Source organism: Chionomys nivalis, chromosome 5 (genome assembly GCF_950005125.1).
Source record: "Chionomys nivalis chromosome 5, mChiNiv1.1, whole genome shotgun sequence".
In the NCBI taxonomy this organism is placed as follows: Eukaryota; Metazoa; Chordata; class Mammalia; order Rodentia; family Cricetidae; genus Chionomys; species Chionomys nivalis.
In genome coordinates this window covers 16,957,777-17,029,865 of record NC_080090.1, presented here as the reverse complement: position 1 = coordinate 17,029,865, position 72,089 = coordinate 16,957,777, and the positions used below count along the sequence as shown (strand labels likewise).

At 43.1% G+C, this 72,089-nt stretch overlaps 2 protein-coding genes across 2 annotated transcripts; one reads left to right on the top strand and one right to left on the bottom strand.

The window, feature by feature from the left end:
* The first annotated feature begins 19,877 nt into the window (after positions 1–19,877).
* Positions 19,878–32,985, top strand: Spmip3 (sperm microtubule inner protein 3). The gene is made up of 4 exons (XM_057770799.1): positions 19,878–19,933; positions 28,428–28,523; positions 31,045–31,217; positions 32,650–32,985. The coding sequence occupies exons 1-4, from the start codon at positions 19,878–19,880 to the stop codon at positions 32,757–32,759; spliced, it is 435 nt and encodes a 144-aa protein (XP_057626782.1). The 3' UTR covers positions 32,760–32,985.
* Positions 32,986–35,972: 2,987 nt separating this feature from the next.
* Positions 35,973–68,332, bottom strand: Adss2 (adenylosuccinate synthase 2). The gene is made up of 13 exons (XM_057770658.1): positions 68,016–68,332; positions 56,240–56,342; positions 55,632–55,700; positions 54,068–54,118; positions 48,561–48,627; positions 48,159–48,266; positions 47,332–47,413; positions 45,395–45,521; positions 43,852–44,006; positions 42,563–42,687; positions 40,848–40,945; positions 38,572–38,721; positions 35,973–37,102 (listed from the first exon to the last, which is right to left on the bottom strand). The coding sequence occupies exons 1-13, from the start codon at positions 68,196–68,198 to the stop codon at positions 37,050–37,052; spliced, it is 1,371 nt and encodes a 456-aa protein (XP_057626641.1). The 5' UTR covers positions 68,199–68,332; the 3' UTR covers positions 35,973–37,049.
* Between the last annotated feature and the right edge of the window lie 3,757 nt (positions 68,333–72,089).

Below are 72,089 nucleotides of genomic sequence, written 5' to 3'. Positions count from 1 at the left end.
CATTCATCTTTCCTTGCATTTGTGGCTGTCGGGTTGCTTGCAGTTTGGGGCCAGTCTGAATAATTCGATCATAAATATTCATGTACTTATCTTTGTGCTATTTTTCTTGAATAAATACCAAAGGATGGAACTGCAGGTCAATTGCAAGGTCACCTGTTGCGCCCGTGTCTACCTTTACAAGAAGCTGCTGTGTTGCTTTAGTAGCTGCTTATTTCTATTTGCTCAATATTTTCATCTTTCATTTCTTTTTTTTATCTGATTGCATTGGCTAGGACATTCAGTACAATGCTCACTAAGCATGTTCTTGATTTTAGATAAATGTCATTGGCAGGGCTGGGGATGCAGCTTGGTGGTAGAGGCAAGCTTGGCATGTGCCAGGCTCTGGTTTCCTGGCACCATGGGGTGGGGTGTACAGCTTCTTTACAGATGTTTGAAAACATATACATTTATAGCCTGAAAAAGGCTCTCTCCTTTTCTCCTTCCTTCTTTCCACTTCACACATTTCAATTTTATTTTCACAATTTTACTTTTGAGAAAACACCTGGCTATACTGCCCAGGCTCACCTCTGACGTCTGGGCTCAAGTGATCCCCAAGAGAGCTTTCTCTCAGCGGGGCGGTGGTGGCTAACGCCTTTAATCCCAGTACTCAGGAGGCAGAAGCAGGCGGATCTCTGGGAGTTCGAGGCCAGCCTGGTCTACAAGAGCTAGTTCCAGGACAGGAACCAAAGCTACAGAGAAACCCTGTCTCGAAAAACAAAAAAACAAAAAAAAAAGAAAGAAAAAGAGAGAGAGCTTTCTCTCTCTCCCCCCTCCTGATCACCTCCTGCCGACTTTGAGTCGGCAGCAGTGGGGCTACTGAAACGCGCTGAACTGTGTCTAGTTCATCACAGCAGCCAAAAGCTGTCTACCACATCTAGAACCTGGACTATCCTGTTGGGTGTATCATTTACTCTTGGATTCATCCTGTCATTGTTAGGCAGGATTCAGTCACACACCCCCAACCCTAACCGCCCCCCATGAACATTTCTGTGTTGAGGACCAAACTTTCCACACCTGCGCTTTTCTGGGACACTTTAGATTCAAGCTACAATGCTCATCATAACTGAGTCTTCCCTTCAGGCCCCCATGGATCAGGTAAGAGAATGCTCTCCCATAATTTACATAAATTCAGAGTTCAGTGAATGCGGTCCTTAGCAGATCCATTTCTTCCTTTCTAAGTGAAGAACACAGGCAGCACCCATGACTGCCCTGTTCGCTCTTGATTTGGCTCTGAGGAAGTCAACCAAGGACCTAGTCCCTCCCTTTCAACTCCTGGAGCCTTGCAAGTGGCTGTCTAGTGTTTAAATGAAATGGAATGAAGCCAGCAAGGAACTTGACCAGGGCAGTGAGGTGGCTCAACAGGTCAAAGGGGCCTGCTGTCAACCTAAGTTCAATGGCCAGAACGCACTTAGTGGAAAGAGAGAACCCGCTAGTTCCACTCCGCGTCCTCCCTCACAAAAGGTATTGACTTCTGGGAAGAGAAAGATAAGAAAGTCAGACAAACTGGCAGAAAATCCAGCATGACAGAGTGCTTACTGGTCACTGGATTCGGTCCAGGTAGGAAAGGTCAGCTGGGGAAGCATAACTCCCCAGGGCATGTCCACGCTGCGATCATAATTGTATCCTCAACACCTAATGAGCATTTCAGTCAATGAGGGGGTAAAATTTAACAACAGGAAAACAAAAGAAAACCCAAATGAGACTGAAGTAATAAACACCTTGAAAACCACCCCTGGGGCTGGGGAAGTGGCTAAGCAGGTAAAGGTGGTTCCCACCTTGTCTAGCAACCAACTTGAGAGTTTCACAACGAATTTCACACCCTAACCCTGACCCTAAAAACTGACTCCTGGAAGTTGCCCTCTGACCTCCACGTGTGCAAACACAATAAATAACTAAATAAATAAGTCTAATCTTTAAAAAAAAAAAAAGAGTGAAAAAGTCAATTATTGTAAAATAGTGGGTGTACCTGGATCGTCCCCTGGGTCCCCACAGCAGCTCCGCGAGCCATGAGCCAGTGTGAGGGAAAGGGAGGCAGTAGGGATGAGTTTAATCCCAGGGAACAGTGTTGGGAGGTATGGCCTTCAGAAAGCATTTCAGCCTCAGGAATGGGATTGTGTGCCCCTCCTTGTCCTCTTCCTTCTGTCATGTGAGGGAGAAGTTCCTGACCTCCAGAGGAAGCCACCATCTTGGAAGCTGACAGCTGCCCTCTCCAGAGGCCTGTGCCCTGATCTCAGACTTCCCAACAAAGAAACTTCTGTTCTTCAGAAATCACTGGCTTGTGCATCCTGTTACAGCATCCCGGAACAAACACATGGCCCAATAGAACAAGATTTAAACTGTTAGATCTGAGAATAGCGAGGAGAAAAACCAGTTCCACAGTTATCAGATTAAATCAAGTTTTATTTAATACTGGCCAGGAAGGTGGACACCGGCCAGGTTCACACAGGAGTTCTCAGAAAATGACCCCAGTTTAGGTCAGTCAAGTGCTCATAAAGGCAAACCCTCACGAGTCTATGGCACTTCCCACCTTCGTCCAATAAGGGCCACGCATACAAACCCGGAGTACTTCTTGCCTGCCTGTGCTCAGGCACATCTGCCACAGCTGGATCAACCAGACTGTTTAGGGAAGCAGAACCTTGTGGCTTGTTATGTGAACAACAGACTCCCGCAGCTCCAGAAGTGCCTTTCCGTTTGCGAGGGGGGGTGGGGGGGTGGGGGGCTTGTGGCTTAGCTTTAACCCTGACAGAACCCCAACTCCCTTGGCCAGCTCTGTCTTGATCATGTGGGTTGTCAGGGAAGACTCGGGTTAGAGTCAACTGCGTCTCGTGTGAAGGTTTTTACAGGCATCGACTGATCGTGTTAGAAGACAGAGCCCAGCGAGATCCTGCAGAAGGCAGCGGCCTGAGGTTTGTCTGGCAGGGCAGAGCAGTTCCGTTCCCATCCATGTGTCTGTGTCCCATCCTATCCCCCCCATCCCTACCCCCAGCCCCACCCCACCCCCATCCCGCCGCTGATACTTTTGATGCAGTTACATTCTCCTGTGTGAAATGAAGTTCCCAGAAGACAGGCCTCACCTGTGCTAAAAATGGTCGTGATGACGGAGGGTTGGATGTTGCCGAGATTGTCCCACATGGTGATAACCTGTCTACGTGGTGTTTCCACGAAAGTACTTGAAAAATACCTTGATTTACGGCTTTCATTCTCTAATTGTAAAAGCCTCATGAAACTGTTTGTGCCATATTGAAATGTGGCACGGCCACTCAGCTGTGCAGTCCCATAGCAAGACATCCCTTCTCTCCATGCACCTGGGCTATTTAGTCTCTCACACAGCTCTAGGAGTTTATTTTGGACAGCCTTAAAGCCAGTTTCCCCAGGACGCAGCACCGAGTCTGTGGTCTCAGTGGTCCAGCACTGGTCTGGTCCTTTGTGATAATAACTGACATCCACCCTTGTACTTTAAGACTGAGTCTTCCTCTCCTAACATGTACTTAGCTCTTGCTAAAAGCATCTGCATCTAGGTCACCAGCACCTCCTATCCCTTGGTATCTAAGGGCCTCAGTTGCCCTCCAGGAAAGAAGAGATGTGTTGGCACACATCCAAGGCTTCTCCTGTGCCAGTCACTGGGCCAGGCCCTGGGCCATGTCCTTTTATCTCTCCAGCAGTTGGGAAAGGTTGATGCAATCTCCCACTATTCAGGTGAAAGTTCACGCGGTCCTTTGGTTCAGAGACAAGGACATTTCTTAAGGTCATCTGGCTGGAAGAGGACAGGTTTGAAGCCTGCTCCGTCCAGCCTGAGAGCTTTGGTAGCTCCATGCCCCCAAAGAGTCCCAGTCCACAACTAAGCCTGGGACAGCTTTTAGTTACCCTTCCTGTCACTATGTCAGCCCTCCTTCATCCCTTTCTCCCTTCTTCCCTTCCTTCCCTTCCTCCTCCCTCCTTCCCTTCCTCTTCTTTTTCCTCTTTCCCCCTTTTCCTGCACTCACTCTAGGGTCTCATATAGCCCAGGTCTTAAACTAATAATACAGCCAAGGATGACCTAGAACTCCTGATCCCCCTGCCTCCACGTCACAAGTACAGGATTTCAGGCATGTGCCATGATCAACTGTCAGGGTTCTGGGGATGGAGCCCAGGACTTTGTGGATGGCAGCCAAGCACTCTGTCAGCTGAGTTATAAACCCAGCCCTATTCTTTCTTTGATGCTGGGGACTAAACACAGGGCCTTCAACGTGCAAAATCCACTAAGCCCAGAGTCCCAGCCCTGCTGAAGGACTTCCCCAGAGGTGCTCACCATCGTCAGTGCCAGGGCCCCGCCATCTCCCATGACTGTGCCCTCACTTCCACACCATGATGCCAGCCTGCCTCTGGAGAGTGGGGGGGCGGGAGTCACACTTGAGCTTAAAGGCATCCTAGCCACTGCATAGCTCACACTGTGACCTGGTCCTCATCTCTCCGAGTCTCTATTTTCTCCCCCCTACAAAGCGCAGTGATGCAAATCTACCCCTTAGGAACCTCCACAGAAAAGCTCCTTTCTCTGCCTGGGTGTCTGGACGCATTGTTTAAATCTCTTTGTTTTAAAGCTGAGTTTAAAAGCAACCAAACCGAGACGGCACTTGCAGCGGCTGCCGCAGATGCTGCTGCTGGGGGAATCTGCATTGCACCCAAGATGCGATGTAACAATGTCGCTGGGCACTTATGGAAAACGCAGCCGTTAGACAACAAAGCCTCAGGAAATCAGGGCTGCACTTGGAGGCATCTCCAACAATGCCTCCTTTTGGGAGGGGCCCGGAGACCACCGCTGACAACTTCCTTCAGGCCTCATCAATGTTTTTCGTTGTTTAAAGACACACATTAATTTAGAGTCTCCTCCCATTCTCTTCGTAAATTACAGCATTCAGAAGAAGTGGCAGCTGCTGTAATTAAGACACAGTTAATTGCCCGTCTCCTTAATTGCAATGATAGGATTTTGACAGTTTGGTAAATAAGAATTGTTTGGTTTCCTCTGGCAACCTCAGCCTCAGCAGGCTCGCTCCTGCCAGTGCAGTCACCCAGTTCTGGGACAAAGGGTGCGGTTCGACCCAAGAGAATAGGAGGGTTAGCTAGCAAGTTGCTATACCTCTAGTCTTCTCTCTGGGCCAGAACCTACCCAGAACTGCCTCTTCCACTGGAGGGGTCTCCACATGAGCCTATTCACTGGAAAGCATAGGAGCATGAAGCTTCCACTGTACAGCAACCATCTTCTTCGCTAGAGGAAGCCAGAAAACACCCAAAGTCAGGGAGAAAAGCCAGCAACTCAGCCCAGCATTTCCCACCCACAGCCTGTCTTGAAGGATGTTCCATGGAGGCAGAGGGACTTTGGGGTCACAGAAAAGTATGTTTAGAGCTGTATTAGTTAGCGTTTGGTTGCTATGATAAAATGTCTGACATAATCAACTTACCATGGGAAAAGATCGTCTTGGCTAGCAGTGTGAAGGTTTCCACCTACGGTCAGTTGGCCTGTTGCCATGGGACCCGTAGCGAGATAGCACATCATGTCAAGATGGTATAGGCATGGAAGCTTTCACCTCGGGGCCAAGATGTGAAACAGAAGATGAGATCAGAGTTCCACTGTGCCCCTTACAGGTACACTGCCAACCACCTAGGGCCTCCTAATCGACCCCAATTCCTAAAGATCCATTACTTCCTAGAACAGTAAGCTGGGACCTAGTTCTCAGCGCAAGGGCCTTGGATGGCACTTATCAGCCCTTTACCTTGACTGACGGTGTAAGAGCAAACCAGGGACTGTATGTGTGCAGAGTTCAGCTGCTTCCATAACAAATAGCATGGTAGGAAGAAGTTACATTGTATTTCCTTTTGTGTGAGGAGTATGTGTGTGAAAGTGTCTGTTTGCACACGTGTGCACACGTGTAAGTGTGGAGGTCAGAGGACAACTTGCAGGAGTTGGTTCTCTCCTTCTACCATGTGGATTCCAAGGATCAGACTCAGACCACCAGACTTGGTAGCAAGTGTCTTAACCCTCTAAGACATCTTGCTAGCTCCAAAATTGGAATTTTAGGATGATAATAATAATAATATAACCATGTCATGCTTGTTAATAACTGTTCAATAAATGCAAGCAACCTTGTTCCACATTTTACATACATTTCTTGGTATTGCTTTAATTCATTTTTCTCTATTTTCATAGACTTAATTTTATGGGAACCATGAACCACATCACAGACTCCCATTTCAGGCGTTTGTAAAGTTTTGCCACTTTCCAGTCAGAGCGTATGAAGAAGCTGGGGAAGGAGTGAGCATCACAAACACTGGACCCAATTCTGGGGGCTTCCTAGAGCCTGGGCAAGTATTCACACTCACTGCCTCCCTGAAGAGTATGGGGGTGGGGGCTGGTGAGGGGCATAGCAACAACCTTGATAGTAATAAGGACATCTCCGGTTGTATTGTGACAGCCGTGCTATTAGTTAGTCCCACTTCCCAGTGTTGTGCCCAGTCCGTTGGTACCCCAAAAGACCACCAGGGAGGCCAACTCACTGAAATGCAAAAGCAAGGTTTATTACTGTGCATGAGCACAAACCGGTAGGGACCTCATCAGCGCAGCAGCAGGAGGAGATATTCAACCCTTCTAGAGAGCATTGTTAGCAGGGTTTGGGGTGACAGGTTGAATCCTGATTGGCTCGTTCCTAGGGATTTTCCACAAAATTTCATTTCAAACCTCACCCTCACCTGTGGCTTGTCAAATTTTCTTATCGGCTGACCTTCGGGTGGGGACATTCTGCGGTTATCTGTACTTCCCCCATGGCTACCCTGTTACTTTTGCCCCTAGCCATTTCTGAGGACTGGAATGTTTTACGGAAAATAGCTTACACAAGACACAAGATGGGGCTGGAGAGATGGCTCAGAGGTTAAGAGCATTGCTTGCTCTTCCAGAGGTCCTGAGTTCAATTCCCAGCAACCACATGGTGGCTCACAACCATCTGTAATGGGGTCTGGTGCCCTCTTCTGGCCTACAGACATACACACAGGCAGAATATTGTATACATAATAAATAAATAAATATTAAAAAAAAAAAAGACACAAGATGGAGGCGGAGGACAAAATGGAGGCACTTTGGTTCACCCAGAGTGCACACGGAACTGATAGACTGTAAAAGGTGATAGTGACAGTGACGGCGTTTTCATCCGTTTCATTCCTAAGTAGAAAACAAGGCGCAATGAGTGAAGGTAGGTAAGCAGGAAAGTCCTCAAAAGTGGGTTTACCCCAAGGTCGGCAGCCTCATCCTGCCCAGCACCCACGTGGTTTTGTCTCCACATAGGCAAGATGGAAGCGTGAGTGCAGAGGGAGGCAGTCGCCAAGGAGACGGATGTCCTTAAACATACTGTGTTACTATTCGGTAAGGCGGGCACCATCACACCGTCGCAGCACCACCTGAACCCCGGGTTTTCTCTCTGTGGTCCTCCCCACACAAAGTCTGACGCCCCTGACCGAAGGCACAAAACAACACTTGGTTGCGGCAGACAGGGGGAGCAGTTGCAGTGAGACCTGGAGACGTATCTCTCTAAGCCCCTCTGGTCCTTAGAATTTCTATTGAGAAACCAACCGCTACTGTGAGGGCTTGCCTTCATTTGAACTTGTAGTTTTCAATATTATTTCTTCTCTCTTTTTATTCCGTGTTTGAACTATAATGTGGCATGTGCAAGTTCTCCTTTGTTGTTGTTTTCTTTATTCGGGGAGCTGTTTCTTTGTTTGAGATGGTTTCATTACAAAGGACCGCTAACCTGGAACTTGTTATGTAGATCAGGCTGGACTTGAACACACAGATGTACCTGCCTCTGCCTTCCCAGGGGTGAGATCAAAAGCGTGCAGCTTAACACCCTGCCTGTGCAGAAGTTATTTTTTTTAATATTTATTTATTTATTATGTATACAATATTCTTTCTGCATGTATGCCTGCAGGCCAGAAGAGGGCACCAGATCTCATTACAGATGGTTGTGAGCCACCATGTGGTTGCTGGGAATTGAACTCAGGACCTTTGGAAGAGCAGGCAATGCTCTTAACCGCTGAGCCATCTCTCCAGCCCCTGTGCAGAATTTATTTTCTGGTCCTGTCTATTTGGTGTTCTGTGTACTTCTTACGTCTAGGTGGACATCTCTTTCCCTAGATTTGAGAAATTTTTTCTATGGTTTTATTAAAAATATTTTCTATTCAGAGAAACCCTGTCTCGAAGAACCAAAAAAAAAATATTTTCTATGTCTTTGTCATGAAATTATTCCTTCTTCTTTAAAGTTATATTCATAATTTTTTCTGTTATGGCTTCCCAAAGATCTTCCCACTCCATTCACACATTTTTTTAAATTATCATTTATCTCGACGAAATGATCCAATTCCTCTATCTTTTCTTCAAGTCCTAATAGTATATTCTGGTGTTTTGTTTTGTTTTTGTTGTTGTTGTTTGTTTTGTTTTGTTTTTTGCCTTTTCGAGACAGGGTTTCTCTGTAGCTTTGGAGCCTGTCCTGGAACTAGCTCTTGTAGACCAGGCTGGTCTCGAACTCCCAGAGATCCGCCTGCCTCTGCCTCCCGAGTGCTGAGATTAAAGGCGTGCGCCACCACCGCCCGGCCTAATAGTATATTCTGCACATGATCCATTCCACTGGTGAAGCTTTCCTCTAAGCTTTTTATTGGGCTTATTAAAATTTTCACTTCCATCATCATTTCAGTTTGTTGGGTGTTTTTGTTTTCAGTGTTTCTATCTCCTTATTGAATTCTATTTTCACATCCCAAATAAACTTTCTAATTTCATTCAGCTGTTCATATTCTCTTGGAATTTATTCAAGAATTTTTTCTAGTCTTTATTATCTGAGCATACTTATAATTGTATTATAAATTTGGATGTCCTTTGCAGAGAGGGAGTGATGTCCTGAGCAAATGCATATTGTCGTCATGTCAAAGACCAGGACCTCAGACTCATGGGAAATCAGCAAAGCTTCCATGTGGGTCAGGCTCCACATTGGCCAAGCCTTCCTCTGGTCCAAGTGCAAATGGTAGAAGTGTTTGCGGGTAGGTACAAGTATTAACAAGTGATTGACCTGTGTGTGCAAGAGCTAGCAACCACTGCTTCCTCCTCTAGCCTATGGAGACCTACTGATGAACTAGTTACACCTAACCCCAGCCCCACCCCGTACTGAAGTTCCCAGTTCTTACACAGTTGGCACCACTCCCTCAGAGTGTGTACAGCCCACCTGACCCCCACTTTTCTGTACATCTGTCTATGTGTCTGCCCTTTCTTCATTCCCTTGCTGCCCCAGTCAGGTTTCCAGACCCAAGCCCTGTGGGACACAATGTTTATTTTTTTATGAGTGCCTCACCTGCATCTATGCCCATCACTTCGTGCCTGCAGTTCAAGAAGAGGCCAGAAGATGACACCAGATTCCCTGAAACTGGAGTTACAGAGTTACAGACAGTTGTAAGCTGCATGTGGGTGATGGGAACCCCAGTCCTCTGTAAGACGTAAGTGCTTTAAACGGCTGAGCCCGCTCTCCAGCCCCTATGCTTGTTCTTGTTTCTCTGTCTACTTTCATTTCAGGGGCTCTCACTGGGGTTACACAGGAGTGATTGTTTTTGGAGAAGACACCTTGTCTTGATTTTTCTTTTTATTGGTGTATTTGTGCTAGGATCTGACCTTTAGCATTAACTGGCTGATTCCGGGCGCTACTGTTGAGAATGCAGGTCACCTTTCTTCCTTCAGCAGAAGTGTTTGCAGAGTTCAGAGACTAGTCTGTAGTGGAGTTAAAGTGACATTTTCCTCTTTCACCTTGGTGGTTCAGGATATCAGCAGACCTCCCCTGAGAGTTGAGTCTGGTCGCTACCCAGCAGTGAGCCACCCTGAAAATAGCACAGCAGTTGATAACATGAAGATCATTCTCTCATTGTTTTAGAGAACTCCTTGGTTCACAAAACAAAACAAGCAGAAATGAAAGTGGAAGAGAGGCTGATGAGGGAGGGGGGCTGATGGGGAGGGAGGCTGATGGGGAGGGAGGCTAGTGGGAGAGAGAAGCTGGTGGGGGAGGGAGGCTGATGAGAGAGAGAGAGAGAGAGAGAGAGAGAGAGAGAAGCTGATGGGGGAGGGAGACTGATGGGGAGGGAGGCTGGTGGGAGAGAGAAGCTGGTGGGGGGGAGGCTGATGGGGGAAGGAAAGGTTAAGAGGGCTGAGGGTGTAAGTGCTCAGAATGCACCACATACATGTATGGTATGAATGAAACTGTCAGATGAAAAAAGGGGGTGAGGAGACATAGTTCAGTGTACAGCACACACTTGGCATGTGAGAGGCACTGGATTGGACCTCCAGAATGGACACATTATGCAATGGGGCAAAATGCATTCTTCCGGCTTTTCAGTGTTGGATATTTTCTCATCACTCTGACAAATGCCTGGTATGAACAACTAAGGGATGGTTTATTTTGGCTCATGGTTTGAGGAGATACAGTCCATCACAGCAAGAAGGCTTGGTGGCAGGAGCGCCAGGCCACTGGGCGCATTCCTGTCAATGGTCAGGAAGCAGAGAGAGATAGATGCTACACACAGCTGGTTTTCTCCACTTTGCACTTTGATTCTGCCTGGGATCCTATCCTGTGCTGGTGGCAGTCACATTCAGGGTGGTTTTCCCGTCTCCGTTAAAGCTCTCTGGGAACACCCCAACAAACACGCCCAAGGGTGTGTCTCCTAGGAGATTCCAAATTCAGCCAGATTGGCAAGGAGGATTAGCATCAAAGCAATTGTCACTTTCCTCTTTCAGATTTTCAAGTTTAGAAGTCTCATCTTTAATGAGTCTCCCCCAGCACGTGCTGGTGACCAGCTAGCTAGAGACATCTTCCTTCATTAATGCATCCTGTGGTGATCGGAGAGCTCAGAGACTGTTCTCCTTTGCACAGAACCCCTAAACATCCCCTTAAGCTGGCAGGATGGCTCAGTGGACAAAGGCGCTTGCCACCAAGTTCGGAGACCTGAGTTTGATCCCTGGGACCACGTAAAAGTGAAAGGGAAGCATGGACTCCTGCCAGCTGTCCTCTGACCTCCACATACAAGCTGCATGCCCCTCCCCAACTAAATAAATGGGGGAGGGGTGTCTTAAAAACAACACGTGTTTTCACAATTCAGGTAATATAAGAAAATGGAGGAACAGTGAAGTAAGTACAGTCTTCAACCCAGAGAGACTAGTAGGCATATTCACGATCATTAATTGAATCAAGGCTACTATTGGGGGAGTGCATAGTGTCTTGGTTCCTAGTCAGTCAGAATTCACTCTAGGATGGAGCAGCTGTGCTGAGATTCCCTCCCCTGCCATCTGCAAACACCCTTTCTTTTCACCAACTTTGAAAGTGCAGCCAGCCGGCCATGGCTGGTTGCCTGTCCCTCCTCAGGCCTCCTCTCTCACTTCTCCACGTACCTCATCTAAAGGTGACATCAAAACGGAGGAGCCTCTAGTCCCAGGTGGAGGGACGCAGTGCAGGAAAACGTGACGCAGCCCCACCCACCTTTAGTAGAGCGCGTGCTGATCTTCTGATCTGGCTAAGGTGTAGTTAGAGGTGTAAGACCTCATGTTCTGGCAGCCCATACCTCAGGCTTGTCAACAGAAGTTCAAGGTCATCCTCAGCTACGTCGTAGCCTCAAGACCAGCCTGAGATATAAGAGACCCTGTCTCAAATAATGAAAAATTATTAAAATAATGATATATTTGAGTTCAAATGCTAATTAAAACTGGATTTACAAGTCAAACTGATTTGGATTGACTTCCCTATCTTAGGATTTCTGGTTAAATGCCAGGTCCCACCTGACATATTCGTTGGTGCTTGGGGGGAAGAGATTAAGAAAGAAAAAGACAAGAGACAACAGACAGAGTCGGGAGGACATCCAGTAAATACTGAGATTTGCCTCATGTTCATTTCTCAGAGCCTTTATATTCCTCAATCCAAAAGGAAGGGGGAAAGGCAAAAGACTTTTTTACCAAGATACAAAGAACAAACAAAGTAATCACCTTCTTAATAGCCAAAACATCAAGTAACCACACCCTAGGTCAAACGTCAGCAGCCACACCTTTGGTCAAACTTCCTGTGATATAACCTTGAAGGAACAAGAACAGGTCTGAACTCTCTGACCTTCAGCCAAGGTGGACCGGATCCGCTTTTGTGGGTCCCCACAGTCAAGTTCTTCAGGTTCTGTAGTTCTTCTAAATGGAGATGCTTGGCTCTCTGGTCACGGCAGACACAGGGATGGTTAGATGTCAGGTAGCTTAGACATTGAGGGGTCTCCTCCCGAATGAGACTCAATGCCCCACTTCCACTCCCCTGGTCCAACACTTTGTTTTGTCCTTGTGTTTACATTTTGCATGGTTGTCTGCTTTCAACAAACAGTCACCATGCCGGGCGGTGGTGGCGCACGCCTTTAATCCCAGCACTCGGGAGGCAGAGGCAGGCGGATCTCTGTGAGTTTGAGGCCAGCCTGGTCTACAAGAGCTAGTTCCAGGACAGGAACCAAAAGCTACGGAGAAACCCTATCTCGAAAATAAATAAATAAATATGCAGTTACCAAGACTCTGGTATTAGATAGCGCTGTGGTGATGGGGGTTAAGCTCCCAGGGGTAGCGCAGCCTTGGCCCAGGCTTCCCCTACATGCCATCTGCAGCCTCACAGAAATATTTCACTTCCTACTTGCAAACTTTATTTGACTGAGAAGTGCTCTGTTTCCAGGCCAACCTATGGTAGACAATGCCAGTGTTTGTTTTGGTCTTAGAAATTTGCTATAGCTGGGTCTGAACGACCATTCTGTTCTCCAGTTGTGACTTGCTTTTCTGTGTAGTTGTGCTGTTATTGTGATGGTTTGTGGCTTGGTTTTGGGATCATATTTCTGAACAATTAAAGCTTCCTCGGATGGCTTTAGTAGCAGCAGGCTTCTGAAGCCTGACTGTCGTTTTAGACCAGGCAGTGCTGGGATCCTTTGTCCCTGTGCCAACCCTGCTTTCTCAGTTCCAACTTGCAAAGGACACACACAGCACCAGATCCTTGACCCTATGTTACCCTTGGAGCAATGTTTATAGAAAAGCGAGTCCAGTGATTTGATCGTCTGGGTCACTCACCTGCATGGTTTTCCCTTTGACCCCAATTCTTGTCCTTTCGTTTACTGCACAGCAAAGCTCTCTTTCTCTCAGCCTGAAAGGCGTTGCTTAGCAAACCTTCCCACCCCACAGGGCATCATAATCCCCTTTGAATGATGTAAAGGGATCAAATCTCACAGCTCTGCCATGGGCCTTCGCAGTACACCCAATACAGGGAGGTGACTAAAATACTTGCTGCCCTCAGAGAAGGAGTTCTCTGAAGAACAAGGAGGCCCCTGCTCACTGCTGCCCAAGCCGGTAATGCCAGCAAGGCTGTTACTTCCTGTGCCTCTCCCTCACTCAGTGGCTGTATTACTAAAGAGAGGGTTGCTTTTTCGTTTTTCATGAAACAGGGTTTCTCTGTGCAGCCCTAGCTCCTGAACTCATTCCATGGAGCAGGTTGACCTCAAACTCAGATATCTTCCTGTGGCGGCGCAAATGAATGTAGACAGATTATATAGATATATACAGCTTTAATAAGGAAATAAACTTACAGGACCACAGGTTCCCGCGGTGTACCGGAAAAGCGGAGCAAAAGAAAAAAGGGCTGCTGGGCTCACGCCCGGCAGATTTATCCGTAAACATTAGCCCGAGGCGAACACGCCCCCAATGGGTGGGGCTATGTCCCTACATCTTCCTGCCTCTGCTTCTCAAGTGCTGGGATTGAAGGCAAGCACCAACACTACTTGGTGCGAGTTTATATTTTAATAGGTGCTCACAACTTATAACTTAATGATGGAAATTCTTTGCAAAGCCAAGAATTCTGTCCCAAGCCCAGATTTTATGTATGTCTGTATGACTGTGTGTGAAAGATGCACATGAGTACAGGTGTCCGTCCAACAAGACCAGAAGAGGGTATCAGATCCCTTGGAGCTGAAGCTATGGGCAATTTTAGCTGCCTGAGTGCTAGGAATTGAACTCTGATTCTCTGCAAGAACAGCAGGCTCTTGTAACCCTAGAGCCGTCTCTGGCCCTGAAAATTCTTTTAGAATGGGAATAGTTCTCTAGTTGGGATGCTCTGAAGAATTGTTTTCTCAGTGTTTTAACGAACTGTCAAAGAAGTTTGGTCTACCTATATTTCACGAGATTTCCCTATGATCTAAGACTAAGGTTTTAAAGACTTAACCAGGTTATTAGGTGGCTCCAAGGACATGTTAATTGTTTCTTTCATTTATTCCAAAGCATGTTTCAGGTCCTTCTTAGATGGGAAACACTTTGCAAGACTGTGAGGTAAGAACCCAAAGACAGACACTACCACAGCAATATGGCCTCCAGGGTCTATGTGCTTACGTTTAGGTGGAAGAGGCAGGAAACGGTACAAAGTAGATGATTTGCTATTGTTTGAAGATACTATAGAGTTCATCCAAGATTAGTGTAAAGTTGCCATTTACAGAATATTGTTTTAAATGTCAACATGTATAAGTTAATACAGAAACCAGTAAGTCAAAGAGGGGAAAACTTAAAACCAAAATGCATTGTAGAATTTACCAAAGGCTCTGGTGGTCAAAATGGACCACTTTGACCAAGGTATCAGGCAGAAATGTCGGCCCTGAAACTTGGTTAGATTTAGACTGGAAGAAGAAGAAGAAGAAGAAGAAGAAGAAGAAGAAGAAGAAGAAGAAGAAGAAGAAGAAGAAGAAGAAGAAGAAGAAGAAGAAGAAGAAGAAGAAGAAGAAGAAGAAGAAGAAAGAAAGAAAGAAAGAAAGAAAGAAAGAAAGAAAGAAAGAAAGAAAGAAAGAAAGAAAGAAAGAAAAAGAAAGAAAGGATAACGTTCAGGCAAGATAAGTCCTGATGGGTAGGGATGGGGGTTAAGGGAGGTCAACCTTCCAGAAGTGTGGCAACTACTCTCCTAAGGGAAAAACAGAGAACTGTCAAAGCCATTCAAGTGCTGAAAAACCCTGTCAGACCATCCTTTCAGGACATGGAGACTCACAGGAAGCTGAGTGCTATACTAGCCGGCCGCCCCACCCAGCTGCAGTGCAACCCCACAATCCCTCGGGCTGAGCTGAGTGGGCCTAGCACCCTATGCTAGCTCTGTGCTGTCATGTGACTAAGATGTCTCAGATGGCCTGAACACAGAGGCAACTCTTCCAAGGCAAGGGGCTTTACAAAACACAAACAGAAAATCCACAGGTACTATTTACGTATGGCTAAAAACACCACTCCCTGACCGCTATGGTTTGGATGTAGTTGTCCACCGAAGGGTTCATGCGTTAGAAGGAATTGTGAAGGAGGTCACTAGGCATAAGAGGTCACCCCTGGACCTAAGGTAGTTCTCATGAGATTCCTTGTTTAAAAACCCTGACCCACTGAGTGCTCTGGTTTCCTGTCTCCTTGTGTGATTTCTTCCTCATCCATGTTCTCCAACTACGAGTCCTTCGTCAGAGTCCAGCTAATGCTGTTGCCACGCTCGAACAGCCACACATCTATGTTGGATACATAGACTTATTTTCCTTTTATAATCGGCTAGTCTCGGCCATGTTGTTACTGCAATGAAAACGCCATGCACTGACCATTTGAGATTTCTAGATGTTGGTGGACAAACACCAGCAACAACTTAAGGGCCCTGACTAGTATTCTGTTCCTGCATCTTCTCTGAACAGACTAATTGCTAATGTGCCATTTATTCATATATTGGTCACACTTACCAAATAATTGTCGCTTATTCTACATTGTATTAAGAGCACCCGGCATCTGACTTGATAATACTATTTTCTAAGGCAAGGTCTTGCTATTCCGCAATCTCTCTGCATCTATTTCCCAGACAACATTATTTTCTTAACTTTTGTGTATGTGATAGAAGTCAATGCTGGTTTAAAAAGATTTTTAAGCCAAGTCTTCAGAAATTCTGTCTCCATTAGGAAAAACTTCTCAGATGCCTGACATTGGAAAAAATGCCCAGGATTTCTGACACAGTCTTATCTACCCTACAGCCTTGGTTTTGGGGAAAAATAAAGTACAAAGCAGGAATAGAGTTGCAGGATGGGGAATAAATGTGGGTTCTATTTTAAATGGGATGATGAGAATAGAGGTGCAGCTTAGTGCCAGAGTATGGACTTAACTGAGCATGCACGAGTCCTGGCTAGCACTGAATGAATAAATGAGGTCATAGGTGGGCCTCACCAGGCAACCCCAAGGAACACTAAATATTAGAATTGAGATGACTGTGGCAATGTGACATGGGTAGCCCATGACATCCAAAGGAAAACCTAAGATTATTCGAGAGACTAGATGATGAAGTTTCAAATATACAAACAGACACATATGTGCATTTATGGGATATGAAAATAGGTATAATTATGGATGCTTTTAATATCATAGCATTATTTTTCTGAATATATTATGCTCCCAGTTTAAAAAGTGTTTTATGGTGTCTGAGTCAGCTACCCATTCTATAAGAAAGTTCCTGAGACAATCAACTTGTAAGAGTTATATTTTGGCTCCCTGTGAAGGAGAATGGCCTCCATAAGCTCATGCATTCGAATGCTTAGTCCCAAGTTGGTGGAAATGTCTAGGAAGGAGAAGGAGGTGTGGCCTTGTCGGGTGGGTGTGGCCTTGTTGGAGTGGGCGTGGTCTTGGTGGAATAGGTGTGACCTTGTTGGAGGCGTGTCACAAGGAGTGGGCTTTGTGGACCAAAAAGCCCGCACCAGGCCCAGTCTCAGGCTCTCTCCCTGCCTGCAACTTGAGGACCATGTGAGCTCCAGACTACTGCTCTAGCCTGTCTGTTCTCATGCTTCCTGTCATGATTGGTCATAGACTAACCCTCTCAAACTGTAAGCAAGCCCCTGATTAAATGATTTCCGTTTTTAAGAGTTGCCTTGGTTACCTGGGTGGTGGTGTTACACGCCTTTAATCCCAGCACCCGGGAGGCAGAGGCAGGTGGATCTCTGTGAGTTCAAGGCCAGCCTGGTCTACAAGAGCTAGTTCTCAGACACGCACCAAAAGCTACAGAGAAACCTTGTCTCGGAAAAGAAAAGAGTTGCCTTGGTCATGGTGTCTCCTCACAGCAATAGAACAGTGACTAAGACAGTCACAGGTGTAAAGGTTTTAATCTGCCACAGACTGGTCTCATTGCTTGGAGCCTTTGGAGGCAGGTGGTGGAAATGGCAGCTGTGCACTGAGCCTGGAGAGAGGGCTCAGTGGGTAGCGGGGTGCTGTCTTGTAGAGAACCCATACTCAGTCTCCAGCACCCACCTCTAACTAAGTTCTAAGGGATCTGTCACCCTCTCCTGGCCTCCACAGATACCCATGAACACGAGGGACACACATACATGCACACATTAAAAGTAGATCTGTAGCTTTGTAGTGGCTAGGGATAGAGAGATGAAAACATGGCCACAATATCAAGATTCCCTTCCTACGCCCCCAGTGACTGGAAGACTTTAATATATTGTTCCAAAACTGCTTATTTGGGTAGCCTGCTCAAAGCAAGACAGCCCATGACAGCTTTCTTTCCCATAATGCTGATTCATAGTTTCTAGGCACTAAGCCTTGGCTCATAAGGGAAGAGGGCGATGTGCTAAGCTGCCTTCCTCCCCAGCAGATCACGTGGATAAGCAGAAAGCCCAACGCTTCAATTGTTGGAGTTTGATTTCTCAAGAGCTCAGTTGCACTTACCTAAATTTTCTTTTGCTCGTTCTTCCATTAAACAACAAAAACATAGCCGTGCTAAAGGTGAAAATGTCAATGGAACAGACACTTGCACATCTCTGTCTCTCAGTCACGTTCTCAGCGGCTGAGACATCCCTACAGCACGAGTGCCCAGCGCTGGGGGAGTGGATGGAGAAATAGTGTCATTCAGCCATCAAGATGCGCAGAATCAGATAACATACAGCAAAATGGATGGAACCAGACGGGGGAGGAAGTGAGCTAAGTCAGACACAGGAGGATGAGAACGAATGTGCCCTCTTAAAGAACCAAAGTTGGCCTGACAGTAGAACAGAGATTGGGGAAGGTGAGCGAGTGTGGAAAAGATGGGGTTTAGATTTGATCAGCACACACTGTATTCATGTATGGAAAAGGCACATTGAACCTCATTAATATGTACAGTTAGCATACATTAGTTAAAAAGTTTAAAGTAGGTCTCTTGTGGGAAAAGATACTATGTAATAAACAGGCTACTCGGGATGTATCACCAGCTGTTCTATTACGATATAATGCTATTGAGAAATTTCAAGCTGGTTTGAAAAACACACAGAGGGGCCGGGCGGTGGTGGCGCACGCCTTTAATCCCAGCACTCGGGAGGCAGAGGCAGGAGGATCTCTGTGAGTTGGAGACCAGCCTGGTCTACAAGAGCTAGTTCCAGGACAGGCTCCAAAACCACAGAGAAACCCTGTCTCGAAAAACCAAAAAAAAAAAAAAAAAAAAAAAAAAAAAAAAAAAAAAACTCACAGAGAGGTGAAATAGAGCTGGCGGGAGCCTGGGGGTGAGTTAAACTTGACTATAAAAGGAAAAGAGGAGGCTTCACATCCCTTTCTCCCCAACCCTCTCTTCCTGCTGATGGCTTCTCTTTCCTCCTGGTTCCTTTTGCATAGCCCCAGCTTTGTTTTGGCCAAGGTCTCTCGTTGCTCTGGCTTGCTTTGGTGTAACTCTATCATTAAGATGGATGGTTCTTGAGCCTGAGGATTCCAGCCCCAGCTCCCTTCTAACTTGCTCACATTACTTAACGTCTGAGCGCCTGTGTTCTCGTGAGGAAGACAGCCACCGTGCTTTGCAGACCTTCCTGGAGGATGCTGTTAGCTGCAGTGAGCTCCCTGGTACATATTACGCCGGCTCACAAACTCACATTTCTCCTTTCTCAAGCGTGCCTTTAAGCCACAGAGCATGCCCACACATTATGTGTCGCTGAACCCTACGGAGAGGTAATTTAATCAATATACGGAGCTGAGAAATAACTTGCCCAGGCCACAGGGGTCTCCAACTCCAACCAAGGTTTGCCTCCTACCTCAAGTTGCCATGTTCATGCAAATTAGACACTGCTCTCTTTATGTAGAGTGGACAGCCCATCCACGGCATGAGCCATCTACGAGGTACACGGTGGTACTCTAGCGACAGCAGACACTCTCCCACCTCAGTCTCCCACCTACTCAGTCCCATTATGGATTTGCTCACATGAATGCTTAAATGGACTGGTTTGCTTATGGCAAGCTGTGGTATCCAGTAAATAATCAAAGGCAATTAAAACTAAGGCAAGAAACAACACGGTTTAAGGCGAGTATGAAAACAGAAAAAGGCTCAATGCTGAGAAGGAAGAGCTTTAAAAGGAACACAGTCAGGTTTGGGGTGGGGCTGGAGGAAGCCTGGGGGATGACGCCAGGAGAACCAGGAAGCTATTTGCAGAATGACCTAGCTTGCTTGCTTCTCAGATGCTGTGGTAAGACACTGACCAAAAGCAGCTAGCAGGAGGAGAGGGTTTATTTAGCTTCCCAGCTCCAGTCCTTCATGGAGAAAAGTCAAGACAGGAATCTAGAGGCAGGAACTGAAGCAGAGACCATGGAAGCACCCTGCTTTCTGGCCTGCTCCCAAAGGCTCAGCTTCAGCCACCGTTGTTATACAGCCCAGGTCCATCTGCCTAGGGAGGGCCTGTCTTCTGGAAACAGTCTGCATCCAAACTGTAGCAATAGCTAATGCCTGGAAACTCTGTAACCTTGCAGTATGAAATTTCACTCCCTAACTCTTTTCAGATTCCCATCTATCATGACAGCCATCCGACTAAGAGAATTTGTAGAGCGTCACCCAACGGTTCCACCTAGGTAAGGCTCATCCGGAAACCACCAGGGTGAGGAAGGCAAGTGCCCAGGGGAAGAGAACCACCTGTCCTGCTTTCCAGCCACTGAGGGGCAGCTGCAGCCAGGGGGATCTAGTGACGTGTTCTTGAATGTAGAGAAAGTTGGGTTAGTTTTTTAAGACTTTAAAAGAAAAGTGTGTGTGTGTGTATGAGCATGTGTGTGTGTGTGAGCATGTGTGTATGTTTGTGTGAGCATGTGTGTGTGTTTTGTATATGCATATGCTCTCAAGTGCCCTTGGAGGCCAGAAGAGGACATTAGGTTCTGGAGCTGAACTTAAAGGTGGTTGTAAGCTGGATGCTGGGAACTGAACCAGGGTCCTCTGGAAAAACATCAAGGGGTCTTAACCACTCAACCAACCTTCAGTCCCAAGTTTAAAGAAAGTTATAAGAAAAGAAATTACGTCTTTGCAGAATCCAAGCAACCAGGAAACTACAAATACAAAACTAAGAGACGGGTTGGGAAGGGCTCCAACAGGAAGAGTGGGGAACTCAAACCCAAACTTTGGATCAGATTTACTCCCTCAGGGTAAATCAAAACATCCCCATTCCTCTGCAATATGGGAGCTGACTGTACACACACACACACACACACACACACACACACAGAGAGAGAGAGAGAGAGAGAGAGAGAGAGAGAGAGAGAGAGAGAGAGAGAGAGAGAGAGAGGAGAGAGAGAGCGCGCAAGGGGACTCTCATTCATTCTCCAAGGTCATCTATAACACAAGAATAATAGGTCCTGTAGGCAAGCTTAGCTGCTGACTTTATCTTGCAGGGGTGGCGGGTACCACCCATAAGCCCTAAGCCTCTCTCCCATCAGCCCCTGCTGTGGGATCTGCAAAGACCAGGAACTAAGAAGGTTGGGGCTCAAGTCTCATGCCCTGGAGGCCAGCCTCATGTCTTTTGTTGTTGTTGTTGTTGTTGTTTCCTCCTCAGGTCTCTTTATTCTTATTCCCTACAAGGCTTTCAGTTTCTCTACACATACAGACACAATTAGCAAGTCTTTAAGCAACAGCAATGATACCAGGCATGCATTTCACAGGGCCACAAAAATGGATAAGTCTGACAAAGCAGGCACCTGCTGGCTTACTATGTCTCAGAGGGGGTGTGGCTGTGAAGCTCTCTGGCAGATACTGGAAGTATTAATTAAGGATGGAGCTTTAAATCGGTACAGAATTGTAAGAAGACAGCCTCATGTCTTGTTTTGTTTTTTAACTTTTTAAAATTATTTTTAAGTTATTATAGAAAATAATGGGTTTCATTATGACATTTCCACACAGACAAATCACTGCACCCCACTAACCTGTGTTCCTCTCCCCCAACTCTCACTGGTCCCCTTGCCCCTGTAAATAGCCCCCTTTCTGGTCGCATGTCATGTGTGTTAGCCTGGTTCTGCGTTTGTGTCACGCATATGTATATTAAATCTAGATTCTGTATAAGAGAGAACATATACCATCGTTCATCTTTCCCCCCCAGTACACCCCCTCTCTGCCGCTTTAGTCTCTTTCTCTCGCCTCATCATGGGGGGCCAGCCTCTTGGAGTCCCAGGGGTCTGGTGGGCTTGAGCAGACCTTGTTTTTACTTCCTGTCCAGTTCTGTTATTAAGGAAGTAGGCACCAGAATCCCCTTGTCACAGTGCAGGTGAGATGCTCATGGCTCTTGTCACCAAATCTGAAGACCTGAATTCGATCTCCAGAACCCACATGGTGGAAAGAACCAGCCCCTGCAGGTTTTCCTCTGACCTCCACATGCGTGGCACACTTGTGTGTCCACACACATACACAAACCCATACGATAGGTAAATAAATGTTTTTACAAAAGACTTTTCTGTCAGAGGACACACAGACCTTGCCCCTCTGTTTTCGAACTCCACCCCAGGAGACAGGAGGATGGAAAGAAATCGGGAGCAGGTTCTGCATCCCCTCATTCCTTCCTCCCCTCGAGCCACCCATCCTTCTGTGTATGGATGAGATCACTTTGTCTACTGTGGGCTCATCTCCTAGGAAAAATGGAAACAAAGTTTTGTTGGCTGCTGCTCTGGGGAGCTCTGGGGAGCCACATCCATCACTGTGTCCAAGCCAGGCCCTGGGATGCGCAAGGATTTGAGCAGTGTGCCTCTGGCTGGGGCCTCTGGCTGTCGGTGTTCAGCTCACTCTTGCTTCTCATCAGAACCACATGGTGGGAATCCCTACACTTGCCCTAATCTTGGTGCCTCACTCTCCACCGCAGGATGCCCTATGAGGTGGCTCTCTGCCCACCTTAGACCCCACCAATAACAGTTTAATTCCCCAGTGAGTTCTACCAACTCTACCACCAGGATAGTGCTTTCAAAATGCTCGTATGTTAGCCAACTTGGCCCCGTGGCTGTGGCGGCACAGAATGTCACAAGAGCAGTGTTCTAGTTCCTTTTCTCACTGCCGTGACAAGATAACTGAGAGAAGCTACTTAAGAAGGGTACAGCCCCACCGCCATGGCAGGGAAGATGCGGCAGCAGGAGGTGCCTGGTCACACTGTGTCTGCTGTCAGGAAGTAGAGAAGGGTGAGGCTTGCACTTCACTTCCTTCCTCTTCCTTATTCAGTCTGGGTCCCAGTCTAGGGGCTGGCAGGTGCCACCCACATTCAAGCTGGATCTTCCCACCTCAGTTTAACCTCTCTGGAGACGCTCTCACAGAACACACCTACAGTGTGTCCTCTAGACTCCCATCAAGCTAACAATCAAGATGAACCATTATTAGCTGCATGCCTATAATCACCCAGGAAGCAGAAGTGAGATGGAGGAATGAGAGTTCCAACATCCCCTGCAAGGTTACATCCCCAGTGACCCATCTTCATTCTAGTAGCTGCTACCTCTTCAATGTTCCACTTTCTCTTCAGCACCATGGCCTAAGGATCAAGTTTGCATCATGGGCCTTTAGGGGCCGTTCTCGATGCAGGCTGTGTCCCCAGCTCACAGTCTCAGGGGGTCCATATCATCTTTGCCTTCCCCAGTCATCTGTATCGATGCACACTCTCATCTTTCAACAATCTGTTCTTTAGCTTGAGCTTCATAAAGATCACAGCCCTCCCTGAAATAAACCCCTCAGCCCACTACACCTGGGGCCAAATCCGGCGAAGTCCTCGCAGGCCCGGCCCTCCCCTTCCCGCAGGAGTCGTCCCTCTTCAGTCTCTTCAGGAGGCTGTGCTGCTTCTCAATCCCAGGCCTTTGGGTACGCTCCTCCTTCTCCCTGGACTACTCCACACCCCCACACCCCTTTTCACACAGTGTCTCAGCTCCCTTCCAACTAGTTAGACAGCCACTTCTAGAGTACCTTAGCCAGCAGAAGACTTCTCCTTCTATCTCTCTCCCTGCGTCCCCTACTTCACACCGCTTCAGGGCCCTTATCACAGCCTCCAGTTTTCCTTCTTAGGATTTGCTTCCTACCTATCTCTCCACTGGTAGACGGTAACAGGCAGCTCTACTGTGTGTCAGCATTGGTCTTAGCATATGCTGTTCTATTTAGCCTTCATAACAACTGCGAGTTCCAGACAAGGGAACTGAGGCATGATGAGGATAAGTGACTGTCCCAAGAGCCTACAGGTTACAACTAGCAGAGACGGAACTTGAACCCACTGGTCTGGCTTCACTACGGTTCGCTGTTTGGGTTGGTCCCCACTCTGGTGTGGAACTTTCTTGCCCATCTCTGAAAATCGCTTCCATCACTTCTGCCTGACAGTAGTGACAACACAGAGCAGGCCCTCTATGCGCTTTGCTAAGGAAACCAGAAGGAATGAGCAAAAGTATTCGGTGATGGTTTGATTCTGGTCACTGACACAACTCGGGTCTGCCCTTCTCCTGTTGCAGACACATTCATCCCGCGGGTCCCTCATGGCAGGGCTAGAATAGTGAAACTGACGGGCAAACTAGTGCGGGCACCTAATAAAAGTTAGTAATTAAGGCTCAGGAGTAATCTTAGTGACCACATCTGAGTCTCGCAAGAAGAATTCAATTAGAGACAAGTGCTAGCCAGTGTCACCCCCAGATCAGACTGGAGGCCTGGTGTTTGTTGACTAGGGCTGGATGCTCTGTTAGTTTGTGGAGCCCAAGATATTCCTGAAAAGATCCCCCAAACGGAGGAAAATCAGTGTGGTGTGGGAGATGAAAAGCGCAGGATTTGTGTCAGGTTTATGGTTAAGAATATTCGCTTCTCTTCTCGAGGACCAGGCGTTAGTTCCCAGCACCCACGTGACTATATCAACCTTGCAACCATCTGTACCTCCAGTTCCAGGGAATCTGAAGCCCTCCTCTTTCTGGGCAGCGTACACACATGCAGGTGAAAAGCGCCATACACACAAGTAAACAGCTACAGCAGCATCAACAAACGTTAACTGGAGCTATCATTCAGTGGTAGAGAATATGCTCGGCATGCAGAAGGCACCAGGTTCAACCTCCAGCACCAAAATAAATAAATATTGTGGTGGTCTGAATGAGAATGCCCCCCCCCCCGAGAGGCTCAGATGTTTAAATGCTTCATCCCTAGTTAGTGGAACTGTTGATGGAAACGAGTAGGTGTGGCCTTGGTAGAGGAGGCATGTCCCCAGGAGTGGGCTGACCCAGCCTCTGCCTCCTGCCTGTGCATCAGAATGTAAAGCTCTCAGCTGCTGCTCTAGCACCATGTCTGTCTGCTTCCCACCGTGATGATCATGGTCTAACCCTTTAAAGCTGTACGCAAGGCCCCAGTTAAACACTTGCTTTTATACAAGTTGCCGTGGTCGTGGTATCTGGTCACAGCAATAGAAATGACTGTAGCAACCTGAAAACATCCAGACACCACCGCAGGGTCAGCTCATGCTACCTAGAAAGACAGACATCTAACGAAGAAGAGGCCTTTCAATCTCCAGGTACAAGTTCCCATTACTCATATTCTATCATTGATGAAAACAGTAGCTATAATTCTCATTTTACCGATGAGCAAATGGAACCTGCCCTCCCATTCCTTGAGGAAATACCATGGAGCCGGTACTTCCTGGAGGGTGAGAAGATGTGCCGGTCATCTCCCAGCTCTGTCTTTAATCTCATCCTCTATGTCAGCTCACATCCTTAGCTGAGATGCTTAGCTGCATCTCAGTAAACGGGCTACAGTATGCACCACTGATGTTAGCATGTTGTCTAGACATGGCTTCTCTTACCAGGAGATGAACTTCGGGTGAGCATACAGGACCTACCTGCCAACAGCACACCCCATTAGAACACTGTAGCCACATCGGAGCTTCTGAACACTCCTTCTGGCTGAACCAAAACCAGCTTACCCTGACTCTTTGGTACATTGGGTCCACTTGCCTAGAAGTGGGAGAACCATACGGTCCAAACAGAAGTCGTGCCAAACTCCCCTGGAAAACAAAAATCACACATACACTGTAGAGAACTCTGAGTAAGACATGGAATTAGGGACTGGGCTTGCTCCACGGCTCTGGTACTCACTGCTGCGCGGTATTCAGAATGTGCACTCAGCCTCTCTTTTCACTGTTAGGAAACACCTATGAAAAGTTCAAATTTACCTTGCTAGGTGCCTGAGAATTAGTCTTTAAGGCTGGAGGTCCAGCACAGGCGACCAAGATGGGCACATGATGGTATTCCCTCTGGCAATGGTACCATGTAGACAGAAAACCCTCCTGATTTCACCCATGCATGCTAAATGTTGTCTGTGGCCGAGTTCAGATCCTGCTCTGGTTACAGTCACCCTCCCAGGGGACAGATCCACCCTTTGGAGATAAACCTACCCATCAGACAGCCGCGCTGTCAGGGACATGCAAATTATGCAGTGGAACCAGACAAGCTGGCTCGCCCATGCTACCTCAGGATTCAGGAATCAGTAACCTCTGAGCAGAACCCTGGCCTGGCGCACGGGACGCTCCCATTCATTTGTCCTTCCCCTCCAGCTGAACCTCCAGGAGAGAAGCTGAGTGTTCACTGCAAAGCCTCTGGCCAAGCCAGGAGCATTTCTCCTTAAGCTAAAAAACAGAACAAAATAAAAAGCAAAAAACAAAAACCTTGCCACTGTAATGGTTGAATGAATTAGAAGTTTCTTGTGTTCAAGTTTAATGTCACAGGTGAGGACTTAGAAAACTCCCCAAGCCGGGCGGTGGTGGCGCACGCCTTTAATCCCAGCACTCGGGAGGCAGAGGCAGGAGGATCATGAGTTTGGGGTCAGCAGGGAAAATGCAGAGAGACCCTGTTTCAAAATTAAAATAAAAGGGGGCTATGGCTCCGTGATAGCACAACTGTTTAGTATGCAGAAAGTCCTGGGCTCAGCAGGTAGCCCCAACAAAGTGGGAGAGGGGAGTGGGAGAGCAGGAGATACAAAAGGAAGAGAGAAAAGTTAGAAGCAAAACAAGCCGTCTTTTTCTTTCCCACATCTCCTCACTTCTCCATTTAGCCTGTCTCCCTAAAACTCTTTCCTGCTCTCTCTCCACTTCTGACCAACGAGCCAGGGTCTCTTCTAAGGGACGGCAGCAGGTCACACTACTGGAAGCCAGTGGGAACGGTGCCATTCTCGGAGCAGAAGCGAGAGCAGGGTGAACTCCTTCAGCGCCCCAGCGGGCTTTGATGCAGACAGAAGTGCAGCCATAAGAGCCATGCCCTGGGTGCCTGTGACACCTCACGAACTTGTGGCTTGGCTCTAGCAGACTCCTACAGTGCTCAGAACTGGAGGTTTGCCTAAGTGGCACCTCCACCTCCCACACACTGAGCAACGTCACTTGTTCCCTATTTCTGTGCCAACTTCTCTCTCCTCTTACGACTTAATCCCCCGCTGTAACTCAGGGCTCAGTCCTATTAACTTAGCCACTAGACAGGCCCAGACACCCTGTGGTTACTCAGAAAATTAGAGCTCTCTGAGGTCTGTTTGCACAGACAGATGGAACCTGCCCTGCCCAGCACTTGCCTTGATTCACACTAGACAGCTAGGCCAACCCTGACCCCGGCAATCATCCAGATCTGGGATGGGTCCCCAAGGCCAGGATGTTGAAGGGATGGCCTCCTGTCAATGGCGCTATGGAGAGATGGTGGAAACTTTAGATGATTGCATTCCCGCCACGATGTGCTGCGTGACCAAAACAATAGGGCCAAAGAGTTGTCGTGGACTGAAACCGTGAGGTAAATAACCTTTCTTTTTTAAAGCTGATTTATCTGTAACAAAAAGCATTTTAGCCCACACATCCTCTACTCTGAACTCAACTGTGATTTAGTCTTGGCATACATGACTTCCCCCCTCTAGAGAGTTCCTCCTTTTAGCCTATGCAAACCCTGAATACCTGGCTCTCTGGCTCACCGTAGTGTCCCATAGCTCTTCCTCCCCTCCTTGTCAATAGGTTTCTTCTATATGGGAACTTACAGCTTTTGTGTAAGGGATTTTGGACTTCACTCTTCAACCCATTCTTCTGCCTCAATTACCAATGACCTAAGGTCCTCCCCTAAACCCCATCTCCTAAAGGTTCTACCATTCCCCAGTAGCACCACCCTGGGGGCCAAGGCTTCAACACCACAGCATCCCAATTGTACAAATAGCTCAGGCTCACATCCCAATCCCCATGGGGCGGCTCATGTTATGTTTCAAATCAACGACCAAGATGGCGGCATATACTGGTAATTCCCAGCACTGAGGAGCCGAAGCGGAAGATGGTGATAAGTTCAGGGCCAGCCAAGGTTATACAGACCTGTCCTTCTCACAATCCAACCCTCCGAGGTGAGGCTAGAATCCTCCTACCAGACTTACTAGTATCACATGCCTTGACAATCAACTATTATAAGTTAAGCAAAAAAAAAAAACTTACAAAATTTTATAAACATTTCAAAGGATAAGGAATCTTCATTCTTTTATTCCTATGCTTCGACAATTACCAGCATCTGTTTCATTGACTTCAAGGATTTTATTTATTATATGTGCATGTTCCTGAGTATATATGTATGTACTGTATGTGGGCAGGTTCCCCCAGAGGTCAGAAAAGGGCATAAGATCCCCAGGAACTGGAGTCATGGAAGATTGTGAACTGCCAGATGTGCTGGGTCCTCTGCAAGAGCAGTTAGTGTTCTTAACCACTCTTAACTAGCTCTCAGCCTTGTCACTGACTTTACACATTGTCCTCTCCCTCCCTCCCTTCCTCCCATCCTCCTTCCCTCTCCCTCTCTCTTTTCCCTACTATTGTGACCCAGTACATGACATGCTAAGTATTTTCTTAGGAATCCTGGAAATACAAAGACATTCTATTATAGGTTTTAGAGGTTACTGGGAAAGAGTGGCCAGCCAATACCACAAACTCAGGTCTAACACTTGCTATGACTAACAGCCAACATGACTGGAAAGTCTGACTGATTTCAGCTGCTTGGAAGAGGGTCCAAAGTTCAGATAAATTCCCTATCACATGGCAGCGGGTAAACTTGTGTAAGAGACTGACTGTAATGACTGCTTCTTGCCTGCTTCCTTCAGTATATTTATCTGTCACCAAGGAAGGGACATCAGAGGCTACTACCCTGGGCAACTGGCAAGACTCCATTTTGACTACAGCATGAAGAGGGCTCCAAGGTGAGACATACCCCTAAATCTTAATTTCCAAGAATGTCATTGAAACTAAAAAGACAAATAGGGGAAGTGAATGCTATATAGATAGATAGATAGATAGATAGATAGATAGATAGATAGATAGATAGATAGTACCCATGGAAGTCAGAAGTGAGCCACCCCATGCCCATGGGGATCCTGGGAATGGAACTCGGGTTCTCTGTAAGAGCTTATCCACCTTTCCAGCTCGTAGCTACACAACCTTAACAATACCAATAATAGTAATGTTAGTCACAAGTGTGACTGGCCTATTGGCTAAAAAAGGAGTGGAAATAGGCTGAACTGGTAAAAATCTTGGGACTTGGTTTAGGTTTCCTGGGGGGCCTCTGGGTGCCGGAATCAAACCCAAAGCCTCAAGTATGTCAAGCACGGTCCACCAGGGAGCTACATTGCTAGCACTGATAATATGGCTCTGTTTTCATTTCCACAGTAGCCATATTATTAGCACTTTGTATTTTTATCCCTTTCTCTAGTTCACAGATTTTTTTTCTCAAAGGAAAATACATTGCTTCCACAGTCAGCAATAAATATAGAATTTTTATTAAATCGTCTATGGAATTTAAGAAACATTATAAGTTTAGAATTCCAAATTTGGTCAAATATCTTAAACTTACTGGGATTCAGTTTCGTTCTCAATAAAGGTTTAAATCTGGTTTATGTGGCTCCTTCCATTCACAAAAGAAAAGCAAAAATTAATAGCCATAGGCACATCAACCTTACTTCCTGGTCCAGAGAGGCCAGAAACTACAAAAGGCTACAAGATGTAAAAGCATCAATTTGAGAAACTTATAAAATGTTTGATTTGGGGCAATTTTCACATTCTTCGAGTATCTCACTCCCAAATAAAAGAATCGCTGTAAAATTCTGAGGCGTGTTAAGCCCTCAGCATGATTATTGCCATTTGAGTTCATCGTCTCCTGCCTATCAATTTTCCTTCTCTGGCTTTAGCTCCCATCTAGTCAGCCTCCAATTATCCTCACGCGGGCGTGGGAGTCGGCAGTGTACAGTCTAGACTTCAATGATGAAACTGGAAGCAGTTTTGAGGTCATCCCGATCCAGTTAGAAATACTGTAGATGAATGAGACATTCTTAGTTCTGAAATTTACTTATTGTGGGCCTGCCTGCTCCTGCCACCGTGCACGTGCGGAAATCGGGGGACACTTTTTGGAACTCATTTTCTTCTTTCGCCAAGTGGGAGCCAAGAATCAAACTCAGGTCACCAGCCTTTACCCGATGAGCCATCTCCATGGCCCAAGCAGTGTGTCTCAACTCGGGTCACACAATTACTGTAAATGTTACGTTTACGTTTTAATCTATAGTTCCTGAGTTCCAGTTCAAGGCTCTGAGTACTAAATGAAATACTTGCTTAAGTAACTTTTGTTTTTAAAATCTGGGGGAGATTTCATTACCCAGGCTGGTTTCTAATTCAAGCTGAGCTCAGGGACCTTTCCACCACAGCCTTGGGGTCGCTGCAAACTTAGTCAACTTTCCTTAGAGCTAAGTCCTCTACTAGAAAACAAGAGAGGAAGGACAGGTGCCCGCCGTCAGAGCTAGACAGAGCCCAATCCCTCCCTTCACTCCACCCCTAGTGTCATAGCCTAGAGGGCGAATGCCCAAACCCCAGTCTGTCTCCCAGAGGGTGACTCTGCCTACAGTCCATTGGCTCTAATTGGCTTGTGCGTCCTCCAGATTAATTTTCAAACGCAATGCCAATCCATACACAGCATCCAGTCATGGAGGAAGGTCTAGGGATGTAACCATGTGGTAGTGCTTGCCTAGCATGTGCGAGACCCTGGGTTTGCCCTGTAGCACTGCAAAGAAAGCTAAAACAAAATGGACACAGAAAAGAATATAGTTCTTAGGTTTATTCATATATATGCATATGTATGTATACACATACATATGTAGCTTAGTGCCTTGCTGGAGAGAATTTTTTTTAAAAAATAGTGAATATATCTGATCTCATGATGGAAAAAAGAATCCTGAAGCAATGAGGTGCATCTTGACTTTACCTGTCACCTTTGTGGGCGGGGCATATCGACTGCTTCAGGTGCTTCAACACGAAGGTGTCCCCATTCTTTCTATTGGAACTAAAGTCCCTTAATAAGCATTCTTAGTCTTTGTTGACATCTTTAATTGCCACAGTTGCTGTGACAAATGCACACACATTTTCAAGGTCTCAGGTACATGCCGCCTACGGTCCCAGTGTACTTATATCCAATGCCTCAAGCATGCCATGCCAGTGAGTGAACGCTGCCAGCATTGATGAAGATGTGGGCCATTCTATCTTGATTTCTTGTTTGCTTTCATCCTTTGAAGATGGTTAGAGAGGGGCCAGGGAAGGTTACAACAGTTCTACAGAAAACCCAGATGGCACTAGGGGTTAGTTTTGCTAAAAGCCTGTTCTGGATCCTAGATTACAGCTCATGAGAAAATGGACGAATTCTCCAAAGGTATTCAGCAAGCTGTTTCTGTTTCCATGTAGAACCCTTATAGACCTGGCAATTCCACCCAAGAGGAAAACTCCGTACCAGCCTCAATTAGACCAGCAGACACTCATTCGATACATTTGTTTTGGAAAATTGTCAAGGCCTACAGGCACGTGGTATAATGAAACAACTTACCAAAGAGACTACTCCCTGCCATTTTATGAGACTGGTAAGTGCTATCAACTCGTTGAGAATAACCTTGCCAGTGTGGCAAGGTCAGCATACCCTGGGGATTTACTGCCACAAGGGGCATGACTGGGATCAGTGTAACTGGGAACACAAATGGATGTGCAGATAGATCGGGAAGCAGAAAGAAACTCTCTGCATCCGAGACTGAAAAGGGGTGAAAGCTCTTTAATGTCTTTCTAGGAAGCTGATTCTCTGAACACTGGGAACAAAATCTTGATTGTAACCGGTGTTCCGCGAGGTTCTTTTCATTCTAGTCTAAATGCCTGTAACAATTGCTTATCCACACACAGCTCAGAAATTCTAGGCTCCCCTTGTAGTATATCGACACATGTAAGGCCCTGAGGTGGACAGGTGGTCCTGACATTCACACGACACCTACACAGTTCCCATGGCGCTGTAGTCACCGGTGGGTGCTTTTGACTTGGGCTCATTGAGTACGAATTACTGAGAATTTCTAAATGAGATATCCCCCAAATTTGGGGGACTCTTACACTGTGGCAGGCACATACTTAGTCCTTAGGCATCTCTCTGGGGTGAGTGCTGTTGTTCTAAACAGAGGAAGCCAAGTTTCCAAGATCTCTCATGAACTAAGCATAAACCACACAGACAGGAGGAAAGGGGCAGAATTTACACACACCCAGACCACACTGCTCTTCAACATTGATTGCCTTGAAGCTATACTTCTCTGTACTACTAATTGTTCACTAGTTTTCCTTAAGAGTCCCTTTACAAAAAAAAAAAAAAAAAAAAAACCAGAAAACTGGTGACATAAGCCTGTGATTCCAGCTATTCCGGAGGCTGAAGCTCGGGGACTAAAAGCTCAAAGTCAACCTAGGCTACAAACAGTTTTAGAATGGCGGGGTTGGGAAGGATTTCATCTCTCATCTCCAGCAAAGACAGCTGCAGTCTGGAGGGATGCCAGAGCCGGTAGGAAAGGTGTCCACGCTGAAAACCCAGGTCCTAAGAAGATAGCTGACAGAAACATCAGGACACCAAAATAAAAAAAAATCAAATGAGTTTTTCTTACATTTTTATATAATCTTACAATATGCCTATTAATTAGAGACTAAAGAAAGAACTTTGGATCCCATCCCCCTTTCTATATTTTACTTGAAGATATTTTAGTTACATTCTTATGTGTGTGCTTACACACACAAGCATGCAGAGGTCACAGGACAACTGGTGGGAGTTGGTTCTCTCCTTGCACTATCTGGAGCCAGAGGATTGAACCCCATTTCTCAGATTTGGCCGGAAAGTACCTTCTTCCCCCATCTCGCTGGCACCCGCATTTTAATTACATCCCTTTAAATGTCTTCAATTACTTTTGTACCATACACAGTTGCTAAAAAGATGGTGTTAAAATGTCAGAGTAAGTAGCCCCCCAAAAATCACTAATTTCTTTTACATTCCAGGTTTGGATCAGAAAATAGGCATACTTTCATCAAATCCTAGACCTCTTAATTCACTACCAGAAGTCTACTGCTGTGACGAGAGAAATGGCTTTGCAAGAAACACCTTTTAAAACTCACATAAAGTGTGGTATTCCAAGAAAACAACTTTGGGCATTTTTTTCGTGAGTAAATTAATGGTAACAGCACTACTTGTAAGAGTGTATGCAGATGGATCTAATCCTAAACAAATATTATGTTGCAAATTCTCTTCAGGGAAAATTGGTCAGGAAATCAAGCTCCAACCCGGAGAACATCTGTCATCTGCTGAAGAAGCTAGCTGTGTGATACAGTGCTTGCAAGGGGAAATAAAAAGTAAGCGAATGTCCTAATTTGTCATAAGCGTTTAGCGTCTTGTTGCTGATGCTGACAACCACCTAACCATCTTACCTCCGCAGTAAGTGCTCATCTATGGGATCAGAGATCACTAGCCAAGGAAGAAGACAACTGTGGGTCCACAGTGGGATTCAGGACTAGCAAAGAGGGGAATTAATGAAACTCTGCATCCAGGATTATCATCCTTCTCAACAACACACCCCTATGGTAGGACTGCGAAGGTTCCTGTAGGAACCAATTCTAAGGACCTTTAAAAATAGGGATGGGGCCATTTCTCACATCAAAAGCTACAACATGCCATCTAACAAGGGATGTGTGAACTTGCTTAAGCAATGAATCATATGTGGCACACCAGCTGCAACTGGGGAGCCACTAGTTAAGTGACAACTCCCACTGAGCGACAATCCACTGCTTTCCTCCCAAAACCCACACGGGAGAGATGCATGGGCTCTTTGGAATCACAACTCTTACTTTAATGTGGCAGTGACACCTCTAACCCCCCAGGGATATTTCTGCTTTGGACTTAATGATTTCCTTAGGCAAAAGCAGTGCTAACAACTTCCAGGTAGCCTCTCCCACCAACTAGTCCCCAGCCACCAATACGGGATTCTTCCAAATGCTAAGCAGTATTCTCATTAATCCTCCTGCACCTAAAACAGTGGCATCCCAGGATCAGAGCCATTAGACACAGCACTGACCCATACCACCAAAGCCAATCTAGAACCCACCAGTTTCAGATCTGGAATCAGCCAGTTCTGAGCCAGTCCCCACAAAGATGAATCATATTTCCTTCAACACACACAAACATTAGTAAAAGTCCACATGATCCTTGGGGAGAAGCTAGAGTTAATATTAACAGTAGATGCTATGGGTGATGGGCGGGGTCCTTAGGCGAGACCAAGCTCCCCTTCATACAGACAGTACTAAGGATGGAACCCGGGGCCTTGAGCGCTCCACCACCTGAGCTCTATCTTCAGCCCCTATATAACCCCATCTGTTTCTTTTAGCTAAAGGTACAATGAAGTCTGATTGTTTTTCAATGGCTTTTACCAATCTTTGCCTTTAAATTGTATCTAATCCTCTTACACAGATTGCCAACCACTTCCACTTCAGTTTACAGTTTGCCCTTTTCGTGACTATACCTTGTAAAATGTTTCTTTTTTTGTTTTTGTTTTTTTGTTTGTTTGTTTTTTTTTTTTTTTAGTTTAAGACAGGGCTTCTCTGTGTAGCCGAACTTGCTCTGTATACGAGGCTGGCCTGGCCTTCCTTGAACACAGAGACCTACCTGCCTGGTAATCACTCTTAAGTGATTACCACAGAAAGTACAAATTCATGTTCTAAATGTAGATTTAGGTCCTAGCAGAAGCTGTCCCTACTTATTGTCAATTACATTTTTATAAAATGCACCGCATACCATAAATTGTCTTCATCTTTTCCCATGACAGTGCCACATATTTTGATTATAGTAGCTTTGTAATGTTCTGGCGAAGGCAGAACCTCCTGAGCACACATCTGGGAAGTAGGGTCCTGAAAGATCAGGCCCAAGTAATGTGGAGCTGCATGGTGACTTCCAGGCCAGCCTGTCTCAAACACACAACCTCTCACATTATCTTCTCAAAACTGTCTCGTGTCTGTCCTAATTCTTTTTTTTTTTTTTTTTTTTTGGTTTTTCGAGACAGGGTTTCTCTGTGGTTTTGGAGCCTGTCCTGGAACTAGCTCTTGTAGACCAGGCTGGTCTCGAACTCACAGAGATCCGCCTGCCTCTGCCTCCCAAGTGCTGGGATTAAAGGCGTGCGCCACCACCGCCCGGCTGTCCTCCTAATTCTATAGTATCCAATTAATATCAAATATGCATACTAACCTTCCCTGCTCAAGCATCTTGTGCTACAGTTGGGTATGCTTAGCTCTGTGGTGACTCCCACTTGCAGTCATTCAATAGTCTACTAAATTCTAAAACTTAGGTTTAAAGATGTGTATGCCCACCACACGTGAGTGTCCATGAAGGCCAAAGGACAGCGTCAGACCCCGAGACCTGGAGTCACAAGCCGTAACAGGCACTACATTCTAACCTACAGGACTCTGCCACGTCCCTCAGTCGGCTGCCAGCCTCACCCAGCCCCTTGCTAATTTGGTTCCATTTTTCCACCTCTGCAGAATCTAGAGTGGACCCTGAACATTTTTCCTCATGCTAATTTGTCTAGTTAATATGTTTAAGCATCTCCTAAGAGCCTTCTCTGGCCCTTGCCAGACATTTTGATTAGGTTTCATTCATTTCACCATGTATGCTTCATTGAAGCATATAACATCATTCATCAATGCTTAGCATGCTGTCGCTACCATCTTTCATAACCGTATATAATTGCCCCTGCTACTGCATATCTAGTATCTAACAGAAGGCACATACAGCCTTGTTAAATAAATTGTAATAGTTATCAAAGGTTAGAAATATAGCTTTATTTAAAGAACAGACCATCTCTCCTAATCAACCAACAGCTCATACTCAAAGAGAAACTAAATTATCCAGAGTGGTTTAAAATCAGTAAATAATAGCAATCGGAGATATTTTGGGTAATGGAGGAAAAATTCCTGACTTGAATGAAAATGGGTTCATTACTGAAAATGTTTCAATAATACAATGCTTATAGCCAAGAATACAGATGTTCCGAGGCCTTGCAGTTTTCACGGGGTGAAGCAGGGCTACTGGCTCTGCTCTGTTCTCAGGTGTTACACAGTTGGAGTGGGCTGGTGGGGTCACTTGTGTTTATTATTTATTGAGTCCAATGAAACTGCTAGTTTGGAATTTTTCTTAAACCATGCATTAATAAAATACTTCAGGGTTAAGATACTTGGATCCTCCTGATCTCTGCCTACCTTGTCCCCATGCACTTCACAGGGCATCCTTCCTCCACACTAGGATTGTTATGAACACAAGAAAAACAACACACAAACCATACTGGAAATATTTGGTTCTTTTTAATTAGCTATTGATGGTTATAATAAAATAATTTCAAGTGAGACCTAATTTAAGCATTTAATAGTCCATGGAGGATAATCTACAGCACGATGAAAAGCCTAACTGCCAAATAACACCGCTTTGTCTTTTCAGTAAAGGAGATAAAGTCATGATCAAAATTATGGCTGACACTTAGGGTTCATGTGGGTACTTATGAGTCGTTCATTTTGTAGATATACTGGCAGGCACAATGTTGAAAGTCAACCCACTGTTCTTAGAAATAACAGAATACTTAAAAAATAAAAAGGAAAGATATACATTTGATTGAGCTCATACCTGAAAACAAACAAAAGTATTCACCAAATATCACAACAGATTTTTTAATAATTATTTTTTAACATTAAGATTGTTATTGTAGGGAAACATCTCTTTGAACACTGAATTAAATGTTCATTGTATTAAATAACTGTAGAGAGAACTAAGTTCTGTGCTCTATACAAATGAAAGGTTCCATGAACATACTCCCCCCCCACCCTCAAACCAAAGCTCAATTTTGCAATGGCCTCAGCAGAAAATAAGCAGTTCACAATTTAAACAGAATTCATAGCATTACAAAAATTGACAGAACCCCATCTTTTCATTTTTCTTTCTAACAGCAAAGATTACAATGACAGAATTGAATGATCAAAATGTAAAAATACTTGTGCAAAACTGCATTAATTGTTCTCACTATCTAGTCGGGATAAAAACTCAAACACAATGACAATAATGAAGAAAAACTACACTGGAAGATTTAGAATTCAAACAACAGGGATTATACAATTACTAAACATGGAAAGGAACTGTGTGTGGCACCATGAGCAGCAGGAGCAACAGATGCGGCGGCCATGCCAGCCGAGAAGCTGGATGGGAGGGCGCCAGTCTATCCATGACAGCCATCCGTCAGAGACTGCAAACCAATGCCAGCTTAAAACTCATTTCAATGTCTTTATTCTTGAATTTGCAGATCATAGAGAAATGTTTAAGTATCTTTCCCCTCCCTCTCAAGGAGTGTCTCGTGCACTGCTGGCAGTCCTTAGAAGAGCTGAATCATGGACTCTCTGGATTTACCTACACCAATCCACTTAACTGGAAAACAAAACAAGGAGAAGAACATCAATCAAGTCCCCTGTGACGTCTAACGTTCAAGGTCCAGATGAAGAGAGAGGAAAGTCCTACTAGGCAAGAGCTGAACTCTTAGCTGTGCTTCATTTTAAGTTAAGAGTGATGCTGTATTTAAAAAGTAGAGGTTCAAAAAGTAAAGCATCAGGTTTTGATTCAATGTCATTAACCAGTACTATGAGGGATTGACTTGAATTTTTTTAAAGTTTCTGTTACTTCTTAAAGGCAGAAATAATAATAAATGCTGAATATCTTTGATCTCAAAAACAAAGAACTATGGATATACTTATGTTAGATAATTAATTTAGTATATAAGAAACCTTTCAAGGCATCCATTAATGTGGATTCTGAGAATCAAAAGAAAAGGGTTTCTGGGGTACTCTGTCAAGGTGAGAATTCTTCCATGGGGGCTGGAGAGATGGCTCAGTGGCTTAAAGTACATGCTGCTCTTGCAGAGGACCCCAGTTCAATTCTGAGCACAACACGGTAACTTAAAACCATTTATAGCTCTAGTTCATGAGGACCCATGGTGCTCCTTCTGGTACTGTGGGCACTGTACCCATGTGGAACACATACATTATGTACAGGCACACATAAAATAATAAATAAGCCTTAAATAGAGCTCTTCCATGTAATAATTTTAGCATATTATAAACATAAAACATGATTTGCTGGCCGGGCGGTGGTGGCGCACGCCTTTAATCCCAGCACTCGGGAGGCAGAGGCAGGCGGATCTCTGTGAGTTTGAGACCAGCCTGGTCTACAAAAGCTAGTTCCAGGACAGGCTCCAAAACCACAGAGAAACCCTGTCTCGAAAAACAGAAAAAAAAACCCAAACAAACAAACAAAAATGATGAACTAGTTTCACATTTAGTCTCTGTTTTATGATTTGCAATGTACCACATAATTTTAAAAGGTGTGCTCAAGTTTGTATATTTTTATTTCTGGACCACAAAGGAATTATTCATTATTGCCATTCAAAGATAATTTAAGTATTTCAATTATGTAATCAAAAAGGTGAATAGAAAAACTTGTATTCTAAGTCAAAAAGAGAGGAAATTCTCTTTTTCTTCTAGAATGCATACTAGAAGGGATCCAGCACAGACTAGCCTGCCTATTATTCTGTTCTAACTATAAAGTATTTACCATTCCTTCACGCTCAGTGACCATGACAATAAAATCTTAGTCCAAATTAACAGTAATGAGATACAGCAATAGATATATGTCCTATTTATACCCTATTACTTCCTAATGTCCATCCAAGATTTCCACTCTGACAAGCAGCTTAAACCAAATGATAAAAACAACCACCATCACAACAAAAACATTTTTGATGAGGGTGAAAGCTGTAAGAGTAAATAAACCAAAATCAAACAAACGAACAGAAAACCCACAAACTAACAGAAAATTAAGACAGCTGCTCATGAAGTGTTTACCTGGTATTTGAAGCTCATCTTCAATAAACCGAACATAATTTTGTGCATTGACAGGAAGCTCCTTAAATGTCCTTGCATTAGATATGTCTGTGTTCCATCCTGGGAAAGTCTTATACTGAACTTCCACTTTATTTAAGACTTCTTGGTTTGCTGAAAGTTAAGAAGTATATGTGTTTATAGAACACACTGCCTGTTGCCAAATGACTTGTTTTTCAGACATGGTTTCTCGTCAGTCCAGGCTGGCCTTGTACTCTTGGCAATCCTCCCTTCAGCCTATCCAAGTTAAGGAAGTATAAGTATGAACCACTATGCTCACTTCAAATAACTGACAAAAGAAGGTTCAAGGACACTTATCAAAATCCTCAAAACCAGATGTGTCCGAATTTAGAATTTTCAGACCATTAGCAAGGTGAACACCAGCACACATACCCTTTAGGGTAGTATTTTATAAAACAGCATTTCTTTAGCAACATGACTATACACTTAAGTGGAGAAAGATTACACAGTTAAAACTTCAGTTACAGTGGTTGGTAAAAGTTGTGCCAAACTTTCTTCTGTTTCTGGAGCATTTTGAATTTCTATACTATTAACCATGTGTGTACACAACATCAACTTTACAGAAGGCTGGTACATCTTCAATCCTCTGAGAAATCTACCGTGGGATAGACAATTTCTTTATTATTCCATCTAATGACTTTCTCTATATCAGGACGCTGGAATCTGCAGACATGGTGGATAGTGTGGTACACTATTCAGGTCTCCCTCTTCAGAGCAGAGTCTCAAGAATGACTGAGACCACGTAGCAGCTAGAGCGGTTTGTGGAAACACATAGGACTTTCCACAAGAATATTAACAAAGCATAAAACCAATGATACAAGTTCAAGATAACCATTCACCAATTCAGTGGTCCCTAAAGTAAGAATCCATAGTACTCAGAGGAAGGCAACAGAATCCGAGTATAATAGACTCTCTGTAATGTCTGATACTCAAAGGAAGCCATGGGGCACGCGACAGCGGTCAGCTATACTGCATGTACTACTGCTGCCATTACAAGTGGTGTTTCTCAGAACATTCTATAACACTTCTTGGATGAAAATTTCAATCTTGGAGTATTTCTGGAGAAATCTGGCTCAAGTCCAGATACAAATACAAAACCAAAAAGCATAAATTTGACAAGTTTATCTGTTTGAGTTGTTAGTATTTTTAATAAAAATAATGAATCTGCTATACAATCATGATGGCTCTTGCCAAGTCACTGTATTTGACTGCACTATTCTTTGATACTTGAGCTATATTAACTCTTAAAAACAGTTTTGAGGTCGCATTAACGACCAGGACATAACATATATTTGAGTAATCAGTTTCTAAGTAACCATATCCTAAAATGTTAACAGATGTCTGTTTTTCTATAAGAGAAACTGGAAAAGTGACAGAAAATTATTCTCCAAGAATGTCTAGTCTCAGGGACATAAAACTTTCCAACCTGCCAAGTTTTTCATTAAGGTTATCAACATTCCTTCAACTGGCAATTCCTTGGTGTTTAAGAAAAACTAATCTGAAAAACCAGCAATTTACATTTCTAAATCTAGAAGCATTTACTGAATTCCTGGGTAAGGAAACCTAGTGATTAAGACAGGCTTCAGAGACTATACTGGCTCAAGTAGGCATCTCCTTCAAATGGAGGGCTTAAAGGATGAAGTAAGTTCATATACTGAGAAAGAATACAAGGTCCAAGGGTCCTTTTTTTTTTTTTTTAACACTTTTATTCCCAAGGAAGAGAGAACTTTCAATGAAAATCATTCAAACGATTTAAAAAAAAAAAAATTCTCCCTTACCCACTTTGATGCTGCTGCAGGGAAGGGTCCTGCTATATTGCCCAAACCAGCTTTAAACTTCTGGGCTCAAAAGTGGGCCTTTTGCCTTAGGCTCCTAAGTAGCTAAGCTACAGGTCATACTTAGCTTGTGCATGTCAATTATTTTAAGTTTAAAAAAATTAAACCCCGAAGCAGCACAGTCCAAATAGCTTTCTTATTTTGAGTTAAAGTATAAAGTACATGCTTGTGACCCAACTCGGAAATTAATACAACTTTTGAACAAAATGTTATTAAAGTGAATACATCTGCATTATTAGTAGGTAAAAATAAAAGTCTGTGAAAGATATATAATCTTATAACAAGTAACAATTATATATCATACATAATGTATAGTTAGATGACAATATTAACAATCTTATAAACGTTAGACACAGCCTTAAAAAAAAAAAAAAAAAAGAGTACCTGGGAAATGAGGTATGATTTCCCCATCTAATTTGTAAGCAATGCCAACTTTGATTTCTGTAAACATATCCAAAATATCCAACTTGGTAAGGGCCAACCTAATTTTGAAAAAACAAAAACCAGACACTGTTGAAACAGCAAACTTGTGACCTCCAGTCTGACTGGTACAGGAAAATTTTTTTTTCAATTCATGCAAAGCCCAAAGCTCAAAAGCAATTCTGAAAACTTGTTAGGATTGTACTTGAAAGAGTGCCAAGCATAAAACACCACATCCACAAGGACACTCCACTGACATAGTCTTCGTAATATACCAGGTTACTTTCTAGTAATTACAACGGATTTTCACTGGTAACTTCACACTTGCTCAGCTTTCTTAGGAGGGATGGCTTGTGGGAAAGCTGCCTGGAGTTAAGGATGCATTTTGTGCCCGAGGGACACAGCAGAGCACACTGTTCCACATAATCACGAGATAGTAAGTACAATTCCACACATGCTACCATCCCCAGTTCTTCACTCTGGTTAGCATCACCTACACCCTGCTGGTCAGAAACTGGCAGAGTGAGGAAACATCAAGGACCACTTCGTCATACATCAGTTTCCCAAAAACTGACTGGAAAATAGGAAGTTTAGGGAAAATCTGTGGAAATTAAATAAAATACTAGGTTTGGGATTTTGATTCACAATCTTGAGGGTTGTTTGTTCGTTTTTTTTAAAAGCAAACAAACAAAAAACCAAAAATTAAAAAGAAAACCCTCCTCCTTTTGCTTGTTAGATGCTCAGCCTATTAATGTAAACACAAACACATTTACTTATATATAAAGTGCTAGTAACGTTATTGAATATTTTCAGGGAGCAGGACAGTATGCCTACATCTCATCTCTTTGTTCAAATGCCCATGATGGGAGTAATATCATCACCTCAATTTTAAGGTGATGAGACAAAGACTCAGAAAGGGGAGCACTGATGTGGGAGTGTCATATATCAATCTGTTGATTTCATTGGTTAATTAATAAAGAAACTGCTTGGCCTGATAGGTTAGAACATAGGTGGGTGGAGTAAACAGAAAAGAATGCTGGGAGGAAGAAGGCAGTGAGGTAAGACGCCTCAGACAGACGACATGCCACTCCTCTCCAGGGCAGATGTGATGAAGCTCCGACCCAAGATGGACGTAGGCTAGAATCTCACTGGTAAGTCACCACCTCGTGGTGCTACACACATTAATAGAAATGGGCCAAGCAGTGTTTATATGAATACAGTTTGTGTGTCGTTATTTCGGGTAAAGCTAGTGGTGGCCGGGCGGCAGGAACACAGCCCGCAGCTCCTCCTACAGAGCACGTCCACTCACATCAACACAGTGCACATGTCTGCACATATGATTCCAGGAGGTCAGGAACTAAGTGTGCACACTCCATCCCCACTCAGCATCGTCCTTCTGTGTGCAGTGTTCGTCCTGCTCATCTAAGCCTACCTGCCTACCCATCTCCCCACACTCTGCACACGCATGCGAGTCAGACTACCACGGTTCTTTCTAGGGCCTTGGGTGTCTCTTCCTGTGCACTTTCTCTACATCTCATCCCACTGCTAAAACTAGGATTTTATTATGGAGGTGAAGGAATGAAGCTTTTCTGTTAGGGGATTCTCAAATAACTTCTTGAAAATCAAATTTGTGGTCATCAACCGTTTACCATTTCCTGAAATAAATCTTGAACACTCACGCAGTAAATCCATTGATCATATGAGCGTATTTGAGTAAAACAAGGTCCAACCAGCCGCATCTTCTTTTCCTGCCCGTAGTTACTCCAAATTCTCTACCCCTTGTTTGTAATAATTCTCCAACTTCCTGTATAACACAATTTATGAGTTAGAATATCAGAGCTGTACATTCAGGGAATTATATTAGAGATTATATAATAAACAATTATCTCTTTTGATAAAAATATTCCATGAAATAATCTGGAGACAAGAGCCCATGGAGATGACATTACTTAGAGTATGTTCAGTTTTGGTTTCATTTTTACATTTTTAAGGTAATATTTTTTCTGTTATATACAGGTCATATATAGATTGAGAGATAACAAAACAATTAGATCCTAATAAGAACAAGTTGTTATGATCTTAGATGTGTCCCACAAAAGGGCTCATGTGTTGAAGGCTTGGTTCTCAGCAATTAGCAATACTGAGAGGTGACTGGATCACAGGGACATTAATGTTATCAAAGAATTAATCCATTGATGAGTGTTGCAAGATATTTGATCATGCTATGCATGAAAATGTATCTATATTTTACTTCACCTCCCTAATGCACCTGGACTGGTTAAATAAAGAGCTGAACAGCAAATAGCTAGGCAGGAGACTTTAAGTGAGACTTCTGGGCAGAGTGAGGAATGCAATTTAGGCAGGCAGAGAAGCCAGTACAGAATGAAGGAGAGGAAAAGAGCCACATGGCAGAACACAGATTAATAAAAACAGGTTAAGTTATAATCACCAGTGGGACAAGCCTACGCTAAAACCAGGCTTTCATAATTAACAAGTCTCCAGGTCATTATTTGGGGGTAGGCTTGCTACATATGAGTTCATAGCTGGACTATTAGAAGGCAGGACCTTGTTAGAGAACAGAGGGTCCTGAGGCTTCCCAAATGCCATGAGGTGAGGTGACCAGTTTTCCTACACCTACCCTTCTGCCACAATGTGTCTTATTACTGCCCAGAAACATGAAACAGAAGCCATGAACACAATAAAAAATATGTCTTTTCTCCTTTTAAGTTCCTCCTGTAATTTTCACAATAAAGGGAAAGTTCATAAACAAGTAAGTCATTAATATTTATTTAAACAGACAAACCTAGTCAATCATCCCAAGAATTAAGGTTATATAGTTTTACTGAAAATGAGAAGGCAAACATATCAAATGACCCTTGCAAATGAAGAGAGAGGCAGGAGTCTCTTAAGATAGATATGATTTTTCTTTCCATACTTTAAAAACTGGATTACTAAGAAAGGGGCTTACATTATCTTGTTCTGTGGGAAAGGCACCAATACCAACTCTAGTGGTATAAGCTTTCACAACTCCATACACTTCTCCAACGTTTTGAGGGGGCATACCCAAACCTGTACAGACACCTCCAACAGTACAGTTTGAAGAGGTTACAAAAGGGTAAGTTCCTAGAAAATAGAAAAAAAGAAACAAAACACTAAGATGAACACATGTACACACATACTCTAAAACAGAATTACATTAAAATCAGGCATATGAATTTATTCCAGGTATCTGAAGACTTGACCATAACTGTATTGCCCTCTCTCAAGGGCTCAATGTTTTAGGTTTAATTCTCTTTGTCTGTAATAAGTTTAAAATGCAGATGGTCAGAGCTTTAATTGCAGCATCTGCGCTGTAGCGAACCTGAGTGTGTCTATTTGCTAACTCGGCTCTCTATAGTATGTACTCACTGCTGTGGAAGAATTTGATGCAGACACCCACCTACACAGTTTGATTGATTCCTATTAATTCCAAATCACTCCCTGGTGGACACACTTAGGGTGCAGCAGGACCCTGGAGCAACAGTAATTTTGTGGTGTTCAACATTCCCTCAGCCTTTGAACTCTATTCAGCAGTCTTCAAATTACAGCAACAATTATGAGGGTGCATTTTTCTCCCCTTTATACTTAACTACTCACTCTGCTAATTATACACTCTTTCCAGATTGATTATTATAGGATAAAGGGGTATATATATAAAAGAGAAAATGTATTCTCTTTAATAATTAGTTATCCAAAGCTTATGAAATGTCAAGCCCAAGGGGTGGCTCAGTAGTTAAGAGCACTTGCTGCTCTTCCAGAGGACCCAGGTTTGATTCCCAGCACCCACTTGATGGCTTACAGCCACCTTTAACTCTATTTCCAGGGGATCCAATGACTTCTGGCCTTCAAAAGCACTGTATTCATGTGGTATACAGACATTCATGCAAGTAAAACACACAAATACATAAAAATTTTAAAAAAGTCACCCAGAACTGTTAACCGTGTAAGAAAGTATATTTAGATATAACCACCAAGATTAATGAAACAGTCATCTGAGTAAGGTTAGCTTAACCATGAGGATGGAGGAAATGCTGAGCCTACCAGAAAGTCTCATGAACAAAGTGAGTTAACATACATAGGTTTGCTTAGATCTCAAAAAATATATAATACTAACTTCCATTTTTTTAAAGATTTAAAAAGGGAAAGATTCTCTACAAATTGATTTTATCATTTTACAGTTCCATAGAAATAGGAGTTGAATAAATCATGAACCAACTAATGAAATTCACAATCTGCAGAACTCCAAGCCCACAGAATCCAAATGATTCCATTTTTCTAATGAAGTGTAAAATTTGTACTGTGCTTGCCACAATATTATTCCTTTTAAAACCTTGCCATAAGATGACAAGCTCTCTCATTCTTGAATATAATCGCTAAATGCACTATTTATAACCTCCTTAATGCTAACATTAATATTTATATCTAAGTACTTTAGACTCGGTCAAACTCCCTATGAATCATATCTCACTTACCAAAATCAATATCTAACAATGCTGCGTTTGCACCTTCTACCAAGATTTTCTTGGGTGGTCCATGGAGGGCCTCATATAGGAAATAAACTCCATCTCTCACCATCGGTTTAATCCTTTCCATATAACCCTACACAAAGACAAAAACCAGTTTCCATGTGCACTAATACATTATAACACCAGTCAAAGTGGAAACTACCTGGCCTTCAACAGTGGAAACTGACAAAACCCAAGCAGAAGGCGCTGGTGATGGGGCTCATCCTAGTGCAACACTTGGATTCGCTCTGGGCTCTTAGAAAAGAATGATCAGCAGTACAAAAGTTAGGGATGTGGCAAGTGGCAAAGTACTTACCTAGCATGTGTGAAGTCCTGAACAACACACACACATAAGTACTATGACATTTAAGGGTTCTATATCAACTTCAATGGGAACAGAGCAAAGTACTCACTTCATAAGCTGGCTTTCAAAGAGAATAAGAACTGTCTGTTTATATTAGATGGCACTTTGACATTTTCATTTGAAAAGGTATTTGAAAAGCTGCATTTATAATTTATATAACCAACAATTTTCAAGTTCAAATCAGAGTGACACCAAAATGTGGAGAGGACACAAACGACACTGGCAAGCACGCAGATGTTAGCAACAGAGTGCTGTCCTCCTTATTACAGCAACAACACCATAATTTATCATCGGCTGATAGTATCAAATACTAACATGAGGTGCTAGTAATGTTTAACTTCAGAAGTCAAAGTAAAAATAAACAAGAATTCCCCTGAGGGCTGTAGTACAGCTGCAATAACACCTGATTTCAACTATAGACACCCGGAATGGTAATTCTAGAAGATATTTACCAGGAACCCATAGGAATATATTGTATCCACCCTGGTGCTTGTCTTTAATTTCTTACATATTCATATTTCAGTCCTTTCTGTGTGGCTAAAATGACTCTATAAAGTCCTGGTTTAACACATGTCACTTGAGAAAATCTTGTTTGTTTCTTTTGTTGCTGTTTTTTTTCCGTTATAGATTTTTGTTTGTTTTGTCTTGGTTTTTCGAGACAGGGTTTCTCTGTAGCTTTGGATCCTGTCCTGGAACTAGCTCTTGTAGACCAGGCTGGCCTCGAACTCAGAGATCTGCCTGCTTCTGCCTCCCAAGTGCTGGGATTAAAGGCGTGCGCCACCATCGCCCATATTTCTTTTTTCCCCCTCAGGAATGACCTCATGTAGCCCAGGCTGGGCTCCAACTCAGTACGTTTCTGAAGATGAATTTTAACTTTTGACCTTCCTGTTTCTGCTTCTCAGGTGATAGGATTACAGGCAAAGGCCACCACACTCAATTTATCAGAATCATAAAGAGACCTATTCCAGAATGACATATGTTATGTAGATTCTTACTCAGTCCTGGTAACAGTATTAATACTTTTACCAGGCATATAGAAAACAATGCAAAATTTACCAATGATTGAAACCTTCTGCTAACTCAGGCACCACTGGATCTAACAGTTATCATTGGTGGGCTTCTTAGGTGGCCAGTAAAGTTATGTCTCAGAAATAAATGCTGAAGAAACTGACTGTTTACCAACCCTAACACGCTGACTTTACACTGCCTCTTTCTTTACAGATCCACACTCCAGCAGTCATGCATAACTACCTTCTGTTCAAAATTCTCCAATAGCTTTCCACTGTCTTTTGAATAAAAGCTAAGTTTCCTGCAGGTGCACCTGTGACCTGCAATCTGGCTATTTTCAATACCATTTCCTTTTCCCATCCAACATTCCATTTAGACCAAACTGTGTGACATTATACAAACATGCTATGTCCAAAATGACTTGCAAATTCTTTCACAAGTTAATACATAAAGATGGAGTGCACAAAAAACCTAAATGTCAGTTTGGTAAATCAGTATTTAAGAGCACATCACTGAGCTAAGAAAGCATTACCTTAAGTTTCTGTAATTCACCTTCAATGTCTATTTCCAAAGTAGGGTATATAGATTTGTACTGGTTAGCTAGAACTTTGAACCTGAGAAAGAAACAGATCATCATGGCATTAACTATCTTAAAGTATACTTCAAATAATATCATGTTCAAGTCAAGTGATTTCTATGCTTTGTAAATAGTCTCAAAAGCAAATTAGTTCTGAAACTGAAAATACTTTTTGAGAAAATTTTAAAAATTTAAAAAGGAGATAAGCATACAAATAAATTATATTTATTCATAATAAGTATAAGTTTTTACATTGAAGACAAAATATAATTAAAGTGATATGTACAGTTGGAGAAAGGATAGAATCACTAAAATATGAAAATAGAAAAGATAAAACACATTCTACTGTGTAAAAAAATGAAAGGGGATGGTCTATATGATACTCAGACACTAGACTCTGGACTTTTCAGTACAGTCGCCTGCCAATGCAAACAAACTACATTTCCATGGAAACTGTACCATAGAGACTACGTCATTGTAGCATCTCTAGTTTTGAAGATGTGCACACAATAATCTACTGAGACCTGGGAAGACATAATGGGGTCCTTAATCCTAGGACGTGGTGAGTAGTACATCAGTACTACCATACTGGGGACACTTCCTTTCAAAGAAAACCATGTCACATGTCAGTCCTTAAAAACCACATGGCTCTGTCTGAGGTAATCATTCTTACATCATCATTAGGTTATTTTTCCATGAAGTAAATCTGAATACTGATGCTTCAATTTTGTACTTCATTTTAAAATGCTTTTTTTTTTAAATTTTGAAAACAAGTCTGTTACCTCTCAGAGAAGCCATCAAAGTCAGAAACAAGATCACACATCCGAAGTCCACTCCGAGCAGCTTTGGAGGAATACACTGGGCCAATGCCCTTTTTTGTGGTACCCAAACTTAAAAGGAAACCAAAACAAGCTTCAAGTTACAGAGGGAAGATGTAAGTCTTCAGCCAGATGTTTCCAAAGAAGAAAGTTACATATAACTGTTTATTATTTATGCAATTTCCTGCAAGTTTATTTGCGTAATCTAACTGATTTTCTCTGAAACCTAAGTAAAATATTCTTACCTATTCTGAATTTTGTTTTATTTCTGGCTCACATTTATTTCTACATAAGGAAGTGCTCAAACTACACCACAATTAAACAGATATATATATGTATGTATGTATGTATATGTATATAGCATACTTTTTTCCTGCTTGTTCTTGTCTCTGCTGTTCCTGGATACCATCAGCTGCTTGGTGAAAATCAAATACTGAAAAGAAATCAAACAAATCACAGTTGGTATTGAAACAAAGATAACATACAGACTAAAAATAGTCTATTTCAAATTACTAAAACCAGAAATCTTTCCAACCTTGTTTATGACAAATTATACTGCTATATTCCTAAAGTCCTATGGCAGCTTACACTTGTAATTTCAGCACTAAACAGGTTGTGTGGCAGGAGAACAACAAGTTTGAGGACAGCCTAGATCACAGAGTGTTTCAAAAAGAAGAAAGGCAAAATTTAGAATATCCTTACCTGATGACCATCCTAGAACTCACTGTTAATAACCAGGCTAACCTCAAACTCAAGATCTCTGCCTCCTCAGTGCTGGAATTAAAAGCATGCAACACCAACACTCAGCCAAAGATAATCCTTTTTTCTTCTACATCTTCAAGTTTGGACTCTAGGAGGAGTCTAGAGATCACATTGACACCTCCTCTTTCTTCCTCCCTAGTCCCAAACTTCCATCACCTTTCACTAAAGCTACACTCTAACCTGTGCACCTTTCCACTCTTGAACATGGAATTCAAATTATTTAATGCATCCAAAAATTTCTTGCGAAGACACAAATAACTCATCGCATCCCTGTCTATGAACTTAATGTTTTTCCACAACTCCTAAAGAAAAACTCTGATATGGCAAACACTCTTCTGCTCATATCAGCACCCTTGCAGTCCTTGACCACAACTATAAACTTCCTGTGCAATATGCCTCTATGCACCTATATGCACATTCACATCCCCTGACAATACCCTGAGCAGTAGGACAGATGACAACTGTTTGCTAGTTAATTTCTGTACCAGCAAATGCTCAAATAATTACTGACTCACTACATAAACAACTCACAGGCAGGCAGGCCTAGGGTTTTATTCTATGAACTTCTAACTAAAGTTTATTTACTTGTTTTTTTCTTAAAACGTACCGTAATTTTATAGTTAACAGACCATAAAAACAGTTTTAGGTATACAATTCAGTGATTTTTATCATAGTATGCCAGGATTTCTTTTTATCAATTGTTATTATTTCCAAATAAATTATTAAATAAAACGACTGATTTTTCAGAATTAGGGAAGCATTTTGTTTGTTTTTTTCCAAGACAGTTTCTCTGTGTAACCTTGGCTGTCCTCAAACTCAAAGACTCACCTGTTCTTGCCTAACAAGTACTAGGATTAATGATGTGCACCACTATGAGCATCAGAAGATACACATTAGTTATATAGAAATTATAAAATTTTGATAAAACCTGGACTGAAATTGCATTCTCACAATCCTTAACCTCCAAAGCTATGCAGAAAGTGTTGTTCCCCTAATTTCCTGCTTTTGAGACACTACAGAAACTGCAAGGGCAGCTCCACTCAGAGCCCTGCTTAGCAAGGTTAACACCTTTGTATAATCACCTGTGCTGACATTTTGTTTGTGATCTAATAAATAAAGCTTACCTGAAGATCAAAATGTAGAGTTAGCCACTAGCTAGCCATAGAGGCCAGGCAGTGGTGGCACACACCTTTAATACCAGCACTCAGGAGACAGAGATTGTTGAGTTCAAGGCCACCCTGGCTACTTGAGATTGACCAAGTCTAAAAGAAAAACAGAGCCAGGCTGTGGTGGATTTAATCCCAGCACTAGGGAGGTAGAGACAGGAAAGGATATGACTGGGCCTAGAGAGAGGACTATAAAGCAGGAGACAGGAGCTTAGTCTATTCAGTGTGAGGATTCATGGAGACAGAATCTTGCCCCTTTTGGTCTGAGGATTTAGTAGAGGTAAAAAGACTCTCTAGTGGCTGGATCCTTTACTTCTCTTATCTTTCAGTATTTACCTCGATATCTGACTCTGGGTTTTAATTATTAAGAACAATTAGAATTCACACTACAATCACCAGTTTTCTCTGAGATGTCTTGTGAGAGTTTTGAAATTTTTGTCTATTACAGATGCTGAATTTGCAGTGTGTGAATCAATATATGTCTCAGCACCACACAAGTAGGTAAAAGAGTATCCTTAAAATTATATTGGAGGCCGGGCGGTGGTGGCGCACGCCTTTAATCCCAGCACTTGGGAGGCAGAGGCAGGTGAATCTCTGTGAGTTCGAGACCAGCCTGGTCTACAAGAGCTAGTTCTAGGGGGCTAGAGAGATGGCTCAGAGGTTAAGAGAACTGACTGTTGTTCAGGAGGTCCTGAGTTCAATTCCCAGCAACCACATGATGGCTCACACCCAATCTATAATGAGATCTGGTACCCAGAATGCTATATACATAATAAATAAATTTAAAAAAAAAAAAAGAGCTAGTTCTAGGACAGGCTCCAAAGCCACAGAGAAACCCTGACTCAAACAACAACAACAATAACAACAAAACCCAAACAGACAAGAAAAAAAAACACAAAAAGAATGTCATAGTCATGATATTTTTAATAAACTAATATTGGAAAAACTCAATTTTCATCAATGGTAGGGAATAAAAGATTTGGTATATTCATAATAGGTAACAATTTTTTAAAAAGAAAAATTTTGCTTCAAGTAGCAATAACAATAGAATTGTAACAATTACAGCAAAATGTTCAGTGGAGGTCAGATGCAAAAGACAGTATAAACTAAAGTTTTAAGTAAAGTTCCAAATGACAGAACTAATCTATAAGATAAGTATGAGCTAAAAGTCATCAGAGCAATTTTTTCCAGGACTTGGAAGCCTGTATCATTGGATTGTGTATGTTTTTTATGAATTCTAGTGTTTCATGTTGTTCTTCAAACTACTATCATATGATTAGTGTGGTCATGCTTCTATCCTGTTGCCCAGACAGTAACTTTTCTAAATCATTTCAGGGATCAGAATTAGTCTTAAGAGTTGTTTCATTAAACCCCAATTTAGCAAGGCAGTTATAAAACAACTGAGATATTAGAATATGCCATACAATTTCTTCTGCATAAAAAACATTTGCATTTAAAACTTTCCATTACCAGAAGTTAAAAAGGCAACTAGAAAACCACAAATAAATAGGTAACAGAACAGTTGAACTGTATTTTCAAAAATTAATTTAGCACCCTGACACAAAGTTATTGCTTTTCTAGGCCTCAGGAAGCTATTACTGTATCAGAACAATGATTTTCGGTGATATTTTAATGCCTTTCAATTACTTTTGATTACTCTCTCTGAAGTTGTTTTGAATATTGCTTCTGTTTCCCACAGAAGTCTAGACATCGAAGAAAAGAAAAACCATCTTGAGAATTTATTCTGATTTTTAAAACAAGGTTACTGTACATCCTTAGTGGTTTCACTAATAAAAAAATAGTTCTAGGTAAATTTGGCTGAGTTTCACTAATCTAAGTATTTGATACTGGTAATTACTCAGCACTTTCTACCACTGAACTACACTACCAGTGCTATACTTCAGCTTTATTAACACAAAGATATAATGCATTCAATGTAACCCACAATACAGCTAACACCTTCTTGGTTTGCTTTCCCGAGCTGCATCTCGGTTGGGCTTCACTTCTCAGGGAATCCTCCTGGGCACTTTATAACTAAGATGCTCCCACTACCTCTTCAAATCACCTGCTTCTACTTAGGACTATTTTCCTAACACCCAGCCTCACCTTGAAAATTAGCACTCTGTACCATGACATTCATGATATATTTATCTTACATATTGTTACATACTTACATATTAAAGGATTTTTTTTAATAGTGTCTTTTCTAAGACTCTTGCACCTTCAGTGTCTAGCACAAGGCAGGTACTCAACAGAAGATAAAGGACAGACATCAGCAACTCTGCACTTGGGATACTTAGAATGTTTAAGTCGCCTGCTCATTTCTCAGTTCTTATTACAAACTACATCAGTAGGGCAGGACAGAAGACGATGTGAAAAAAAAAAAATCTACATTAAGTTGCTTAAATTTTTTGATTTAAAAAAATCTTAGCCAGGCAGTAAGTAGTGGCATGCACCTTTAATCCCAGCACTCAGGAGGCAGAAGCAGGTAGAATTTTGAGGCCAGTCTGGTGTTCAGAGCAAGTTCCAGGGTGGCAAGAGCTACATAGAGAAACCCTGTTTTCAAAAACCAAAACTAAAACAAACCAGGCGGTGGTGGCGCACGCCTTTAATTCCAGCACTCGGGAGGCAGAGACAGGAGGATCTCTGTGAGTTCGCGGCCAGCCTGATCTACAAGAGCTAGTTCCAGGACAGGAACCAAAAGCTACGGAGAAACTCTGTCTCGAAAAACCCAAATAAATAAATAAATAAATCAAAAACAAAACAAAAAAACCTCTTAGTCTCTTAAACTTAGTCATTATTTTCTGTGTGTTTTGCCTGCATGTGTGCTTAGTTCCCAGAGGTAAGAAGAGGGGATTGGATCCCCTGCAAGTGGAGTTCCGTGTGGTATGAACCACCATGTGAGGTTCAAAATCAAACCTAGGATCTCAGCAAAGTAATGAATACTCCTAACCTTCTGAACCATCTCTTCAGCTCTGCTTAAGTATTTCTAAAACTGTATAGCATCTTTATCATTTTAAAATTTCTTTAAAACTATTGACACTGTATTAAGCTTACACCACAATGTTGACAACAGCAGAAGAGACTGGACAGGCACACGCAAGCGTGCTAGCGTCAGAGCCTCTGGGAGTCGGTCCCTAGCAGCCTGTTAAGACAGAAGGGTGAGAGGAGCACACACTGCAGGCCAGATTGGAATATACGAGAGTTCCAGTCCAGCCTGGCAACGCAGCAAGACTGTGAGTCAAAGCCAAAAGGAAAGAAGGGTCTTTCTTTTTTGCACCGTCTACCCCAGCACCCCTCCTTTCACCCTGGCAGTCTAAAGCACTAAAGTAATTCCCCCAGTGTGCAACCTACATTCTCAGACAAAGTGATGAACTTAAAGCATTTGTATAGAGAATCCTACTTTGAGTTTTTTAAAATATCCAAGTATTCTAAATGCTGTATACAGTCATACCAATAGCTTTTGAAGTACCAAGAACAGAATAAGGATAAGCAGGCCACTAAAAATAAATCATACAGGATACTAGTGAAATAAAAATGCTTAACAATACCACAAAACTGCTCTTTACAGATTTATAGATTAAGAACCTTATGGTGAACAACGTAATGGAAAAGAGGACATTCATTTAAAAAAACTGTATGCTAATTCAGTATAGTTTTCTTCAAAAAAGTTTTTGTTTTTTTGAGACAAGGTTTCTTTGTAGTTTTGGAGCCTATCCGGGAACTAACTCTTGTAGACCAGGCTGGCCTTGAACTCAGAGATCCACCTGCCTCTGCCTCCGCCTAGGATTAAAGGTGTGTGCCATCACACACACACACACACACGATCTTATGCATTTTACTTCAACCACAATTCATAAACGAACATAAGAGTCAATTAATTTCTAAATGCCTTCACATTTGATAAAAAGGCAGTTATAAATAAATACAATATGGCCTCCATACCAATATGAGCTCTGTCCGATATGATAAGCCTTTTTTCCCAGCCATCTAGACCTAGGAGAGAAAAGATACACTTCATCAAACACTTTGGTTTTTTTTTTAAGATTTAATTTCTTTATGAATAGAATGTTTTATAAGAGTGTTTTTACTGAGGCATTCATGTTTGTATCTTTACTTCTGCATGGGAAGATGCATGGAGCTTATCAAGGCTGTCACTGGCTTTCTTAACATCTAAGATCATTCATGCTCTAATCGCCAAGTATTTTGTTCTAAGCAGTTCCTATCTCAAGGCAGCCACACTTACATGAGTACTCCTAAGAATCCCCAAAAGCAAAGTGCAGGAAAATATTTTTCTGGACATAGGTGTGGAGATTGGGTACATACCATTTGGAAATTTAAGAGAAGAAAATTGGTTTTAATAATGACACCCTTTCCAAGAGAGAGTTACAAAGAAATGTGACTGACTAGACAAAACAATGATTTCTCCAGAGTATTGGAGATTACTAGACACAGGATACGGAGAGATAATGAAATAGATGCAGTGCCCCATGGAACTATGAGCTGTTTGCATTCATACCTGGCTTCCATCATTCAATAAACAAGGGGAAATGACTGTTGGAGGAACAGACAAAACAAATTCAAACAGGTAGTTTCCTTTATATTACCAAATTAATAAATTATACGTGTTCTCAGGATAAACTGCTCTCAAAACTAACATCTGGATATAAAAATCAGGTTTAGGAGCCGGGCGGTGGTGGTGCACGCCTTTAATCCCAGCACTCGGGAGGCAGAGGCAGGCGGATCTCTGGGAGTTCGAGGCCAGCCTGGTCTACAAAGGGAGTTCCAGGACAGGCTCCAAAGCTACAGAGAAACCCTGTCTTGAAAAACCAAAAAAAAAAAAAAAAAAAAAAAAAAAAATCAGGTTTAGGAGCTAGGAAAGTTGCCCAATGATACAGCAGTTGCCTATCATGTACAGGCACTAGCTTCAATCCCCAATACAAAAAAGCCTCAAACATTAAAAAATAAATAAATAAATAAATAACAATTAAAAAAAAATTAAAGCCAGTTGGTACTAGTGCAGACCCTTGATCCCAGCACTTGGGAGAACAGAAGCAGGCAGATCTCTTGAGTTAAAGGCCAGCCTGCTCTACAGAGTGAGTTCCAGGATAGACAAGGCTATACAAAGAAACCCTGCCACAAAAAACTAAGAATAAATAAAATAAAACTGACAATATCCACAATTTCAATCTTTATAGATTAAGGGGTGGTCTCTCCAGCAGAGCACTAAAGGTGCTGTACTCAAGGACAAACCAAAATTAGTAAGCTCCCCCACAGTTGTTTTTGACGTGTAAAAATGTATTCTAAGTTGGTTTAGGAGATAGTCTAAGGAAAACATTACAAAGAAACGAAAAAAGTGGATTCAGCAAATAAGGTGCAGACTCATTATCACTCAGTGTGATGAGTCACAAACAGAAAAGGGTGCACGGCAAGACTAGTCAATGAGATGAAGAAATGAGAACACATTTAATGAAAATAACACATTACAGTTAAACTCGTTGATTCATACCTCTTCCCTTTTGAACATTTTTCTCCGCTTCTTCAAACAATCCAGGAAGATGAATTACCACACCATTTCCTAAAAGAAACAAACAATCCTCCACCTTAAACACCTGTAATTATAATATAGACATATATATAAATGTCAAAATGTAGACATGTATAATAATCATCTATTTTGAACAGAAGAACAAGTTACATTTATTAACAAGTCATTGCATTTTATTAAGGAATTACCAGCTAACAGCGCAGCTGGGCCATCATCTAGACCAATGTCTTTCAGAAGCACACACAATCAGTTTAGTGTGCTATGAGCACTAAACAATGAAATACAAATCACCAGATTATTATTTCTAAGAATTTAGAATGAACTATTTCGTAGTTCTTGTCATAGTTAAGTCTTTGGAGAACTGATCTGACGATCGGAGCTTCTTTATGGAATAAAGACTACAACACGCACAGACCCTGGGACCCAAGCAGCCTGGTGGCTCTGTCCTATAAGGTATCTTGGCCAACATTAGTGATGTGGCAAGGACCCTTTGGTTGGTAAAAGCGATGTCAGTTTTGATACTGGAAATATACCATTATGTCCCAAAGAGGTTCAGTTTAAACACTCACCAATGAAGGCAGTCACATTTGGGTTAATTATTCCGCTAGGTAAAAGATGAAAGTCATATTCCACAGAATCTACAACAACTGTGTGGCCAGCATTATTTCCTCCCTGAAACAAAATAAAAAGAAATTGAGCCTGATAATAAATATGGCAAATAGCTTAACTAATTCCTACTTAGATGGCAATATAACCCAAGGAAATCCAAATGTCTGCCATATATATATATATATATATATATATATATATATATATATATTGGTTCTTTCCATGCTACAGTACACTTGAGGGATTACTCTGAAAGGAACAAGAAATTAATGAATTCAGGTTTCTGGGGATACAGGAAGTCACATAACTTTTTAAGAGAGGAAGGGTAAAAGCTCAATCCACTTAGTTTGTAGGTATCTCTGGTCCTATATAGAGCATGGATCAGTCCAATTATTCCTATCATTGCATACCCACTGTACTAAGTTTCAAGCTTATATATTTTGGCTATATTCACTCACTTCCTTTACCTCCTCTTCCCCACCCAGTTCCTTTTTCCAAATCATCAATTTTCATGTTTCTAGACTATTATATAGGCAAATAATGCCATTTCATTCTTCTTTATGGATGAATAAAGTATCTGTTGACAGATAACTATATTTGTTTATTTAATAATGTTAAAGACCATTCCACAACCTTGCAAATAAAACCATTTCATTCTTTTATATTCTTTTTAGCTGTACATACAATAATTAAACTGGTCCCACAATGAAAGCAATTTGAGTTGTTTACAGTTTTCTGTCATTATAAACAATACTGCCATAAACTTCCTGGTATATTATTACACTCATAACAATTTATCACCATTCTGGTAGAATCCTAAAACATACATTACATTCCAAAAGCATGTTATTTATTGTAAGTTAGTCTTTTTGAACTAACACAACTTTTATCTGGATTTTTCATCTCTTTAGCCCACAGGCCAATCATTCTTTCTAAAAATCATAAGTTTTGTGCTTCAGAAAACGTCTCAATGTCAAAAAAGACAGATCTCTTAAAATATGAAGCACATTAAAATTTCCTAGCCCCCCCCCCAAATTCTAACTTGTCATTTCTAAAATTGTTTAATTCTAAATTGTTATTATTAAACTTAATAAATATTTACTAAATGTTCAATGTATTGGTAACTTTGAGACAAATGATCAGTTCCTTATTCTAGGTTGAACATTCTATTCTTTCCTAATTCACAAAACCCCCAAGCCTGAAATGCTGTATCACATGATCCAGTAGTGGAATATTCCACACCATGAAGCTTCTTCCCATGCACAAATTAAAAGCCTGAAATCTAAAACACTTCTGGGTCACAAACATTGTAGATGCAGAATGCTCATTTTTAAAAATCTAGCCGTAGGGGGCTGGAGAGATGGCTCAGTGGTTAAGAGCATTGCCTGCTCTTCCAAAGGTCCTGAGTTCAATTCCCAGCAACCACATGGTGGCTCACAACCATCTGTAATGAGGTCTGGTGCCCTCTTCTGGCCTGCAGACATACACACAGACAGAACATTGTATACATAATAAATAAATAAATAAAATAAAAATCCAGCCGTTAAGTATGAAGTAAATTAGGTTCTCAATACCTCTTAAACAAATCACTTAGATTAAAAGGAGATAAGATTCATCCTATGCAGGAAAATCCTTACATTTTCTAGTTAGTGTCTTTCCAATAACTAAATGCCACTCATCTGAAGTCTTCTCTTTGAATGCTTTGTCACCTAAGACAATGCATTTGCAGCTGGGCGGTGGCGCATGCCTTTAATGCCAGCACTCAGTAGGCAGAAGCAGGCGGATCTCTGTGAGTTCGAAGTCAGCCTGTTCCAGGGGCTGGAGAGATGGCTCAGAGGTTAAGAGCATTGTCTGTTCTTCCAAAGGTCCTGAGTTCAATTCCCACCAACCACATGGTAGCTCACAACCATCTGCAATGTGATCTGGTGCCCTCTTCTGGCCTGCATGTATTACACACAGACAGAATATTGTATACATAATAAATAAATATTTAAAAAAAAAAAAAAAAAAAGAGCTAGTTCCAGGACAGGCTCCAAAGCTACAGAGAAACCCTGTTTCGAAAAACCAAAAAAAAAAAAAAAAAAAAAAAAAAAAAAAAAATGCATTTGCTGAGTTGTAAAAACTTCTTCATCAGTGGTTTAAATTTGTTTACACTGTTTACAAAAGATTACCAGATATCAAAGACTCTTATTTTCAATTTGTGTAATTTTGCAAAACTGTACAATGTGTGGGTATGAGTCTTTTCCAGTTCAAAAGAATAAATGTTTATAAATGTCAAAAAAAAAAAAAAAAGTCCATCCTGTGTTGTGGTGCACTCCTATAATCCTAGCCCAAGGCAGAAATTAAGTCATCCTCAGATACAGTAGTGAGTCTGAGCTATACAAGACCCTGTCTCAAAAGTGGCCCTCAGTCCATGATTTGTTTAAAGAACTGCCTTCTATAATTATTACATAAAAATGTTTGTGTTGTGTAACAAAAGCCTGCTTTCTTAGCTAATGTTTCACCATGTCAGGTAGTAATGACAACAATCACAGTTATGGATAAAAACTGGCATATACATTTTTAAAGACAGATGGTTATGAATAATAATTAAGGGAGATGAATTAGTTTATTCCTTAAGTTTGTCCAAGTTAATATGCAGTTTGGGCTGGAAAGTTCAATAATAAAAGACCAGAAGTCGCATGCCACAAAGCTTGCTCACTGAAATACTAGCCACCATTTTTAAATCATCAGTTCAATTTAAATATTTAAGTTTAGCTGTATGTGAGAATATGGTGAAAATATCCAGAATAATCTTGGATTTCCTTAAGTGCCATTCAGGGGAAACTGAGATATAAAAAGTTAATCTTAAAACACAGTAAGGTGGAAAGAAACAATAAACGAGATCTCCTGAAACTGAAAAACTTCTGTAAAGCAAAGGACACAGTCAAGAAGACAAAATGACAGCCTATAGAATGGGAAAAGATCTTCACTAACCCCACATCAGAGGTCTAATCTCCAAAATATATGAAGAACTCAAGAAATGGGACACCAAAAGGTCACATAATCTAATAAAAAAAATAGAGTACAGACCTAAACAGAGAACTCTCAACAGGAGTCTCAAATGGCTGAAAGACACTTAAGGAAATGTTCAACATCCTTAGTCATCAGAGAAATGCAAATCAAAACAATTCTGAGATTCCATCTTACACCTGTAAGAATGGCCAAGATCAAAAACACTGATGACGGGCTAGAGAGATGGCTCAGTGGTTAAAAGCATTGCCTGCTCTTCCAAAGGTCCTGAGTTCAATTCCCAGCAACCACATGGTGGCTCACAACCATCTGTAATGAGGTTTGGTGGCCTCTTCTGGCCTGCAGACACACACACTGACAGAATATTGTATACATAATAAATAAATAAAGTCTTCTTTAAAAAAAAAAAAACCACTGATGACAACTTATGCTGGAGAGGTTGTGGGGAAAAGGGAACACTCCTCCATTGCTGGTGGAAGTCTAAATTGGTACAATCCCTTTGGATGTCAGTGTGGCGATTTCTCAGAAAATTAAGAAACAACCTTGCTCAAGACCCAGCAATACCACTTTTGGGTATATACCCAAAGGACAATCGTATCACAAGGACATGTGTGTAGAGAGCTGCGTGTAGCCACACCTGATGGCGATGTGTAGAGAGCTGCGTGGAGCCGCACCTGATGGCGATGTGTAGAGAGCTGCGTGGAGCCGCACCTGATGGTGCTGGCTTCTGCTCTCCGCTATCCCGAAAGCGAGTGCTCTCTATAATAATCAACTGCTTATATGGCTAAGGCCTGACTTATGCTATTATCACGCAATGATCGTCAGCTGTTTGCATATGCGTGGACCTATGGACAGTGCCCACGTGGCAATCTGGGATTGGCGGCCCGTGCCTATTTAAGGGCTGGGAGAGGTTTGCCCGGAGAAAGAGAGAGAGAAAGGGAAAGAGAGAGAAGCTGTAAATAAGGTCCTGAATAAACTGCTTGCAAGAAGAGCTCCGATGTTGCGTCTTCCTTGCTGGACGAGGCGGGCGCGACACATGTGCTCAACTATGTTCATAGCAGCATTGTTTGTCATAGCCAGTACCTGGAAACAACCTACCTGCTCCTCATTCTGGCACACTCATCTTTTTTTTTTTTTTAAATATTTATTTATTACGTATAAATATTCTGTAGGCCAGAAGAGGGCACCAGACCCCATTACAGATGGTTGTGAGCCACCATGTGGTTGCTGGGAATTGAACTCAGGACCTTTGGTAGAACAGGCAATGCTCTTAACCTCTGAGCCATCTCTCCAGCCCCCTCATCTTTTTTTTTTTTTTTTTTTTTTTTTTGAATTTTCGAGACAGGGTTTCTCCGTAGCTTTTGGTGCCTGTTCTGGAACTAGCTCTTGTAGACCAGGCTGGCCTCAAACTCAGAGATCCTCCTGCCTCTGCCTCCCGAGTGCTGGGATTAAAGGTGTGCGCCACCACCACCCGGTTAGCACACTCACCTTTAGTGATAACAATTTTTTTTCCTAGACACCTGCCTTCTCATCTCCCCCAAGGAACAGATGCCTGCCATCTCCAGGATGACAGTTCATGGGATGCCTTTCCAGCCACACCTCTCGCTAAACTGACACCTGGCTCTCCCCTTCCCCTCGCCCGCAGGAAGTAGCCAGATTTGAGTCTACGCCCTTTTTTCCCAAAGAGATCCTAAATGTTTGTCATAATTACCATTCCAATTTTCTGTCACCCCTATATCCAGAGTCTGGAATGTCAAGTTGGGAGCGTAGGCCCCTGCCCCTTCCATCTATCCCAGCCCCCAGGCCTGGTCTGGACTCCAAATCCCAAAGAAGAACATGTGGTCTCCCTTTCTTCCTCCCAGGGGTCACGTTCACATGGCTTCCCGGTTCCCCCTCGGGATCACCCGAGAACGCAGATCTCCCATTAAACCTGGATATTTCTTAAATTGGCTTGTTTTGATTTGGCTTGATTGGGATTTTTGCATGGGCAGGGAGCTCGTGTTAAGAAATATTCCTAACAGTACCCAGTTAGTAGAACTGTTTGGGAAGGATTGGGAGGTGTGGTCTTGTTGCGGGGGGGGGGGGGGGGGTATGCCACTGAAGCAAACTTAGCAAACTTAGAGGTTAATAATAGAGTATGACTCCTATTATTCTCTGCTTCATGGTTGAGGATCAATGTGAGCTCTCAGCTGGTCCTCCACTCTGCCATCATGGACTCTTAACTCTCTGAAACCACAAGATAAAACTTATGTTTTGGTCATGGCATGATTGCAGCAATAGAAAAGTAACAAGGACAGAAACTGGTACCAGTGAGTGGACTGTTGCTGTGACAGACCATGTGCTTTTGGAAGAAAGTGGGAAGACTTTGCAACTTTGGCCTAGGAAAACAGTTGGATGCTGTGAGCAGAGCTCAATGGGCCGTCCTAGTAGAATCCTGTTGAGAGCCACAGACTGTGTGGAGGCCCAGCTCAACAGGTTCCAGGGGCAAACAACAGCAACTGAGCTAGAGAACATTCTTGTGAAATGAAACTTCGGCAAAGAATATGGCTGCTTTTTCCCTTGTACTAAGAATTTTCCTGAGGCTAAATTGAAAAGTAATGGACTCTAAAACCATAAACCAAATTAAATGCTTTTTCTTACAAGTTGCCTTAGTCATGGTGTTTTATCACAGCAATAAAGTAACTAAGGCAGCTGGACAGATGGCTCAGCAGCTAAGAGTATTTGTTCTTGCAGAGGACCTAGGTTCGAGTCTCAGTACTCACGCAGCTGCTCACACCCATCTATAACTCCAGCTCTAAGGGGTCCAATGACCCCTTCTAACCTCCACAGGCATCAAACAGAAACGCAAGTGATATACAATCATACATGCAGACAAAGCACTTATGTTAATAAAATAACAACTCTAAAATCTTAGGCAAGCATGATGACAAAAGCCTACAACCTCAGCATTCAGGAGACCGAGCCAAGAGGATCATTAAATCCCAGGCCAGCCTGAGCCACAGAGTGAAACTGACTCAAAAAATAAGCAAGAATATTTAAGTTAAGCTTCTTAATAATTTGGATATCACATCACAGAGCTGTGCAAAAACTAAACATTATAACAAAACAAAAACAAAAAACCTCAGAAAAAAAACTCCATGTTTTCAAAGTAAAAAAAAGCAAAGTTTCCAATGAATCATTTTTTGCCTTTACAAAAATACATAGGTAATTTTCACTGTTTTTTTCCCTAGAACTGAAATAATAATTTGACTTCAAAAAACATTTGTTCCTGAAAAGAAGAGTCTATAGTACAGTAGACTGTTGAAAAATATTTTATGAACAAGAACAATCCCAAATTTTCTGGTGTTTTCTTCTGTCTTGTATTCCCATACTGATTTGGGATTCCCCTCTATCTGCTAAGAATATGTCTTATTACTATTGATTAATAAAGAAGCTATTTCAGCCAATAGTTAGCAGAGTAAAGTCAGGCAGGAAATCAGAACAGAGATAGGTAGGCGGAGTCAAAGAGACACCATGTAGCTGCTGAAGGAGAAAGACACCAGAATGGGCCTTACAATTAAGCCACAGCCTCATGGTGATACACAGATTAACAGAAATGGGTTAATTTAAGATATAAGAGCTAGCCAGGAATATGCCTAAGCCATTGGCCAAGCAGTGTTGTAATTAATATAGGTTATATTATTCAGTGTCCAGGTAAGGAATGAGCAGTCTCCTATGACACCATATGAAATTAATTTCAGGTCAGCATTAAGAGTACGTTCAACTCCCCTTCTTTCCCCTTACTTTACAAATTGAAGTAAACATGCCCCTGGCCACAGCACTGATCCAAACAGTAATCCAACCTGAGCCAATCAGCATCAGAAAGCCAGGATTTAAAGTGCTAGAACCCATGAAATGCTGCTGAGATAGATCCCAGAAGCAGCCCTGGCCACTCTCCTCCTCCACCAGACAAATCCTGACTTTGCTTATTACAGTTTCTTTCCATTGTCTGTAACAAAGAAACAGGAAACAAGCTCTCAATGTTCACATCTTGCTCTAGCAATAAAAATATAAGATTAAATGCTGAATTTTAATAACATCTCTATGGTGTCCAGGACAATACTTTTAAAGCATGGCACTGCAGGATATAGGGATGCAATAACAATACTTAGTCATCTTGTTCTCAGACTTTCCATGAATACGCTTTCTCCCTAACTGGATCTTAAAGAACTCAGAAGACAAATGTTTTGGATTTTTTTTTTCTATTCTCTAAAAACCAGAACCTACCAAGTTCAATTTTACACAATAAGTTCAGACCAAATATTGTTGATATATTTAAGTGTCTAATTTGGAAGTTATAAAGGTTCTGGGGAAGTTTAAAAGGCAAGGGGGGGGGATGTGATGGAGGGAAAGAGAGGGAAGAGGAGATGGGGAAGAGAACCGGGACAGGACACACTAGACTAAAAGGGAATGAAATCAAACCCGCAAATGACTCTATTCTTAATGTATTAGACCTTTCTATTCCCTCAAGTTACTCCCCTCTTTTTAAACCTTTGAGTTCCTGCTGTGATGGAGATGAAGGCAACCCCTTGGGGGTGTTATGAACATAAAATAATGGCATTTTCTTTTACAACAGCAAAAGCCCAAGTGCCAAGGAAACAATTTCATGTACAAGTCCTAGAGGCTCTCTTTTCAGAGTCCCAAGGGAAACAGTCTGGCTCTCTTCGTCTTCATGGCTTGAATTCGTGGACACTATTATGATCAACAGGGCTCCAAATGAAAGAAGGAATGAATGGGGTTCCCACTATAGATTAAAAAGTCACAGGGCCTCAGACCCATGCCCTTGTCTAATGTTCAAACTTAAGAACCTGGTAGTTTGAGTCAAAGGTTACTATCAGATACTTTCTCGGTGCTGAAACTTCACTTTTCCCGATGAACTTTTTCACCAAATCTAACACACCTGTCAACCTGCAACAATAAGCACCCTTTTAATCACTAATTTCAATTCCAAAGCTGACTATTAAGTTACTAGTAGAACACTGATTAAACTATTCAACATAACCAGATATGCTAGATTAAAAAAAATACATAAAGGTATCTATCTGTATTATTTTTTAACAAAAACATCCAAGTGCTTGGGCAGTCTTTGGAGAGTTGAAGATATTCACCACTGTGGTCATTTTCAGTTTCAGACACACAAATGTGAAAATGATGACAGTCTCAGCAGTCTCGGGTTTTGTTTCCTACCTTAAATTTCCATTACGAAACATCTCACAATGAAAGCAGGAAACAGCACTGCCTTGAAAGGTCTTAGTTAAGAAGTGTGGACTCTAAGCACCAAATTCCAGCATCTAGTTTTACCTAGGCAAATCATTGCTGACAAGGTAACCAAGATCACCACGCTTGCTTTCTCTAAGACCACTAAATAAGGCTGGTACAAACACCTTCAGTCCGGTCTCTCTGTAGTTTCTACTCAACAAAATAAAGGAAGCAAATATACTACTTATCGGGAGAACAGTAATAGGTTTACTAACAAGCTACTTCTGTGCTATATCCTGTTTCCACAAGCTACCTAACCTTCCTCGGCCCTGCCCTGGTAACAAATCCGTTTACACAGCAGTGGTTTCCTAGACTAGGAGTTTCTTGTGGGCACAGGCTCAGACAGTCTGGCATTTCCACTGCAGAGCTCAGTGTTGTCCTGTAGATACAAAATAGGTGTTTCCTGGATGAATCATCAGTCTGCAGCTGGTCCTCTACTTACTCTCCTTTCCATTAAAAAATTGATTTAAAACTAACAACAGGCAGTGATGATCATCCCTTGATTCAAGTCCTATACATGTATTTATGAGTCTAGAGTGCCTACACATTTATAAATAACTATCTATGATCCTGAATTGGAAGACAGGCCTTAAGTGCTCCAATGACAAAATGTCATTTAGCTTCCCACCTACTTTCTCCCAAAATGTATCTTATTATTATTACTAAAAAGTATAGTAGTTAGGAAATATCACTCATCCCCCTTTCCCCTTTAAAACTAGATTTCAAGCTACATTTTATATGTGAAAGAATTATTTTGTGATTCTATTTGAAATACATTTATATATACATATACAAAACACTCTGGAGAGCCGGGCAGTGGTGGCGCACGCCTTTAATCCCAGCACTCGGGAGGCAGAGGCAGGCGGATCTGTGAGTTCGAGACCAGCCTGGTCTACAAGAGCTAGTTCCAGGACAGGCTCCAAAACCACAGAGAAACCCTGTCTTGAAACCTCCCCCCCAAAAAAAACCAAAAAAAAAAAAAAAAACAACAACAAAAAAAAAACAACACTCTGGAGAAATGCTGTGTAACAATAACAAGGGATACATTTTATTAATATAAACCTCTTTGAATGTATACTTGATTAGCAGCTGAACAAAATGGTAGATCTCATAAACACTTTCACACAGGTGTCTCATGTACTTTGCTCATATTCGTCAGCCTCTCTGACCCAATCCCCTTTCTCTTCCCATATAGTTCTATTTTCAAGAATTTTTTAGGATTCTTTGGATGAGAATATAAGCCATATTTGTTTTTCTAAATCTGAGTTATTAATATAATGTTCTCCAACCCCACCATTCACCTATAAATGACAATTTTCTTCTTGATGGCTAACACTCCACTTGTCAAATAAACTCAAATTGGTCCAGGCTCAAAATTCCTTTCCTACAATTGGCTGTCTCCATTCTCTATATATTCCACTGTCTTCAGATTACAACCTAGAACTAATGTCATTAAGTAGACACTGTGTTACTAGTGCTAGTCAAATAAGCTACAGTTACCAAGATGAACCACAAAAGAGAAATGCTAGAGGGTCCCAGTGGCACCGGGCACTTGTAAGGCAGAGGTAGGTGAGGTGGATCTCCCGAGTTTTAAGTCACTCTGGTCTACAATGCAGGGCTACACAGAGAAACCCTGTCTTGAAAACAAAAAACAAAACCCAAGCCGGGCGGTGGTGGCGCACGCCTTTAATCCCAGCACTCGGGAGGCAGAGACAGGCGGATCTTTGTGAGTTCGAGGCCAGCCTGGTCTAGAAGAGCTAGTTCCAGGACAGGCTCCAAAACCAGAGAAACCCTGTCTCGAAAAACAAAAACAAAAAATGTAAGGATCATGTAAGTAGTAAGTTTATAAGTGTGGAAGTTTGACTGATCACTTATTTCTCCACTAGCCTCAGGTAACTCCCCAATCATATCTCTGGGCATTCCAAAGGCATTAGATCAGCCTGATACATGACCTCCATAAGAACACTTTCTTGGTAACATAATAACACCTTCATTCTACAAACTGATCCTATAACTTTTTAAAGGTACATTATACTGAGAACCTTTTGGATAAATACTACAATGGCTACAACCTTGGAATCTACAATACGGCTGGACCTGTCTGATCTATTTCCAAGTAAAAAGCCAAGTAGGCCTCAAACCCACCCTTCTAACTATCAAGAGTTTAGGCACTTTCCTAAGTCTTCAATCCAGCGTACAAGACCTGATTTTAAACACGAAATGGTAAAGGCTTTCCTTTGGAGCACTTCCTATGGCAACGTGAGTCAGAATACCACGCCAACCCCTTTCAAAGCACCATTAAATATGCATGCTGCCAGACAAGGTGCAGGAACAGAAACAGGTGAAAAGGAAGAATGGGTGGGAACGCCATAGTTAATGCCATGGTTAGCTCGGCTAAGAAACAGACAGGGTATGTTTCTGCACTCAATAAAAAGGAAGATAGCCCAAGCCACAGCGTCTAGCATTTTACACACCTGCTTCTGCATGGGATTCAATTTTAGCAGAAAGCTTTCCCCCAGGTCCCTCGCCTAACCTAGACCAACTGCGTATCAAGACACAAAACCATGCACGTTCAGGAAAAAGAGATATTCTTACAACCTAAACATGCCGCCGTCAACTGCAAACACCACATCTTCTTTTGAACACGGGAATGCTCATCTATTTTGAACTCTGAAGCCGGGAGATAGTTTTCTGAGAGCCTTTACAAAGGCCTCGCCTCTAGGCTGCTTCAAAGCAAAACAAATAGGAGAAAAGAACAACAACAAAAAAAGCTAACATTGAAAACCACGTGTCTCCGGGTAGGAAGCACTCGATTTCCCGAAAGTCAACTTTTTATGTTACCGGAACATTGTAAATATTTCTAAATATCCAATTTGAAATCTGTATCTACTTGCTCACACTCATGGATTCCTTCTTTAGGGTCCAACAAGTAAAAAAAGATCTCCCTTAAAATTTAAGGGATACAAAGGGGGAGGGGAGAGAAGAGGACCCAAAACAGTCCCAAAGCTCCGCTGCGGAATCTGATGTCAACAAAGTGGACCGAAGGAGGAGCGGTTCTGCGTGCCGGGGTCTGCAGGTGGGGCAGTGGTGAGTCTCGGCTTCTGGGAATTTGAGGGAAAGGACCCTCCCTCGGCCGCCCCGGTGGGTGGGCCTCGCCGGGTCCTCACCGGGTCCCAGCGGGAGTCGGGAGCAGGCCTCGGGCTGCAGCCCCCTCCACTCCGCCCCCAACGAACCGCCCGTCCGGTCCCCAGACCCCAAAATGCTGCTCAAGCGTCGCACATCCTCCAGGTTCCTCCAGAGTCACCCGGAGCTCCACCCGAGACTCCAGGGCAGGGGCTCCCCCGCAGCTCCCGGGCCAAGGGGCGCAGCTCAAGGTGACACCTCACCGCGCCCGGGCGTCTCCCGCCAGGGCCCGGATCCTCTCACCTGGCAGCGGCAGACGATGTCGGCATCCTGCGCCAGCAAATCCACCACCTTCCCTTTGCCCTCATCGCCCCACTGCGCGCCCAGCACCACCGTCACCCGGTTCCCTCCGGGAGGCGCCCTGGGGCGGCCGCAGTCGCCGTTGGGCAGGGAGGCGGCGGCTGAGTTGCTCTCTGAGATCGACATGGCTCCGGTCAGGCCAGAGGAGCCTTGAGGAGACGCGGCGGGCGAGGAGAGCGTGAAGCCAACTGCTGTGCGGCCGCCAGCCACATGCGGAGGAAGAAGGAGCCAGAGGCCGGCCCCGCCCCCGCCCCGCGGGCCGCCACCCTCCCGCCAGGCCCCGCCCCGCGCACCGCCGCCCGCTCAGGGCGGAACCACTTCGCGCAGGCCGGAGCCGCAGCACCGCCCGCAGGCGCCGCGGCCTCAACTGCCGCCACCCCAGGGCCGAGGCCACACCCCCCCCTCCGGCCTGGCGCGCGACTCAGCCGCGAACCGCGCGAGAGCGGGGGGCGGGGCTAAGGGAGCTCCGCCCTCCGCAGCCCGCCCACCGGCCCCTCCTGGGGCTTTCAAACTCCAGAGGCGCGGAAGGGCGTGAGGGCCGTGAGGGGCGTGAGGGGTGTGGGACTACAACTCCCAACATGCAGTGCTGCGAGGCGGCCGAGGCGCGGCGCCGTGCTGTCACGGTCTGTCGGTCTTGGTCTGTGAAAGCCAATTTTGTTGTCTGTTTAAAGACTTGGTTTTGCTAAGGGACGAAATACCCTTACAAAGCACAAACGGAAATACAAAAAAAAATAAATAAATACACGGAAGCTGGAACGGAGCCGAGTGCGTTTAGAACTGACAAAGGGGCTAAAGTGCTAGCTCAAAAGCAGTGAAAGTGGAGATAAGTCCTGACTCTTCTCATTTTGCAGTACCTGAGGCACAGAGATGAGTCAATTGCCCACGTCATATCCGTAATGCACCTGGGTTTTTTAAATCTCCACAACCATATTTTATAAAGTAAAATACATTCCTTTCTACAGAAGAATTTCTTTCCCTCTGCCCTCCCTACCCCCCTTTACCCGCCCACTTTTTCCCTCTGGAAGTGTTGGAAATCAAATCCAGAACCTTGTAATTTGAGCCGAATACTCTACCACTGAATTATTCCCCATAGGCCTTCACACTTTTTATGTAGGACTTAACGTGCTCTAATGAGGCTCGAAATGGTACCTTGAGCATTTTCTTTGCAGATTTATAAATTTATATGTTTCTTGTATGTTGAGAGTTTCAGTTGTGGCTGATTCTAGAGTATGCCTACTATCTTTTTTTTTTTTTTTTTTTTTTTTTGGTTTTTCGAGACAGGATTTCTCTGTAGCTTTGGTGCCTGTCCCGGAACTAGCTTTTGTAGACCAGGCTGGCCTCGAACTCCCAGAGATCCGCCTGCCTCTGCCTCCCGAGTGCTGGGATTAAAGGCGTGTGGAACTAGCTCTTGTAGACCAGGCTGACCTCGAACTCCCAGAGATCCTCCTGCCTCTACCTCCCGAGTGCTGGGATTAAAGGCGTGCGCCACCACCGCCGGCCTACTGTCTATCTAATGTGGGTTTTAAATTAATTTTTAGTGCGTGTGTGTGCACAGGCTCATGAAGGTCAGAAGAGGGTTGGAGTATGGGTGGTGGTGAACCACGTGATAATAGGGGCTGGGAAGAGACTCCAGATCCTCTGGAAGAGCAGCGAGCGCTGCAGGAATGCACTTAACTGCTGAGCCACTTCTCTAGCCCCGATCTAATGTTTTCACTGCAACCCAAATTAACTGTGACATCAAATTGTGATAAAAATTGCTTTGAAAAAACCCTAATACTAAAGGACTGAGTATGTGGCTCACTGGTGTAAAGTGGCGATTGCTTACTAACACGTGCAAGACCCAGGATTTAGCCCGGCGGTGCGGGGCACGCCTTTAATTTCAGCACTTGGGGGAGGCAGAGGCAGGAGGATCTCTGTGAGTTCAAGGCCAGCCTGGTCTACAGAGCTAGTCTCCTAGACAGGCTCCAAAGCTACAGAGAAGCCCTGTCTTGAAAAAAACAAAAGAAAAAAAAAAAACCCAGGATTTGATACCCACCATTACAAACAAATAAAAATGGAATAGAATTGTATTCTGTGTACTGTCTCCCAATGTGGATATACTGTCATGGTTTTGGAGGGTCCGTAAAACCCAGTTTGGCATTTGCTATTTCTTTTATTCACATGCTAACCTGGCCAGCCTCTGCTTAGATCCTGAGCTGGAACCACGGAGAGCAAGCCTACTGGTTCTGCTTCTTGTGTTATCATTGCACATTGAGAACCGACTACATATAAGACTCCTGGGCACAGGGGACACTGAAATAAGATCACTAGTGGAGACGTGAAAAATGATTTTCCACCTCTGTTCTCCTGGTTCTGATATCTGCCCCTTGATGGCTCTTTTAGCCATGGCCATTCCATTTGAAAAGTTCCTCCGTTTGGTTAAAGCGTGTCAATTTTCTTGAAACCACAGTAGTTAGCTTTATAGATCTAAGATCATTCGTTTTCCTATATTTCTGCCACACACCCCAGACCCTATTAATACAGGATATTTCTTAATCATCTAACATTCTTGACTAATCACTTTGCAGTCCTAGCAAAAGCCAATTTGAACATAAAAAAAAAAAGGGAACCTTTCTACACTCCCTCTCCACCCCTCCCACGCACTTCCTTCCCCATAACAACCCCGCCAGTTTGCAGACTGCAGGCTCTGACCTTACAGGACCTCCCCTGTAGGTTTTCCTCCCAAGCAAGGTGTTGTTATACTGTCTGAAGTCCCCCATGGCCTTGTCTGTCTCCCCTTCTCATCCATCTTCCAGCTGACACCCAGGAGTTTCAACTTTAACCAGAACTACTAGCGTTTTCATTTCTGAGCTCTACGAATGAGATAGTTAATGACTAATGAATTATGCCTTAAGTCCAACCTAGGTCACAGAGCGTCCCAAATAGTCAGGATCACTGGGATCCATGTCTCATCTCCACTAGCACTCCCTTCTCCACCTGCAAGCCAGCACAACGTACCTTTGATAAACCAGTCTGCCTCCATCTTAGGTTTCAAAGCCAAAGCCATCTTTTTTTTTTAATATTTATTTATTTATTATGTATACAATATTCTTTCTGTGTGTATACCTGAAGGCCAGAAGAGGGCACCAGACCTCATTACAGATGGCTGTGAGCCACCACGTGGTTGCTGGGAATTGAACTTAGGACCTTTGGAAGAGCAGGCAATGCTCTTAACCACTGAGCCATCTCTCCAGCCCCCAAAGCCATCTTATAGTAAAGAGAGACTAGGCTCGTTCGTGATTATGATTAAACCTGTTTCTGAAGGCCTGAGCTATTGCCCCAACTATAACCTGAAATGCAAATGGTTCAGCACTACCTGTTCCAGGAAAGGGCAAGCATGCCTTTATTTCAAAAAGTATAATAACTCTCTTACAACCCTAACTTTGTTTCAAAAGGTTATTTTGACTGTCTGTGTCTATGTTGTTGTGTCTGCCTGTTGTTGTGACTGCCCGTCGTTGTGACTGCCTGTTGTAACTGCCCGTTGTTGTGACCACCTTGTTATTCCCTTCTTGCAAAAATGCCTATTTTCGGGAAGTTGTTAGGACTAACTCATTACGCTTATGTTCTGCTCCTGTAATGCCAGTAAGTTTGCCCACCAAATTTCCTGTTTAGAAGTCCTCTACCCCCAAGTTATAAAAGCTATCTTCTGGCCGGGCGGTGGTGGCGCACGCCTTTAATCCCAGCACTCGGGAGGCAGAGGCAGGCGGATCTCTGGGAGTTCGAGGCCAGCCTGGTCTACAAGAGCTAGTTCCAGGCCAGGCTCCAAAGCTACAGAGAAACCCTGTCTCAAAAAAACCAAATAGCCGGGCGGTGGTGGCGCACGCCTTTAATCCCAGCACTTGGGAGGCAGAGGCAGGTGGATCTCTGTGAGTTCGAGACCAGCCTGGTCTACAAGAGCTAGTTCCAGGACAGGCTCCAAAACCACAGAGAAACCCTGTCTTGAAAAACCAAAAAAAAAAAAAAAAAAAAAAAAACAAC

Excerpts from the sequence above, each read along its gene's own strand:
- Adss2 (XM_057770658.1), bottom strand. The coding sequence starts at position 68,198 with ATGTCGATCTCAGAGAGCAACTCAGCCGCCGCCTCCCTGCCCAACGGC. Across the intron at positions 48,628-54,067 it reads ATCGGACAGAGCTCATATTG|TATTTGATTTTCACCAAGCA; the intron begins GTATGGAGGCCA and ends ATTTCTTTTCAG. Across the intron at positions 40,946-42,562 it reads ATGATCAATGGATTTACTGC|GTTGGCCCTTACCAAGTTGG; the intron begins GTGAGTGTTCAA and ends TTTCAAAATTAG.
- Spmip3 (XM_057770799.1), top strand. The coding sequence starts at position 19,878 with ATGACAGCCATCCGACTAAGAGAATTTGTAGAGCGTCACCCAACGGTT. Across the intron at positions 19,934-28,427 it reads CACCCAACGGTTCCACCTAG|TATATTTATCTGTCACCAAG; the intron begins GTAAGGCTCATC and ends TGCTTCCTTCAG. Across the intron at positions 31,218-32,649 it reads CCTGCCATTTTATGAGACTG|GTTTGGATCAGAAAATAGGC; the intron begins GTAAGTGCTATC and ends TTTACATTCCAG.